This window comes from Diceros bicornis, chromosome X (genome assembly GCF_020826845.1).
Source record: "Diceros bicornis minor isolate mBicDic1 chromosome X, mDicBic1.mat.cur, whole genome shotgun sequence".
In the NCBI taxonomy this organism is placed as follows: Eukaryota; Metazoa; Chordata; class Mammalia; order Perissodactyla; family Rhinocerotidae; genus Diceros; species Diceros bicornis.
In genome coordinates, this window is record NC_080781.1 from 45,494,467 (window position 1) to 45,566,555 (window position 72,089).

Sequence of the window (72,089 nt, forward strand, 5' to 3'; positions counted from 1 at the left end):
GAATAAGCAACCTGGAGGATAGGACACTAGAAACTATCCAGTGAGAGGAGCATAAAGAAAAAAGAATGAAAAAGAATGAAGGAAGTGAACAAGGCTTATAGGGAACAATGAAAAGAAACAATATTCACATGATGGGAATTCCAGAAGGAGAAGAAAAAGAGAAAGGGACAGAAAGTATACTTAAAGCAATGATGGCTGAAAACTTCTGAACCTGGGGAGAGAAATGGACATCCAGTTCCATGAGACCAAAAGGATCCCAAATAGGTTGAACCCAAATAGGGCTACACCAATACATCATAAATTAAATTGTCAAAAGTCAAAGAAAAAGAAATAACTTTAAAAGCAGTAAGAGAAAAGAGAGAAGTTTCATACAAGAGAACCCCTATAGGACCATTGGCAGATTTCTTAACAGAAACATTTCAGGCCAGAAGAGAAGGGGATAACATATTCAAAATATTGAAAGAAAAACTGCCAACCAAAAATACTATACCCAGCAAATCTGTCCTTCATAAATGAAGGAGGGATAAAGACTTACCCAAACAAACAAAAGCTGAGGGAGTTCATTACCACTAGAACTGCCTTACAAGAAATGCTAAAGGGAGTTCTTTGAGTGGAAGTAAAAAGGTGATAATTAACATCATAAAAACAGACAAGGTAGCATAAAAGTCACTGATCATGGTAAATACATAGTCAAAGTTAGATTCTATAATTTGGTAATGGTGATGCATAATTCACGTACAACTCTAGTTTAAAAGCTAAAAAAAATGACCATAGTAAAAATAACCATGACTACAATAACCCATTATTAGTTACACAATATAAAAAATACATAACTTTTAAGAGCAATAACGTAAAATGTGAGGGGAGGGGGAAATAAAAGTGTAAAGTTTAAGAATTCTATTGAAGTTAAGCTGTTATCAGCTTAAAGTAGGGTGTTATAATTTTAAGATTTTTATGTAAACCTCATGGTAACCACAAAGAAAAACCCTACAGCAATTACACAAAAGAATATGATAAAGAAATGAAAGCATACTGATACCAAAAGACATCAAAATATGAAAAAAGACAGCAGGATAAGAAACAAGGAACAATGGATCTACAAAACAACCAGAAAACAATTAACAAAATGGCAACAGTAAGTCCTTACCTATCAATAATAACTTTAAAAATAAATGGATGAAATTGTCCAATCAAAAGACAGAATGGCTGACTGGATTAAAAAAAAACAAGATACAATGATATGCTGCCTACAAGTTACTCACTTTAGCCTTAAGGACACACACAGACTGAGAGTGAAGGATGGAAAAAGTCATTTCAAGCAAATGGTAAAAAGCAGGGGTAGCTATACTTATATCAGACAAAATAGACTTAAAGGTAAAAACGGTAAAAAGAGATAAAGAAGTTTATTACATAATGATAAAGGGGTCAATCCATCAAGAAGATATAACAGTTGTAAATATTTATGCACCCAACATCAGAGCACCTAAATATATAAAGCAAAAACTAACAGAGATAAAAGAAGAAATAAACAGTAATACAATAATAATTGGGGACTTTAATACCCCACTGTTAACAATGGATATATCACTCAGAAAGAGAATCAATAAGGAAACAGTGGATTTGAACAACACTATAGACCAAATGGACCTAACAAACATATACAGAACATTGTATGCAACAACAGCAGAATTCACATTCTTCTCAAGTGCACATAGAACATTTTCTAGGATAGACCACACATTAAACCACAAAACAAGTCTTAGGAAACTCAGGAAGATTGAAATCATACCAAGTATCTTCTCTGATCACAATGGCATAAAACTAGAAATCAATAACAAGAGAAAACTGGAAAATTCACAAACACATGGAAATTAAAGAACACTCTTGAACAATCAATGGATCAAAGAGGAAATAAAGAGGAAGTAAAAATTTTTCCTGAGACAAATTAAAATGAAAACACAACATACTAGAAGTTATGGGATCCAGCAAAAGCAGTTCTAAGAGGGAAGTTCATAGCATTAAACACCTACATTAAGCAACAAGAAAGATTCCAAATAAACAACCTAACTCTACACCTTAAGGAACTAGAAAAAGAAACAAGCTGAACCCAAAGTCAGCAGAAGAAAGGAACTAATAAAGACTAGAGCCAAAATAAATGAAATAGAGAACAGAAAAAAGAATAGAAAAGATTAATCAAACTAAGACTTGGTTCTTTGAAAAGATAAAACAAAAAAAGACCCCTTAGCTAGATTAACCAAGGAAAAAAGAGAGAGGACCCAAATAAATGAAATTATAAATAAAAAAGGAGACATTAAAACCAATACCACAGAAATACAAAGGATCATAAAAGGTTATTCTGAACAACTACATGCCAACAAACTGGACAACCTAGAAGAAATGGAAAATTCTTAGAAACATACAACTTACCAAGACTGAATGAGGAAGAAATAGAAAATCTGAATAGACCAATTACTAGTAAGGAGCTTAACTCAGTAATCAAAAATCACCCATTGAAGAACAGCCCAGGACCAGATGGCTTCAGTGGGGAATTTTACCCAACATTTAAAGAAGACTTAATACCAATCCCTCTCAAACTCTTCCAAAAAATCAAAAAGGAAGGAATACTACCAAATTCATTTTACAAGACCAGCATTATCCTGATATCAAAACCAGAAAAGAACATTACTAGAAAAGAAAATTACAAGCCAATATCCATGATAAATATAGATGCAAAAATTCTCAATAGAATACTAACAAGCCAAATTCAGCAGCACATTAAAAGGATCATTCACCAAGATCAAGAAGGATTTGTCCCCAGGATGCAAGGGTGGTTCAAAATATGCAAATCAATTAATGTGATACATCACATTAATAGAAAGAAATAAAAGAATCATGATCATCTCAATAGACACAGAAAAAGCATTTGACAAAATTCAGTATCTCTTCATGATAAAAAAACATATTAGGTGTAGAAGGAACATATCTCAACATAATAAGTCCATATATGACAAGCATACAGCTAACATATAGTCAATAGTGAAAGGTTGAAAGCTTTTTCTCTAAGATCAGAAACAACACAAGGGTGCCCACTCTCATTCCTATTCAAAATAGTACTGGAAGTCCTAGCTAGAGCAATCAGGCAATAAAAAGAAATAAAATATATCAGAATTGGAAAGGAAGAAATAAAATTGTCTCCTTTTGCAGATGACATAATTTTATATACAGAAAATCCTAAAGACTCAACCAAAAAACTGTTAGATCTAATCAACAAATTCAGTAAAGTTGCAGGATACAAAATTAACATGCAAAAATCAGTAGCATTTCTATACAATAACAACAAATTTTCTGAAAAAACAATAAAGAAATCGATCCTATTTACAATAGCATCAAAAACAATAAAATATTTAGGAATAAATTTAACCAAGGAGGTGAAAGATGTCTACTCTGAAAACTACAAGACATTAGTGAAAGAAATAGAAGAAGAAACAAATAAATGGAAAGGTATCCCATGTTCATGGATTGAAACAATTAACATTGTTAAAATGTCAATACTACCAAAAGCTGTCTATAAATTCAATGCAATCTCTATCAAGATTCCAATGACATTTTTTACAAAAGTAAAAAAGCACTCCTAAAATTTATTTGGAGCCACAAAACACCCTGAATAGCCAAATAAATCCTGAGAAAGAAGAACAAAGCTGATGGTATCACACCTTCATGTCAAGCTATACTATGAAGCTATAGTAATCCAAAGAGTACAGAGCTGGCATAAAAACAGACAAATAGACCAGTGAAACAGAATCAATGGCCCATAAATAAACCCAAGCATATACGGTCAACTAATATTTGACAAAGGAGCCAAGAATACTCAATTGAGAAAATATAGTCTCTTCAATAAATGGTGCTGGAATAATTAGATATTCACACATAAAAGAATGAAACTGGACCCTTAACTCACACAACTCACAAAAATTACCTCAAAATGGATTAGAGACTTAAATGTGAGACCTGAAACCATGAAACTCCTAGAAGAAAACTTAGGACTAAAGCTCCTTGACATGGGTTTTGGTAATGATTTTTTGGATATGACATCTAAAACAAAAGCAACAAAATTAAAAATAAACAAGTGGGACCACATCAAACTAAGAAAGCTTCTGTACAGCAAAAGAAACCATCAACAAAGTGAAAACACAACGCATGGAAAGGGAAAGAATATTTGCAAACCATATATCTGATAAGAAGTTAATATCCAAAATATATAAAGAACTCATACAACTTAATAACAAAAAGAAAAAAACCAAATAACTCAATTAAGACTGGACAAAGGACCTAAACAAACATTTCTCCAAGAAAGGTATACAAAAGGCCAACAGGTAATTGAAAAGATGTTCAACATCCCTAGTCATCAGGGAAATGGAAGTTAAAATCACAATGAGATATCATCTCACACATGTTAGAATGGCCATCACGAAAAAGACAAGAGACAACAAATCCTGGTGTATATGTGGAGAAAATCGAACACTTGTGCACTGTTGGTGGGATTGTAAATGGGTACAGCCACTATGGAAAACAGTATGGAGGATCCTCAAAAAAAATTAAAAATAGAACTACCATATAATGCAGCAATTCTACTTCTGAGAATATATCCAAAACAAATGAAAATACTGTCTTGAAAAGAAATCTGTACCATGTTCATAGCAACATTATTTGCAATAGCCAAGACATGGAAACAACCTAAATGTCCATCAATGGATGAATGGATAAAGACGCTGTGAAATATACATACAATGGAATATTATTCCACCATAAAAACTGAGGAGCTCTTACCATTTACAACAACATGGGTGGACCTTGAAGTCATTATGCTAAGTGAAATAAGTAAGACAGAGAAAGACAAATACTGTATGATATCACTTTTATGTGGGATATAAAAATAAGTTCATAGAAAAAGAGATCAGATTTGTGGTTAGCAGAAGTGCAGGGTGGGGGGATGGGGAATTGGAGGAAGATGGTCAAAGGTACAAATATCCAGTTATAAGATAAGTAAGTACCAGAGATGTAAGGTACAACAGGATGACTACAGTTATAACTGCTCTGTGATATACAGGAAAGTTGTTAAGAGAGTTAATCCTAGGAGTTCTAATCACATCACAAAGAGAAATTTTTTTTATTTCTTCTTTTCTTCTTTTTTTTCTTTTTATTGTATCTATATAAGATGACGAATGTTAGCTGAACCTATTGTGGTAATCATTTCACAATATATGTAAATCATGCTGTATGCCTTAAACATATACAGTGATTTATATCAATTACTTCTCAATAAAACTGGAAAAAAATGTACATGGTAGACTGTATAGAAAATTTCTTGAACACTAAAAAAATGGACAAAAGATTTAAATAGACATTTCTCCAAAGAAGAGATACAAATTGCCTATATATATATGAAAAACTGCTCAATGTTACCTGTCTCAGGATGATTATCAAAAAAAACAAAGACAGTAAATGTTGGTGAGGATGTGGAGAAATTGGAATACTTGTACACTGTTAGTGGAAGTGTAAAACGGTGTAGCCATTATGGAAAACAGTATGGAAGTTCCTCAAAAAATCAAAAATAGATGTTGGTGTCAAGATGGTGGTGTAGGCAGACCCGGAACTCATCTCCTCTCACGGACACAACAAATTTACAACTACTCTTGGAACAATTACCCCTGAGAGAGAACTGAAAGCTAGATAATAAAAAGAACCCCTGCAACAAGGGACAGTCCTGACTGAGGTGGAAGAGGCAGAAATTCCTTCCTGGAGAGAAAAAAAATGCCATCTTCACAAGCCACAGCGCTTCATGGACAGCTGGGACCAATCTTCAAGTATGCCGCCTTCCCTGGAGGAGTGGGGAACCTGAGCAGGGGAACATTACTGCTATAAGCATCTTTTGGCCTCAGCACTGCTGAGACAAGTGTCATGATAGCTGGCTTAGTTGGCTACTAACAACAATGGGGAATACCCCCAGAAAAGCTATCAGAGATAAGGGGGAAAAAAGCTGACTCTCAAAGGCGCCAAGCACAAGTTCACCCATTTCAGAAAGCAACCTAAAATCACCAGAAAGTAAGGCGTACAGTCCTTTGCTGAAAAGAGACTCATCTGATAGTATCTGTGTGCATCTTGGTGAGAGGTGACACCTGTCCAGGGACTGAGACATTAGTGGCAGCCATTATTGTGACCTAGTACAGGCATGCTGACACTGATGCTGGCAGACACAATCAGAGTTTTTGCTCTGGCTGGTTAGCCCAGGGTCTGCCCCACCCACTAGAGCACTGACTTAATCCAACTCAGCCAGGGCAGGAAGCCCACCCTAGGGAGTGGCCCCACCAAACAGTAAGCCCTCGGGCAACTTGTGGGGCTGCATAGGCTGGGTGCCTGGATCATCTGCAGCTAGGCGAATGGGTCCAACTCTGCAGGGCAGGGCATGCACAAGGAGTGGGTTCAGTGTGTGGGGCCTCTGCAGTGGCGCAACTGGGTCTGCTTCAAGGGGTCAGGGCATGCACATGAGGCAGTACTGTGTTGACAGTGTGTGTGGCCCTGTGGGTGGTGGGGCTTGTCAGCTGCAGAAGACTTGTACTTCTCAAACAGCCACATAGGGGACCAGCCCCATCTTCCAAAGCCTGAAACAATTGGGTGCTCTCATGACTGGGGCCAGCCCCACTCAGGTGCAATCCTCAGAGAGCTGACAAGAGCCTTACAGGCCAGAGGCTTACAGCAATTGTAAGCCCCTGAGCCTAGCAACCAGACACGCTGGGGTTCTACTCACTTCATAGAAAAATTGCAACAGGAATGTGCTATTAGACCTTGCAGCCAACTGTGGTGGGGCCCCCCACACCCAATAAAGAGACTGAAAGGTCCACAACAACCACACACAGCTGAGTGTTACAACCAGCCAGCCAGGGGGACAGCTCAGCCTCCCTGGGCACCTGCAGAAAGAGCAACACTGCTGCAACAGAAGGACACACATAGCCCACACAGGGGTCACTCCTGGAAAATTTGGAACTGGTGAGAAGAGGGAAGCACATTGCTGGGGCTCATAAGGCATCTCTTACATAAGGCCACCTCTCCAAGATCAGGAGATGTACCTGACCTACCTAATACATAGATGCAAGCACAGAGAAAGAGGCAACATGAGGATGCAAAGGAATACATTCCAAGTAAGGGAAGAGGACAAAACACCAGAAAAAGAAGTAAATGAAACAGAAATGAGCAATCTACCTGACAAAGAGTTCAAATGAAAAGTCATAAGGATGCTCACTGATCTTGGGAGGATTGATGAACTCAGTGAGAATGTCTACAAAGAATTGGAAAATATAAAAAAGAACCAATCAAAAATGAATACCGGAAATGAAAAGTTCACTAGAGGGACTCAAAAGCAGAGTATATGATACAGAAGAACAGATCAGCGAGCTGGATGAAACACTAGAGGAAATCACCCAAGCTAAACAGGTAAAAGAAAAAAGAATTAAAAAGAATGAGGACAGTCTAAGGGAGCTCTTGGTCAACATCAAGTGCACAACCATCCACGTTATAGGAGTCCCAGAAGGAGAAGAGAGAGATGAACGGGCAGAGAATCTATTCGAAGAAATAATAGATGAAAACTTCCCTAACCTAAGGAAGGAAACAGACATCCAGGTACAGGAAGCACAGAGAGCACCAAACAAGATAAACCCAAAGAGGCCCACACCAAGGCACATTATAATTAAAACATCCAGAATTAAAGATAAAGAATCATAAAAGCCAAAAGAGAAAGGCAACAGGTCACATATAAAGGAAACCACTTAAGTCTATCAGCTGACTTCTCAGCAGAAATCTTACAGGCTAGAGGGGAGTGGCACAATATATTTAAAGTTCTGAAAGGGAAAAACCTACAGCTAAGAATACTCTATCCGGCAAGGTTATCATTCAGAATGGAAGGAGAGATAAAGAGTTTCCCAGACAAGCAAAAATTAAAAGAGTTATCACCAAGAAACCAGTCTTATGAGAAATGCTAAAGGGACTTATTTAAAGGGGGAGGGAGAAGACCACAAATAGAAATAAGAAAGTTATCCACTAACAGCAATAAAATCACTGGTAAAGGCAAAAACAGAGTAAAGGTAGCAGATCAACAAACTATGAAGATAATATGAAGGTCAAAAGACAAAAGTACTAAAATTACCTTTTTCCATGATAAGAAGGCAATTAATACACACACACACACACACAAAAAAAAAGAGGTTAGATATAAGATCAAAAACATAAAATGAGGGAGGAGGGGAGTAAAAGAGTAAAGCTTTTAGAAAGAGGTCAAACTAAAGAGACCATCAACTTAATATAGATTGCTATATATGTAGGTGGTTATATATGAACCTCATGGTAATTACAAACCAGAAACCTATAATAAATACACAAAAAATTAAGAGAAAGGAATCCAAACATAAGACTAAAGTCATCAAACCACAAGGGAAGAGACCAAGAGAAGAAGAAAGGAACAGAGAAGAACTACCAAAACAGCCAGAAAAAAAGCAATAAAATGGCAATAAGTACATACTTATTAATAGTTACTTTAAATGTCAATGGACTAAATGTTCCAATCAAATGGAATAGGTGGCTGATTGGACAAAAAAACAAGACCCATATATATGCTGCATACAAGAGACACACTTCAGCCCTAAAGACACACACAAACTGAAAGTGAAGGGATGGAAAAAGATACTCCATGTGAATGGCAATGAAAAGAAAGCTGGGGTAACAATATTCATATCAGACAAAATAGACTTTAAAACAAAAACTGTAACAGGAGACAAAGAAGGGCACTACATAATGATCAAGGGAACAATCCAAGAAGAGGATATAACACTTGTAAATTTACATATATGCACCCAACATAGGAGCCCATAAACTTATAAAGCAATTATTAACATATATAAAAGGAGAAATAGTAACACAATAATAGTAGGGGATTTTACACTTCACTTACACCAACGGATAGATCATCCAAACAGAAGATCAATAAGGAAACATTGACCTTAAGTGACACACTATACCAGATGGACTTAGTAGATATATACAGAACATTCCACCCAAAAAACAAAACATACACATTCTTTTCAAATGTACATGGAACATTCTCCAGGATTGATCACTTATTAGGCCACAAAACAAGTCTCCATAAATTAGATTGCCATAATACCAAGCATCTTTTCTGACAACAATGGTATGAAACTAGAAATCACCTAGAGGAAGAAAATCAGAAAACCCACAAATATGTGGAGATCAAACAAAATGCTACTGAACAACGATTGGGTCAACGAAGAAATCAAAGGAGAAATCAAAAATTACCTGGATACAAATGAAAATGAAAATACAACATGCCAAAATTTATGGGATACAGCAAAAGTGGTTCTGTGTTGTATAGCAACACAGGCCTACCTCAACAAACAAGAAAAATCCCAAATAAACAATCTAACAGTGCACCTAAAGGAAGTGGAAAAAGAACAAAGCAAGCCCAAAATCATTTGAAGGAAGGAAATAATAAAAATCAGAGCAGAAATAAATGGAGACTAAAAATAGAAAAAATCAATGAAAGTAACAGCTGGTTCTTTGAAAACATAAACAAAATTGACAAACCTTTAGCTAGACTCACGAAGAAAAAAAGAGAGAAGGCTCAAATAAATAAAATCAGAAATGAAAGAGGAGAAATTACAATGGACACCTCAGAAATATAAAAAATTATAAAAGAATACTATGAAAAGGTTTACACCAACAAATTGGATAATCTAGAACAAATGGATAAACTCTTAGAATTATACAAACTTCCAACACTGAATCAAGAAGAAAGAGAGAATTTGAACGGACTGATCACCACTAAGGAAATCAAAACAGTAATCACAAACCTCCCAAAAATAAAAGTCCCGGACCAGATGGCTTCCCTGGTGAATTCTACCAAACATTAAAGAAGACTTAATACTTATCCTTCTCAAAAGCTTCCAAAACATTGAAGAGGAGGAGAAGCTACCTAACTCATTCTACAAAGCCAACATTACCCTGATACGAAAACCAGACAAGGACAACACAAAAAAAGAAAATTCAGGCCAATATCACCGATGAATATTGATGCAAAAATCCTCAACAAAATACTAGCAAATCGAATACAACAATCCATTAAAAAGATCATACACCATGATCAAGTGGGATTTATTCCAGGGATGCAGGAATGGCTCAATGTCTGCAAACCAATCAATATTAACCAATATTAATTGATATTAACACCACATTAACAAAATGAACAATAAAAATCACATGATCATCTCATATAGACACAGAGAACACATTAGACAAGATACAGCATCCATTTATGATAAAAACCCTGAACAAAATGGGCATAGAAGGAAAGTACCTCAACATAATAAGGCCATATAGGACAAAAGCACAGTTAATATCATTCTAAATGGCGAAAAACTGAAAGCTATCCATCTAAGGACAGAAACCAGACAAGGATGCCCACTCTCACCACTCCTATTTAACATAGTATTAGAAGTCCTAGCCAGAGCAATCAGGCAAGAAAAAGAAATAAAAGGTCCAAATTGGAAAGGAAGAAGTGAAACTGTCACTACTTGCAAATGACATGATTCTATATATAGAAAACCCTAAGGAACCCACCAAAAAACTTTTACAAATAATAAATGAATACGGTAAAGTCGCAGGATACAAAATCCACATACAAAAATCAGTCATGTTTCTATACATTAATAACGAAGTAGCAAAAAGATAAATTAATAATACAATCCCACTTACAATTGCAACAAAAACAATAAAATACCTAGGAATAAACTTAACCAAAGTGGTGAAAGATCTGTACACTGAAAACTATAAAGTATTGTCAAAAGTAATAGAAGAAGACACAAAGAAATGGAAAGATATTCTGTGCTCCTGGATTAGAATAATTAACATAGTTAAAATATCCATACTTCCTAAAGCAATCTACAGATTCAATGCAATCCCTATCAAAGTTCTAACAACACTTTTCACAGAAATAGAACAAAGAATCCTAAAATTTATATGGAACAACAAAAGACCCCAAATAACCAAAGGAATCGTGAGAAAAAAGAACAAAGCTGGCAGTATCACACTCCCTGATTTCAAAATATACTACAAAACTATAGTAACCAAAACAGCATGGTACTGGCACAAAAACAGACACACAGATAAATGGAACAGAATCAAGAGCCCAGAAAGAAACCCACACATCTATGGACAGCTAATTTTTGACAAGGGAGCCAAGAACATACAATGGAGAAAAGAAAGTCTCTTCAACAAACGGTGTTGGGAAAACTGGACAGCCACATGCAAAAGAATGAAAATAGACCCTTACCTTACACAATACACAAAAATTAACTCCAAATGGATTAAAGACTTGAATGTAAGACCTGAAACCATGAAACTTCTAGAAGACCTAGGAAGTATGGTCTTTGACATCAATGTCAGCAACATATTTTCAAGCACCATGTCTGACCAGGCAAGAGAAACAACAGAAAAAATAAACAAATGGGACTACATCGAACTAAAAATCTTCTGCACAGCAAAGGAAACCATCAACAAAATGAAAAGACAACCTAACAATTGGGAGAAAATATTTGCAAACCATATATCCAATAAGGAGTTAATCTCCAAAATAATATAAAGAACTCACACATCTCAACAACAAAAATCTAACAACCCAATTAAAAAGCGGGCCAAAGATCTGAACAAACATTTTCCAAAGAAGATATACAGATGGCCAACAGGCATATGAAAAGATGTTCAACATCACTAATTATCAGGGAAACGCAAATCAAAAGTACAATGAGATATCACTTCACGCCTGTCAGAATGGCTATAATTAACAAGACAAGAAACAACAAGTGTTGGAGAGGATGTGGAGAGAAGGGAACTCTCATACACTGCTGGTGGGAGTGCAAAATGGTGCAGCCACTTTGGAAAATAGTACAGAGATTCCTTAAAATTTAAGAATAGAACTATATGAGTCAGCTATTCCACTGCTGAGTATTTATCCAAAGAACAAGGAAATATGAATGCATAAAGATATATGCACCCCTGTATTCATTGCAGTTATTCACAATAGCCAAGACTTGGAAGCAACCTAAGTGCCCATCAAGGGACCAGTGGATGAAGATGTGGTATAGATACACAATATACACAGTGGAATACTACTCAGCCATACGAAACGATGAAATCCAGCCATTTGTGACAACATGGATGGACCTTGAGGTTATTATACTAAGCGAAATAAGTCAGAGGGAGAAAGTCAAATACCGTATGATCTCACTCAGAAGTAGAAGATAAAAATAGAGACAGAGATTGGATTGGTAGTTACCAGAGGTGAAGGAGGAAAGGAGGAGGGTGAAAGGGGTGATTAGGCACATGTGTATGGTGATGGATTGTAATTAGTCTTTGGGTGGTGAACATGATGTAATTTACACAGAAATCAAAATATAATGATATATACCTGAAATTTATATAATGTCATAAACCAATGTTACCTCAATAAATAAAAAATTTTTAAAAAATGAAGGAAATTCTGACACATCCTACATGGATGAACCTTGAAGACATTATGCTAGGTGCAATAAGTCAGTCATAAAAGCACAAATACTCTATTATTCCACTTATATGAGGTACAAAGAGTAGTCAAATTCAGAGACATAAAGTAGAACTGTGGTTGCCAGGGGCTGGTGGTAGGGGGGAATTAGTGTTTAGTGGGTAGTTTCAGTTACGTACGATGAAGAGTTCTGAAGAGGATTGTGGTGATCGTTGCACAACAATGTGAGTGTATGTAATGCCACTGAACTTGTACACATAAAAATGGTTAAGATAGGGGCCAGCCCGGTGGCATAGTGGTTAAGTTCATGTGCTCTGCTCTGGCAGCCTGGGGTTTGCGGGTTTGGATCCCGGGTACAGACCTACGCACCGCTCATCAAGCTATGCTGTGGTGGCATCCCATATATAAAGTTGAGGAAGGTTGGCACAGATGTTAGCTCAGCAACAATCTTTCTCAAGCAAAAAGAAGAGGATTGGCAACTGATGTTAGCTCAGGACCAATCTTGCTCACCAAAATTTTTTTTAAAAAATGGTTAAGATGGTAAATTTTATATGTATTTTACCACAATTTAAAAAAATTTTTTTTTAAAAAACTAATCTGTTATAAAAGCTTTTTCACAATGGAAAAAAAAGACACTCTTTAGAGAATGAAAAGATAAACCACAGATTGGGAAAAAATGTTACAAAGTATATACAGTCGTCCCTCGGTATCCATGGGGGTTTGGGTACAGGACCACCCTGCAGATACCAAAATCCGTAGATGCTCTAGTCCCTTAGTCGGCTCTCTGTATCCAACCAACCACGGATCACAAACATAATACACGCTGATCCAGAAGGTCAACTGTATGCGGTTAAGAATTTGTATTCAACATAAATATAGAATTCCCAATATTCAAGAATAATAAAACAAACAACCCAATACAAAATGTGCAAGAGATTTGAGCACTTTGCCAAAGAAGATATATGGATGGCAAATAAGCACATGAAAACTGGCTCAAATCATTAGTCAGTAGGGAAATGCACATCAAAACCACAATGAGATACTACTACATCCTACTGGACTAGGTAACGTCAAAAAACTGACAATGCCAAGTGCTGGAAAGGATGTGGAGCAACTGAAACTTTCACACACTGCCAAATGGTAGAGCTACTTTGAAGAACAGTTTAGCAGTGTCTGAGAATGTTAAACATATACTTACCAAATATCCCAGCAATCCAACTCTAGGTATTTACTCTAGAGAAATGAAAACACAGGAAATTGCATGCAAATATTTATAGCAGCTTTATTTGTAATCACCCCAAACTGGAAACAACTCAATGTCCCTTCAACTGGGGAATGGATAAACTACTAGTGGTACATCCATACAACAGAGTGGGACTCAGAAATAAGGAACTATTGATAGACCCAACAATGTGGAAAGAAGTGAAAAGAAGCCAGTCTCAAAAGGCTACATACTGTATAATTCCACTTATATGACATTCTCCAAAAGACAAAACTATAAATAGAACTAAGAACAAATCAGGGTTGCCAGGACTTAGAGGTAGGGAAGTTTTTACTACAGAGTAGCAGGAATGAATTTGGTGGTAGAGGGTGGGGGATAATGTACCTTGACTGTGTTGGTTACACAACTCTACGTATTTGTCAAAGCTTATAGAACTATACACCAGAGGGAATTTTATTCTACATAAGTTTTCAAAATAAAATTTAAAAACCTATAGGCATAAGTCCACATGCTGTATGATTCTTTTTAAGTGATATTCATACTAAAGCAAAAACTACAGGGACTGGGGCCAGCCCGGTGGCACAAGTGGTTAAGCACACGCGCTCCGCTGCAGCGGCCCAGGGTTCGCTGGTTCGGATCCCGGGCGTGCACCGATGCACCGCTTGTTAAGACATGCTGTGGCAGCATCCCATATAATATGGAGGAAGATGGGCACGGATGTTAGCCCAGGGCCAGTCTTCCTCAGCAAAAAAGAGGAGGATTGGCATCGGTTGTTATCTCAGGGCTGGTCTTCCTCACCAAAAAAAAAAAAAAAAAACACTACAGGGACAGAAAACAGATCAATGGTTACCAGGATCTGAGGGTAGGGATAAGGGTTGACTATAAAGGGGCCCAGGAGCTTTGGGGGTGATGTAACTATTCCACATCTTGATGGTGATGGTGATTCATTACTGTATACATTGGTCCAAACTCACAGAACTTAAAAAGGATGAACTTCATTGTATGTAAATTATACCTTAATTTAAAAAAAAAAAGGTAAGAGGGAAGACTCAACAAATAGCTTTTTTAAAAACGTGATATGCTGTAGAGAATCTGGAGTCCCAAACTCTTAACCTGACATGACTACTTATAGTTCTTCTGTTTGATCTGGGCCAAATTATGTTCCTATGCTGTTTCTTACTCATGTAGATACTACTTTATTTCTGGTACTTAGTTACCAGTATTTCTTAGGAGTACTAGAAAATATTTTAAATGTTAAATCATGAAATACCACATGGTTGTAAAATGGCCTTAGCTGTCCTGGTATCCAACTTTTCATTGTAAAACTATTATCTACCAAGAGAGTTTGATAAGATAGTGTGAAATAAGTTGGACCCCATCCAAGGGGACTCAGAGTGGAATTTTTCAAGACTCTATTTTTTAAAACCAAAAAAAGAGAGAATGTATTTAAAGGACTTAATAACACAAGCTGGTACACAGTAGGTAGCTAATCAATGTTAAGGAGGCAGTACAATGCAGAGGAAATGGCCTTCATAAGGTTTTTATCAGACCTGGGTTCCAATCCTGGGACCAACACTTATTATGCCATCTTACGTACATCGTGACAAATTTCTAAGCCTGTTTATCTTTCATATGAGGAGACTAATCCCTTACTGGCAGAGCTGTACTGAAGATTAAAGGAGATAACAGGTTTCCAGGGTTTGGTGCAGTTTGTGCCCAAGCAATACATATTTCCCTCCTTTGGCTGCCCTGGAATGCAGGAGTGGTCTGCACTTCTCTGCTGATCAGCCTGCAGCCAAGGGGGCTCGCCAGTCCACCACCTGGTTCCACTCCTAGGATTTGAATAAGTAAATTAGAGGGTGACAGCATGAGAGACAAGGCTAAGATGTGGCTGTGGGTCCAAAGATGGTGAGGAAGTTTGCGGTAGGGGGCAAACACTGAAGCAATCTAATGCCCACTGCTTTCAAATGTGTACAGTCTCAGGTAGATTGCTGGGAACTGAGGTCCTGCACATAACCCAAACCACGCCTGGCAAAGTGAGAAGTTTGTGTTTCTGCTGCCATCATCTACCCCAGTCCCTTTCTGAGGGCCCCTGGCACTGCTTGGGCCCACTGCCCTTGTCTGATGGGGTAAGCTCCTCCAGAGGAGGTGGCTACTTATATTTAATAGGGCATAATGACTTCTAGATATCGGAAAAGGAGTTGGCTGGTGCACCCCGGATATAGCAGCTCTCTTGAGGATGCAGCCTGTGAATAAATGGTAACAGAACCTTTTTGAATCATGGAATTCAAATGCTGGTGCTGGCTGAGACATGGTCACACAAGGGCGAGGCCCAGAGTGCTTCAGTTCAAAGGGATTCCTCCAACTCACAGTCTACACAGAAATGCCCCGAGGTGGGGCTTGCCTCTAAGGCACCTAGCCAGCCTACCAACAGTTTCCTTGTTTTCCCTTCGTGCAAACAAGGTAGCGCTTACCACACTTTATCACCAGCCTGTAGACTTGGGTGGGAGGAAGGTGCATGGCCTGCAGCCCACTGCAGGAATGTCTTGCTGCTGAGATCTGTTGTAGACTGGTAAAGAAATCATCACCCTTCCAGGGCCCCCCAGGTCTACCAGCAGCCTAGCCTCTAGCTGCATGTTTAGCTGTCTAAGATGGTTTTGTGAGGGGTCAGTCCTCTAACCAGCCAAACCTATGGGGTGGGGGATAAATTGTTAGCCTCAGGGATCTGCTGATAATTTCTTTTATTTCTCTTATATAACGAAGTAGGGGTTAAATAAAGGGTATTGGGTTTGCCAGTTCCAGCCACTTGGGACTTTTTTTTCCCCTGGAGAATGGAGGAAACAGTGCGGGGGGTGTTCTTTTAATATGTAGGTGCTTCAGGGAGAAGCAAACCATTTCATCTGTATTCCGCCGTCCCACTGAAACTGGCGCTTGGAGGTAGGGGGTGAGATCAGTCGATCAGTCACCAGCACTGTCATCAGCATTGCCAGAGAGGTCGAGGACAGACATCATTGTATCAGACAGCTTGCCGGCAAGTTTATCTGCAGATGGAGAAATACAGGCAGTCACTTGGTGGCTGGCTTGCCAAAAGGAGGCCTGAAGGAGCTGGCCTACATATACCTTGGTCTGCACCAAACTCCCCAACTGGTCACTTACCCCTCAACACTAAACAAAACAACTGGTGGGCTGCTGGCAGCCACTGCTCAATCTCACAGGCAGACCCACTGTATACCTGTGAACTGATCACCCCAACATAGCTTCTATCTCAGAGTGTCAGATTCACTGGGATCCAAGTATTTTTATCCCTTCCTAATATCAAAACAGTAATTTTTTTTTACTGTGTTGAACTTAGCATTCTGCCATTACCCTCAAAGCTCTCACAGCAAAGGGGCAGCATGACTGTAGGGACTTTGAGATAATGCTCACCTCCCATCCTCCAGGCACACCCTATTATTCCTCAGGATTCCCCTCAGATATCACCTCCTCCAGGAAGCCTTCTCTGATCACACCTACTCCACCACCATCTCCAGGCTGGGTTAGGTTCCCTCACTATGCTTTCTGTGTCTTCAGTGATCACTTTGTGTTGCCAGTGTCTGTTTTCTTGTCTCCTCTCCACTCTCCAGTAAGACCAGGAGTTCAAGGGCAATTCATCTTTGGATTCCCAGGACTTAGGGTGGAATCAGGCCAACAGTGAATGGTTATGAACACAGCCTAGTTCAAAGAACCGGGCCAATGGGGTCAATCGATCCTACATTTGCATTTTGTCTCCATCAAATATTAGTTGTCTTACCTTGAGTGTATCACTTAATGTCTCTGGGCCTCAGTTTCCTCAGTTACCAAACAAGGACAAGACTTTCGCAATGAGTTAGTGAAGATTAGTATAGCATGAAGACCTAAATGGGCCAGCCACACAACGGACCACCATTAAAATGGAGGAAGTTCTTTAGCGAATTGACATGGAAATATCCCTAATATATATTGAGTGGAAAAATGATGTGGCAAAACTGTATGTTCAGTAGATTGGCGTTCACATAGAAAAAGAGAACAAAGAATATATAGATATTTGCCTGTGTACCTATCTCAGGAATGAGCTATAAGAAATTAACTGGTCGCCTCTTGGGGGAGGCATGGATGACTGGGGGATGGGTAGGAGAGAGACATTTTACTGTATATCCTTTTGTACCTTGTGGATTTTGAGTGTATTGCCTATTGATAACATAAACATTTATACATACCCAGTAAGCTTCCTAACACAAAGAAAGCAGCTGATAAATGAATGGTGGCTATTTGATGCATAGACTAGGTCAGTGGTTCTCAAAGTGTGGTCCCCAGAAGAGCAACATCAGCATGAACTGGGAACCAGTCAGAAATACAAATTCTCAGGCCCCATAGCCAACCTACTCAATTAGAAACTCTGGGGGTGGGTCCCAGAAATCTGTGTTTTAACAACCCTCCAGAAAATTCTAATATAAGCTGAGGTTTGAGAACCACTGTGCCAGTACGTGAGCCTCCTAACTCATCCCTGCCCTCTAACCCTGGCCTGGGGCTGGATACATGGAGATACTCATTCAGGAGCCCCTAAATCAAGGCCCCAGGTGGGCTCTTTTTGGAGCACAGGGGGGTGGTCAGGTGCCCCCACCTGTACGCTTCTGCATCTTTTTCTTATTCTTCAGGGCAGATGCCAGAGCCTGGCCCTGCTGCAGGGGGTCCGTCTCCATGATCCTCTGCAGCATCGGGCGGTGGTCCACTGGGCAGACATCCACCGTGCTATTGTTCCTGAGGCGGTGGTCCACGCTGCGCTTAGCCCACCCCATCTGATGACGGTTTAGATTGGTGCAGTACCCAGTGAGATCTCCAATCTGAGGAGAGAGAGGATAACGGTGAGGTCTGGGCCCCCAGAGTACCTCCAAAGACTTCTGCAAAGGAGGCAGGGACAGGCTTGGGTAAAAACAGGGAGCCTTGAGCCATGAAGAACTAAGCTCCAAGTCTGGCTCTGCCACAGACTAGGTGCTTAACTAAGCTCTCAGTCACAGTTTGCTCATCTGTGAAACGAGGGTGGACAATGGGTAGCTTGCACAGCTTTTATAAGAATAAAATGAAAAAGCAGAGTTACTTGATCAATGACAATTGGTATTATAATGATTCTTTGCTCCAGTGACCCTTCAAGGTCTTACTCAATTTCACAAATATTTTCTGACAACTATTTTGTATTCAGCTCTGTATGGGGAAATGCTGGAGAAATGACTCAGATGCAGTCCCATCTTTGGGAAGCAAGCAGGTTAAAAAGGATACAACCAACCATACCACAAGTCAGAGTGGGGTAAGTGCCCACCAGAGAGACCCAGTATAAGTGACAGGTTGAGGGGATGGTGGTGGTCAACATAGTTCTACTGATGGGAAGGTCATTCCTGACTGAACACTGGAAAAGCACAGAGCACACTTGGGCACCCAAAAGGGTGCCTGTTTGGCTGGAGTGGAAGGTAGATGTGGATAGTAAAAGCTAGTATTGACAGAAAGCTCACTATGTGCCAGGTACCACTCTAAGCACATACATATGTGTGGGTGTGTACATATATATGTATATGTATACATGTACACACACATATGTATTAACTCACTTAATCCTTGCTACAATGCTATGACAAACAAGTCACCTAAAGTCACACAGCTAGTAAGCAGTGGAATAAATCAGAACCCAAGCAGTCAAGCTTATATACGTATGACTACCTGCTACACTATAGTGGGGAAAAGGCAAGGCTACCACATTGTACAACTCTGGGGTTGCAGGAGGGCACCATTCACAATATAGCACAGCAAAATGGTATCTCCCATAGTTGTACAATGGAGGGGCCCTTAGCAGGGCCCTGAACCTGAGTCTGGAACTTGTAATATAAGTGGAGAACTACTGCAGGTCCCTGAGGAAAAATGCTATGCCCTGGGGCTTATGGACTCAGTCAGAAATATTATCAGTGGATGGCCTTAAACACACAACTTTACACTGATTTTCCTGTAAGCACCAGGGGAACCTTTGAAACTATGTGAGGATGGGAATGGCGTGATTCCTGCCACTGCCTCAGTGCAGGTCTCATCGTCTCTTACAGAGTATATGCAACAGTTTCCTCCCTGGACTCCCTGCCTCCACTCTGGCCCCTTTCTTTCTAACCTGATTTTTACCCCAGCCACCAGTGATAGTTCTAATACACAAACCTGACCATGTCACCTCCCTGCTTAAGAAACCCTCCCAGATGTTACGTAGCCATCAAAAATAAAGGACGGCTCTTTAGCTAATCATATAGAACAATCTACAAGATGAATTCGTAAGTGAAATAAGCAAAGTGCAGAACAATATGAACAGCACGCTACTATTTGAATTAAAATAGATCTCTGTATCTGCTTGTATGTATATAGGTGTGTATATAAAGATGGAATAGCTCTGAAAGGACACTCAAGTCTTCTAATAGTGACAGCCTCCAAGGAGGGGACAGTGTGGTTGGGCGACAGAAGCAGGAGAGAGACTTACTTTCCACTGTACACCCTTGAGTACCTTTAAAATTTTATACATGTATTACCTAAGAAAAAAATAAACACAAAGAAAAAAATATTTTAAATAAACAAAATGGAAAAAAATGTAAAACCCTTTGACCCAGAAAAAAATAATCAACTTTCAGGGTTTTCCTATTACCCATGGTTTAAAGTCAAACTCAAGGCCTTCTGTGATCAGACTCAAGATTCATCTTTCCCTGTCTCCACTCCCACTCCAGCCACCCCACACCACTTGCAATTTCCCCAAAACACCATGTTCTCACCCTTTTGAGCCTTGCCATGAACACAGGCTGTGCCCTTCCCACAGGCTGCTGCCCCCCTTGCCTAGAGAATTCGTCAACCTTCAAGAGATGGCGCAAGCATCAAGACCTCTAGGAACACTTCCCCGACCCACAAGTAGTATAGGTTAGAGCCCTCAGATCCATGCTTTCCCAAACTCTGCCCCTACCCCTAGCCTATGTGTCTCCTATCACAGTGCAGATGTCTGTGTCTGAAACCCACTAAACTGTGACCTCCCAAAGGGCAGAGATGGGGGGACTGGCAGAAGAGGAGGCTGAAAAAGCCTGTAGCACGGCATGTCTAGTTGATCCTGTAGGTGCTGGGGAGCCATGAAAGGGGAGGTGACGTGGTCATACAGGGCCATGAGAAACCATGGGACATATGTCCAGGTAAGAGAGGATTGGAAGCTTAGACGAGGGTTATAGGAATGGTAGGGATAGAAAGAAGCCAACAGCTTCTCAAGAGATTTAGGAGGGAGAAGCCACGGGATTTGGTGACTGCGTATGGGATACTAGATACTACTTAGAGGGAAGAAAGAGTGAGATACTCAGGTTTGAAACCTGAACAACGGGGTGGCTAGACAGGGATGCCTGTTCTCTGGGCTGGGAAAGCTGCTTGATTGAGACAGCATGCCTCCTCCTTGGACCTGTCACTGCTTGGCAAATGATGCACCCCACCAGGCACCCAGGGAGCCCATAGGGAGTGAGTGAACAACCTGCGTCTCCCCACCATTATAGGCTCTCTCGTGGGAGCCAGGCAGAAGGGATTGACCACTTCCCAGAGCCCTGGATAGAGGAGAGAGTTGCCATGAAGAAATAGGACAGGTACCTTATACACGGTGGTTTTATTTTCCATGGCATCTGCTATTTTCATCACCGGAGAATGGAGCCAGTTGATCTCCATTTCGAGCGGGTCCATGTCACCCAACAGCTCATCAGATTCTCCACTGGCCAAGCCTTTAAGACAACCAACAACACTGTCAGGGCCCTGGCTTTTCCTTGCTGCCAGGCCCCTGGTCAGGCCTCAGTGGAAAGGATATGTGGACGCTGCCCAGGGGAGCTGGGAAGGAAGGTTCTTTCATTCCTGCTGGGAAGCCACATGACAAAGGATTAAAGGCCTGGGTTTTGCAGTAGGGCATTCGCCTGCTGGGAGCTGGTCTTGAAGCCTCAGCTTTCTCATCTGGAAAATGAGAATGCCATAAGCCCTGTGACACAGGGCTGCTGTGAGTCACAGCAGAGGCTGCCTTAAATGCACTGGCCCAAGACACTGCTCTGTAAATGGTTGCCACTGGGATTCCCTCCCCAGGACCAGGCCTCTCTCTCCCTCCCTCTGGCCCCTTGCCTGCAGCTGGCCTCCACTGCAAACCACAAATGTGCCCATTGCCCTAGGCCCATACTACCCTCAAACCTGTTTCTAAACTTTGCCCCCATCCCCTTCCCTGGGCCTCTAATCCCTACTCACTCTTCAAGATCCAACACTAGGGCCAACTCCGCTAGGAAACTCTCACCACTAACCTCCCCCTCTTCTCAATTTCCCAGATGTCAATCTTTTGCCAAAGTGCCTTCTCAGTGATGAAGTCCCTCATGTCCTCACATGCAGCCAGGGTCAAGCACCATCGTAAGAATATGAGCTCTAATTCCTCAACTGCCCACATAAGAGAAGAGGAAAGTAAAGTTCAGAAAGGGGGCTGACTTGCCAGAAGCCTCATGGGGAATAAACTCTGAAGCGAGCAAGTCCTCTAGTCCTCATTTGTGATCTAAGCATACTAAAAGGCCCAGAGAAGGAAAACTATTGGCCCTCAAGAGAAACAGAGAAACTAGAAGCCAGTCCAGCCAGGGCTTTCTCCACTATTCCAGAGTGCCCACAGACAGGTCCAGAGAGCACCAGCACCCTTCCTGGGCAGGATAGAGAAGGAAGGAGGAGCCATAAGCCAGGACTGCAGAATGGTAGTATCTGAAGAGATACTCCTACAGGAGTTTCTGAAAGCCACATCTCTGGACCCCAGCAAATAATCATCTTAATCACAGCTAGTATTTACCAAGCATGTACTATATGCCAGACACTGTTCTAAGTGGTTTTACATATTAAATAAGTCTTCATGACTATCTTATTGGGTGGGTGCTCTTGTCTCTATTTTACAGATGATGGAGACATGCAAAAATTAAGTAACTTATGCAGCATCACACAGCTAACAAGAAACAAAACTTGGATTTGAACCCAAGCAGTCCACTCTTTTAACCACTTAGCTACTCTGAGCTGGGAGAGTCTTTGACAAGAGCGCAGGAGAACTGGTTTGAATGCCACCTCTGCCTGCCACTGACTATGCGCCATTTAGCAAATATCACCTTTCTGTCACTCAGATGCCTCACCCACCAATGGGGGTGAGAATGAAAATCGAGGAGTGGACACACAATGGCTGAGGCGAAGCCTAGGGCAACATGAGACAAGGGGTTTTTGAGAGGAGTGTCTCAGTCCACTCCAGGTCCCAAGAGATGGGGAAAGGAACCTCACATTTCCTGAGCACCTCACTACGTACATGGTATTTTGCTGACTTTTTTCCTATCTACCAAGAGCCCACAACCACCCTCCATAGCCCACATTAGAATTCTCCACCTTGCGGGAGAAGACATTAAGCTTAGAGCTGGTTAAACAATTTTGCCAAAGCCACAGTAGGGTCAAGGCAGGGGGAGGTCAAACGTGAGATTTGGTGTCAGGTCTGTGTGGTTTCACCAGGACAAGACAAGGTGCTGGGCAGGCCAGTCCACTTGCCCCCACTTACATTCCATGGTGTCTTCGTTGGCCTGCTCGGTATCCTCAATGTCAAAGACCTCAGTCATCTCCTTAACAATCTCAGCACTGAGATGGGCAGGTAGAGTGTGGGTGGCAGGTGGGAGTGTATAGAAGCTGATCTTCCCGCTGCATTGGGAGGTGGGAGGAAATTGGTGGTGATATCATTAAGAGAACAAATGCCCAAAGAGAGGATGAGTTCCCAAGTCAGAAACAGTGAGGGACAAGAAAACCCAGACAGTGGCTTCTGAACAAGAGGCTGAGTTGCTAGATGATCGCTGGCCATAAATTCCCAAGCAGGGCATGACCTGGCACCTTGGTCTTCCCTGCCCTGGGACCCAGGAAGTCAGGCTGCCTCACGGCTGCAATGAACACAAATGAGACCCTTAGTGGAGACTGACTCCCAGTGGGCCTCACCCTTACCTGTAGCCCCCTCCTTACCTCACCCAGTCAGCCAGGACAGCTTTGGCCGCCTGCTCCTGACTGTATATGCCTCCCTTCTTCTTCTTCCCCAAGCGGTGGGCCACCACTGTCAGAAAGTGCTCAGTGGTCTGGAACCCAGAGACGCCGTAATAGTTGGAAATCTGGTGAAGGGAGGAAGAGAAATCATGAGGAAGAATGAAAGGCCCTTAGAGTAGGATAGGGTATGAGCAAGAGCCCTGCGTACCTCCTCTAGGTTGCAGCGCTGCAGGATGGTCTCCACCGGGGTCACAGGGTCCCCCAACTTCTGCACATGGATGCAGTTGCGCAGGATGGTGCCCACCTCTGAGTTGGGTCCTGGGACAATGCCTGGGGCATCCAGCAGCCTGATGAACTTGTCCAGGTAGACCTCCTGCATGAACCTGGAGTGGGAGAGAGGAGGTAAGAGAGGACGTTGATGAGCCCAGGTGTGTCTGGCATCCTCTAGGCCCCACTCACACACTTGGGAGAAGGGGTGAGGGGCAGATGGCATATAGATGAAGGCAGAAAGATGTGGGGCCGGGGGCTGTGGGGCCCTACAGACCTGGGACTGATTCTAGTCTAGCCTCTGCCATTGCAGACTGAGCCACAGGACCGTGGGCAAGCTTCTGACTCTCTGAGCCTCAGTCGCTTCATCTAGGAAGCAGAGTTGTGTATTCGTAGCCCAATCTTGCATGTCTGTTAGGAGGCTTCAAGGAGCTAAGGGCAGAAGCACCCAGCTAGGAGCCTGACCCACACCTAGAGTGTGCCAGGTAAACGAAGGCTGTTAGTGAGACTACCATGCCCAGGGAAGAATCAGAGGCTGGGCCAAGATAAGGAAAGGGACAGGGGCTAAAGGCATGGGAGTTGGGTGAATGGCAGGGTCAAGGAGCTATGGAGTGGGGGAGCAGGCAGGTGCTTACTTGGTGACGCCAGGAACAGCTCCCACACTGCACGCACGGCTGCGCTTCAGGCTATTGATCAGGCTGCTCTTCCCAACATTTGGAAGGCCTACAAAGGAGCAGCAGATGGCTCAGGGCAGGAAGGGCCCTCAGGAACATTTGGGCCAGCCTGTAAGTGAGTGTCCCAGGCAGGGGCAGTGACTAGGCCACAGGAAAGCCAAAAACAGAGCCTGGCCTCCTGCCTTCCCACTCCAGGCCCTGACCAAGCCCCCACATGGCCTTTCTGGCCTCTCCTCCATTTGTGAGCATACTGACTAGACAAGGTCCTCTCTCTAGATATGACACTCACTTCCCACCCAAAACCAGCATGGGAAAGGTGCTCAATGCAAGGCCTCTGCGACACGATCTAACAGAGGGTGGACATCCTGAAGTGTCTGTGAAACGGAACCGTCTCTCCTGGTGTGTAATTCACCTGGCAAGGGGCTCAACTCCAGATGCCAGTCTCTGAGCAGCTGTCTGCTTGTGGTGTGGTGTGTATTTTTCTGTTTGGGCATCTGTGAGCACCTCTCGGCATGTGAATTTCTTTGTGTGTTTCTCCCTCACTGAGTCTCTCATTCTCACCATTCTCTTTCTCTGTGTGCTAGAATTTACATGTGTACTGCTCTTTCATGGATGCACCTGTGTGTGTGTGTACCCCTCACGCATGGAAATCTCTGTACATCTCTTGCTCTCTTGGTTTTTGTCATTCTAAATATCCTCGTTTTTTCCATTTTTGTCTTTCTCTCCTACTCAGTCTTTTTCTCTATCACATCTTGCTTTCTTTGTGTGTCTCTGTATCTAAGTATCTCTTTCTCTGCCAGTTTGTCTCACTGTCTCTCATTCTGGCCATTGTCCTTTCTTTCTGATTCTCCCCAACCCACTAATTCTGCCTCTTTGTACTTTCTTCTATGCCAACTCGTCTCAGTCTTTCTGTACATGTTCCTTCTTTCTGTGGGCTTGTCTCTCTACATATATGCCCCTCTATACCTGTTTCAGTTTCTTTTGCTCTCTCCCTGTATATGCCTCCCTAACCCTCTCTGTATATATGTATATATCAGTCTCATCATAGACATGTCCATGTATTTGCCTCTATCTGTGACTCCGGGAGCATGACTGTGTCTGAGGATCGAGTGTATCTAGGCACATGTGTCTCTCTGTGGCTCTATTTGCTTGGAGAGAGCAGAGTTGGAGTGAGTGGGAAGGGTGAGGTGGAAAGGACTTGGTCTGCATGTGTTTTGCCTCTGGATCCGTACACGTACTTGTGGATCTGTATGTGTGCATAGGTCTGTGTGTGTGTTCCTGTGTCTACATCTCTCCTCTTGACTCTTTCTATGTGCTTCTCTCTGAATTTGTCTCTCTATCCCTGTTTTTATATCTCTCTCATTCTTTCTTTGGATATGCATGTCTGGCCCTCTACATACATGGGGTATCTCTAGCCTTATGTCTCTCTCTGCAGGTCTCTGTGCATATGTCTGTCTTTATGTCCTTTTTGGTATTTCTTTGTGATCATATCTCCCTCTCTCTGCATGCCTCTGTCATTTAAATCTGTCTTCCTGGGGCCAGCCCAGTGGCATAGTGGTTAAGTTTGCGTGCTCCGCTTCAGCGACCTGGGGTTCACGGGTTCAGATCCCGGGTGCAGACCTACACACCGCTCATCAAGCCATGCTGTGGCAGCATCCCAATATACAAAACAGAGGAAGACTGGCACAGATGTTAGCTCAGGGACAATCTTCCTCACAATCGATCAATCAATAAATCTGTCTTCCCTTTCCAGTCCCCACCAATCCCACCATTTAGCTTCTCAGATCTTTTTCTGTGTCTATTCAGCTATGCATCTCTATACCTTTTTCTCAGTGTCCAGCTCTCCCTCCAATGTCTTTCTCTCTTGGCTTCACTTCCTTTCCTCGATGGTCTATCTCTGCCTCTCTAAATTTCCCTATTCCCTCCCCACCATCCTTCCCTCAGTGCCCTGGGTTCCACACGGGCCCAGGTTTGAGCTTCAGCTCTGCCTTGTCTCAAACAGGGCTGAGCCCCCATGTCCCTTTCCCTTCTCTAGGCCTCAGTGTTCTTATCTGTAAAAGGAAGATGTTCATCCCTCCCTCCCACAGCTCTGGTAGGATGAGATGGTGCCAACTCAAAGTCCAGCCCCACGCATTTGAGCCATGGTTCTAATATTCATTGCACAGTGGTGATTCTGAGTATGCCTCCCCACATCTACCAATCCAAATTACAAATCACAAAACCCTTCCTGAACTGCTCCTCTCTCCCCCAAAAAGGTAACAAAGTTCCCAGAATCCTCTCCCCCAATGAAGTCCCTGACCAAGGAAGGAGCCTGGGTCCCACGACCTCCCCCAAGGCCTTACCCACAACACCCACGCGGATATGGGTTCGCACTTCGCCAAGGCGGCAATAGTTCCCCAGAACTCTCATGAGATTTTCAGCTCCAAAGCAGGCTTTGCTTTTCAGCAATGACTCAGAGGCCTGCTCCACTGGCACACTGCAACGATTCTGGAAAATGAGGGGTATTACAGAAGAGACATCAGGTGGGAGATGTGGTCTGGGCCCAGATTTCCAACATTCATGGAAACTTTCAGGGCCACCTAACTGTGATCACCAAGATCCCCACCCAAAGCAGAGGGCTTCTCACACAGGCCCCGAACAACGGCCATTTCCCTGCTCCCCTCAGAGACCCACAAGGCCTGTTTTCCCACTGTCTTTACATCTCCAGTCTTCTCTGTCCCTCCCTTTGCCTGGACACATATGTCTCTTGCCTCCCTCAGCTGGGGCAGGATGGCATCCTGGCCTCTAAAACAGGCCAGGTTTGAGTTCCAGCTCTGCTTCTCACAGGCATGTGCCCGGCAAATCCTGCTTCCCTTCTCTGGGCCTTGGTGTTCTCATCTGCACAGTGTGGACATCCGCTCTCCCTGCCTGTGGTGGGAAGAGATAATTGCTTGGCCATCTTGGTTATCAGATCGACTGTCACAGTATCATAGTGCTTGTGTTCAATAACTCTTATTTTACTTAACAATGGCCCCAAAGTGCAAGAGTAATGATGCTGGAAATTCGGATATGCCAAAGAGAAGCCGTACAGTGCTTCCTTTAAGTGAAAAGGTGAAAGTTCTTGACTTAATAAGGAAAGAAAAAAAATTACACACTGAGGTTCCTAAGATTTATGGTAATTTTTATTAGAGTATATGTTATAATTGTTCTATTTTTTATTATTAATTATTACTGTTAATCTCTTACTGAGCCTAATTTATAAATTAAACTTTATCATAGTTATGCCTGCCTAGGAAAAAACATAGGATATATACAGTTCGGTACTATCTGCGGTTTCAGGCATCCACTGTGAGTCTTAGAACATATCCCCCATGGATAAGGGGGAACTACTGTATCACATTTCTCTCAGATGAGCAAAGATTAAAACGTTTAATGACACCAAAGGTTGGCAAGGATGTAGGGAAATAGGCCCTCTCACACATTCATCTACCCCATTGGTGGGAAGACAAACTGGTACAGCCACTGGGAGGGAGCAATTTATCAGTGTTTAGGAAAATGTAAAATGCGTAAAGCCTAGCCACTCCACCTCTCAGTACCCAACTGACACAAACACTTGCCCACCTGCCAAGAAGACATGTGCAAAGGTGTGTGCTGAAGTACTGATTATCATCATAAAAAACTGAAAACCGATTTTTATTTAGCATCAAAAAGGTAGATCTCAGTGACGTCACCATCATGGCAGAGTGAGCTCTTCCCCTAGACTCTCCCCCTTAAAACACAACGAAAAGCACATTCATATACCAAGAGAAGTCATTCACACAACACAAAAGACGTCAGAGAGACCCACACAGCCATACATATAAGGTGGAGGTGCTGGACCCCCCAGAGGAATTGGAGGTGGTAAGGCATCTCCTCTCCCTCCCAAATAGCAGCAAACCTGGGCTCCAGACCATGCGGTTCTCAAAGGAGAGAGGAGAAGTGCAGCCCTCAATGGGAACACCGTCGCTCTCCAAGTTCCCTCACAGCCTGGGGGAAAGCCCTACACAGAGGTGACTAAGCTACTGCGGGCATGTCTTCATCAAGCCAGCACCCCAGGAGAGCAGACAGAGAGTAGAGCGAGAACACCCCCGGGGTCACGGAGGCAAAAGAAAGTGCCCCTCCTCCACTCGGCACCCCAGGTCAGCCAGTCGGCCAGAGCACCTGTGCAAAGGATAGAACATCAGCAACTAGGAGCAAACGAGCTGGGATCGCGATGGGCTCAGAATACACAGCTCTTGATCCCCACGCAGTGACAGCAGGTGGAAGCTGCAACCAGATACTATCACTATGCCGAGGCACAAACCTACGCCCTCAAATAGTATGAAAAAATATATTAAATCTCCAGACAAGAAGGAAAATGAAAAGCACCCAGAAATCAATCCTGAAGGCACAGAAATTTATAATCTAAATGACAGAGAATTCAAGACAGCTATCATAAAAATACTCAACGAGTTACAAGAAAATACAGATAAACAGTTCAATGAAATCAGGAACTTGTTCACAAAAGAGATTGAAACTATAAAGAAAAACCAATCAGAAATACTGGAGATGAAAAACACAATGGATGAGATAAGGAAAAATCTGGAATCCCTGAACAACAAAGCTGATATTATGGAGGATAGAATTAGCAGCTTGGAGGACAGAAATACAGAAATGATTCAGATGGAGGAAGAGAGAGAACAAAGACGAAAAAGAAATGAAGAAATGCTCTGAAAAATATCCAACTCAATTAGGATACGCTACATAAAGATTACAGGTATTCCAGAGGGAGAAGAGAAGAAGAAGGGAGCAGAAAGCTTGTTCAAAGAAAGAACAGCTAGGGGGCCGACCCAGTGGCATAGCAGTTAAGTTCATGCGTTCCACTTCAGCAGCTCGGGGTTTGCAGGTTCAGATCCCGGGTGCGGACCTATGCATCGCTTATGAACCCATGCTGTGGCACACGTCCCACATATAAAGTAGAGGAAGATGGGCACGGATGTTAGCCCAGGGCCAATCTTCCTCACCCAAAAATGAAAAAAAGAAATAATAGATGAGAACTTCCCAAACCTGGGGAAGGAGCTGGAAGTAAAAGTGGAAGAACCCAACAGAACTCCTAAACACATCAATGTAAAAACACCTTCTCCAAAGCGTATAGTAGTAAAGCTGGCATAAGTCAATGACAAAGAAAAAATATCAGGGCAGAAAGGCAGAAGAAAATAACTTACATGAGTCAGCCTGGTAGTGTAGTGGTTAAGTTCATGCACTCCACTTCGGCGACCCAGGGTTCGTGGGTTCAGATCCCAGGCGCAGACCTATGCATCACTTATCAAGCCATGCTGTGGTAGGCGTCCCATATATAAAGTAGAGGAAGATGGGCATGGATGTTTAGTCCAGGGCCAATCTTCCTCAGCAAAAGAGGAAGATAGCCACCAGATGTTAGCTCAGGGCTAATCTTCCTCACCAAAAAAAAAAAGAATATACATTACAAAGGAACGCTTATCAGGCTTTCAGCAGATTTCTCAGCAGAAAATTTACAGGCCAGGAGAGAGTGGAATGCTTTATAAAAAATTCTGAAAGATAAAAACTTTCAGCCAAGAATACTCTATCCAGCAAAAACATCCTTCAGAAATGATGGAGAAATAAAAAGTTTCTCAGATAAACAAAGGCTAAGGGAGTTCACCACCACAAGACACCCCCTACAAGAAATGCTTAAGAAGGATGGAAGACAATACACCAAACTAATGGCAAACAAAAGAAAGCAGGTGCTGCCGTACTCATATCAGACAAAGTAGACTTCAAGATAAAACAGGTAATGAGAGACAAAGAGGGTCAGTATATAATGATAAAAGGGACACTCCACAATGAAGACATAACACTTATAAACATATATGCACACAACACAGGAGCACCAAAGTACATAAAGAAACTATTAACAAACCTAAAAGGAGATATTAACGACAACACAATAATAGTAGGGGACCTTAACACCTCACTCACATCAATGGATAGATCATCCAGACAGAAAGTCAACAAGGAAGTACTGGATTTAAATGAAAAACTAGGGTCGGCCCCGTGGCTTAGCGGTTAAGTGCGCACGCTCCGCTACTGGTGGCCTGGGTTCAGATCCCGGGCGCACCGACGCACTGCTTCTCTGGCCATGCTGAAGCCGCGTCCCACGTACAGCAACTACAAGGATGTGCAACTATGACACAACTATCTACTGGGGCTTTGGGGGGAAAAAAAAGAGGAGGATTGGCAATAGATGTTAGCTCAGGGCTGATCTTCCTCACAAAAAAAAAAAAAATGAAAAACTAGACCAGATGGACTTAATAGATATATATAGAACACTCTATCCAAAAACAGCAAAATACACACTCTTCTCAAGTGCACATAGAACATTCTCAAGGATAGACCATATGTTGGGAAACAAGGCAAGCCTCTATAAATTTAAGAAAACTGAAATCATATCAAGCATCTTTTCTGACCAAAATACTAGGAAACCAGAAATCCACTACAAGAAAAAAGCTGGGAAAGGGACAAAGATGTGGAGACTAAACAACATGCTACTGAACAACCAATGGATCATTCAAGAAATTAAAGGAGAAATCAAAAAATATCTGGAGACAAACGAAAATGAAAATACACCATACCAACTCATACGAGATGTAGCAAAAGTGGTCCTAAGAGGCAAATTCATAGCAATACAGGCCCACTTTAACAAACAAGAAAAATCTCAAATAAATAATCTTAAACTACACTTAACACAATTAGATAAAGAAGAACAAAGTCCAAAGTCAGCAGAAGGAGGTAAATAATAAAAATTATTGCAGAAATAAATGATATTGAAACAAAAAAAAAATAGTAGAAAGGATCAATGAAACAAACAGCTGGTTCTTTAAGAAGATAAACAAAATTGACAACCTCTTAGCCAGACTCACTAAGAAAAAAAGAGAGAAGGCCCAAATAAATAAAATTAGAAACGAAAGAGGAGAAATTATAAGGGATACCACAGAAATACAAAGGATTATTAAGAGAATACTATGAAAAACTATATGCCAACAAATTGGACAATCTAGAAGAAATGGATAAATTCTTAGACTCATACAACCTGCCAAAATGAATCAAGAAGAAATAGAGAATCTCAATAGACAAATAACAAGGGAAGAGATTGAAACAGTAATCAAAAAACCTCCCAAAAAATAAAAGTTCAGGACCAGATGGCTTCTCTGGAGAATTCTACTAAACATTCAAAGATGATTTAATACCTATCCTTCTCAAACTATTTCAAATAATTGAGGAAGGGGCCAGCCCCATGGCGTAGCGGTTAAGTGCGCACCCTCTGCTGCTGGTGGCCCGGGTTTGGATCTCAGGTGCACACTGACGCACCGCCTTTCAGGCCATGCTGTGGTGTGGTCCCATATAAAGTAGAGGAAGATGGGCACGGATGTTAGCCCAGGGCCAGTCTTCCTCAGCAAAAAGCGGAGGATTGACAGGTCCTCAGACAGCTCAGGGCTGCTCTTCCTCACACACACAAAAAAAAAATCGATGAAGACAGAATACTTCCTAACACATTCTATTAGGCCAACATCACCCTAATACCAAAGCCAGACAAGGATAACACAAAGAAGGAAAATTACAGGCCAATATCACTGATGAACATAGATGCAAATATCCTCAACCAAATATTGGCAAACCGAATACAGCACTATACAAAAATGATCATACACCATGATCAAGTGGGACTTATACCAGGGACACAGGGATGGTTCAACATCCGCAAATCAATCAATGGGATACACAACGTTAACAAAATGAGGAACAAAAACCACATGATCATCTCAACAGACACAGATGAAGCATCCGACAAAATTCAACATCCATTTATGATAAAAACTCTCAATAAAACGGGTATAGAAGGAAAGTACCTCAACATAATAAAGGCCATATATGACAAACCCACAGCCAACATCATACTCAATGGGGAAAATCTGAAAGCCATCGCTCTGAGAATAGGAACAAGACAAGGGTGCCCACCCTCACCACTCTTATTCAACACAGTACTGGAGGTTTTGGCCAGATCAATTAGGCAAGAAAAAGAAATAAAAGGAATCCAAAAAGGCAATGAAGAAGTGAAACTGTCGTTGTTCGCAGACAACATGATTTTATATATAGAAAAACCTAAGAAGTCCATCAGAAAACTATTAGAAATAATCAACAACTACAGCAACGTTGCAGGGTACAAAGTCAACTTACATAAATCAGTTTCATTTCTATACTCTAATAACAAACTAACAGAAAGAGAACTCAAGTATACAATCCCATTTACAATCACAACAAAAAGAATAAAATATCTAGGAATAAATTTAACCAAAGAGGTGAAAGACCTATACAATGAAAACTATAAGAAATTATTGAAAGAAATCGATGACGACATAAAGAAATGGAAAAATATTCCACTCACATGGATTGGAATAATAAACAGTTAAAATGTGCATATTACCTAAAGCAATCTACAGATTAAATGCAATCCCAATCAGAATCCCAATGACATTCTTCATGGAAATAGAACAAAGAATACTAAATTTCATATGGGGCAACAAAAAACCCTTAATAGCTAAAGCAATCCTGAGAAAAAAGAACAAAGCTGGAGGCATCACAATCCCTGACTTCAAAATATACTGCAAAGCTATAGTAATCAAAACAGCATGGTACTAGTATAAAAACAGACACACAGATCAATGGAACAGAACTGAAAGTCCAGAAATAAAACCACACAGATGTGTGGTCACATCAAAGATTAGACAGCTAATCTTTGACAAAGGAGCTAAGAACATACCATGGAGATAGGAAAGCCTATTCAGTAAATGGTGCTGGGAAAACTGGACAGCCAACATGCAAAAGAATGAAAGTAGACCATTATCTTTCGCCATACACAAAAATTAACTCAAAATGGATCAAAGACTTGAATGTAAGACCTGAAATGATAAAACTCCTGGAAGAAAATATAGGCACTACACTCTTTGACATCAGTCTTAGAAGGACCTTTTAGAATATCATGTCTACTCGGACAAAGGAAACAAAAGAGAAAAAAAACAAGTGGGACTTCATCAGACTAAAGAGCTTCTGCAACACAAAGGAAACCAGGATCAAAAGGAAAAGACAACCCACAAACTGGGAGAAAATATTTGCAAATCATATACGCAGCAAGGGGTTAATCTCCATAATATATAAAGAATTCACACACAACTGAACAACAAAAGAACAAACTACCCGATCAAAAAATGGGCAGAGGGAGTGACGTCAGCATCATGGCGGAGTGAGCTTTCCCGTGAATTCTTCCCCCACAAGATACAACAAAAGTAACAGTCACAGACCAACAACGGAATCCCAGACAGTGAAAAGCTAGAGCGGAGGGATCCACACTGCCGCACATCTGAGAGCGGAACGTGCTGGGTCCCCGGAGGAAGTGGGGAGAGGTAAGGAGAACTCCGCTCCCTCCCCATCAGATCAGCGATCCGGTCCGCGCGGCTCCCAGAGAGGGGGGAGGGGCGGCCCTCGGCGGGAAACTGTAGCTCTTCGGGCTCTCTCAGCCAGTGGGAAACTCCCGCACAGAGGGCTCAGAGGAGCCACAGGGCTACCATCAACATCTGAGCAACCCAGAGAGCGGATAAAGAGGGGCAAACGAGAAGCCTCCCACGTCAGGGACCCAGAGGGCAAAAGAGAGAGCTCCCCCCTCCCCGCAACCCGGAGTCTGCAGCTCGACCAGATCTAGCGGTCCGAGGCAGACCTGAATAAACTGGACTGGACCCGTGGATCGCAGTGGGGAAAAAAAACAAAACAAAACAAAACAAAACTGCGGATCGCAGCAGAAAAACTGGGGCAGAGTGCAGGGGGCTTAGACTACACAGCCCTTTACCACCAGACAGTGGCGGCAGGTGGAAATTGCAACCAGAGACTTCCAGGATGAGGAAAATCAAAACCATCACAGGAACCACAATGCAAAAATATATGAAATCACCAGACCAGAAACAAAATGACAAGCACCCAGAAATCAATCCCGAAGACACAGAAATCCATAAACTAAATGACAGAGATTTCAAAATAGCTATCATAAAAACACTCAACGAAATACGAGACAACACAGACAAACAATTAAATGAGATTAGGAGCTTCTTCACAAAAGAGATTGAAATCATAAAGAAAAACCTATCAGGGCTGATGGAGATGAAGAACACAATGGAGGAGATAAAGGAGAATCTGGAATCTTTAAAGAACAGAGCTGACAATATGGAGGAAAGAATTAGTACTTTAGAGGATAGGAATACAGATATACTCCAGATGGAAGAAGAGAGAGAACTAAGACTAAAAAGAAATGAAGAAAGACTCCGAGAAATATCTGACTCTATTAGAAAATGTAACATAAGAATTATAGGTATTCCTGAGGGAGAGGAGAGGGAAAGAGGAACAGAGAGCCTATTCAAGGAAATAATAGCTGAAAATTTCCCAAATCTGGGGAAGGAGCAGGAAATACCAGTAAGCGAAGCCAACAGGACGCCTATATATATTAACAGACAAAGGCCTTCACCACGACACCTAGTGGTAAGGCTAGCCAGGGTCAACGACAAAGAAACAATATTAAGGGCAGCTAGACAAAAACAAAAAATAACGTACAAAGGAACTCCCATCAGGCTCTCAGCGGATTTCTCAACAGAAACTTTTCAGGCTAGAAGAGACTGGAATGATATATTCAAAATACTAAAAGACAAAAACTTTCAGCCAAGAATACTCTATCCAGCAAAAATATCCTTCAAATATGATGGAGAAATAGTAACTCTCCCAGATAAACAAAAGCTAAGGGAGTTCATGGCCACGAGACCGCCACTACAAGAAATACTCAAGAAGGCCCTCAGGCCTGAAAACAAGAAGAGAAAGGGAACACAAAGCTTGGAGGAAGGAGAAAAGTAGGTAGACAAAATCAGAGAAATAGTAGATCTTTACCGGAATAGGTTAGCAACCACTTAAATACTAAACTCAAAGATCAAAGGAAGAAATTCACCAAAAATAAATTTAACCTCATCACTGTAAACACACAGCCACAACACAAGATAGAATAAGGTATAACAAGAGCAACTTAGAAGGGGAAGAGGAAAGTGACTGAATTGACTTAGTATAAGGAAATAGGAGGCTATCAGAAAATGGACTATCTCATACAGAAGATTTTTCGCCCAAACCTCAAGGTAACCACTAAACAAATAATCAAATTAAAACCACATATGATAAACAAAGAGAAAACTAGAAGAATCATAAGACAGAACAACCAAACTGAATTGGCAGTTCAAAACAAATGGGACAAGAAACAAAGGAAATGCAAAAGAACCAGAAAATAAGTGACAAAACAGCAACATTCAACCCTCATATTTCAATAATTACCCTAAATGTAAATGGATTGAACTCTCCAATCAAAAGATACAGAGTGGCAGGATGGATTAAAAAGCAAGACCCAACAATATGCTGCCTTCAGGAAACACATCTTAGCACTAAAGACAAGCACAGGCTCAGAGTGAAAGGATGGAAGACAATACTCCAAGCTAATGGCAAACAAAAGAAAGCAGGTGTTGCCATACTCATATCAGACAAAGTAGACTTCAAGATAAAACAGGTTAAGAAAGACAAAGAAGGGAAATATATAATGATAAAAGGGACACTCCATCAAGAAGACATATCACTTATAAATATATATGCACCCAACATAGGAGCACCAATGTACATAAAACAACTATTAACAAACCTAAAAGGAGAGAAATCAACAACAACACAATAATAGTAGGGGATCTTAACACCCCACTTACAGCAATGGATAGATCATCCAGACAAAAAGTTAATAAAGAAATAGTAGACTTAAATGAAAAACTGGACGAGATGGACCTAGTAGACATATACAGAGCACTCCACCCAAAAACAGCTGACTACACATTCTTCTCAAGCGCGCATGGAACATTCTCTAGGATAGACCATATGTTGGGAAACAAAGCAAGCCTCAATAAATTTAAGAAGATTGAAATCATAACAAGCATCTTTTCAGACCATAAGGCTATGAAACTGGAAATGAACCAGGAAAAAAAAACTGGGAAAGTGACAAAAATGTGGAGATTAAACAACATGCTACTGAACAACCAATGGATCATTGATGAAATTAAAGGAGAAATCAAAAACTATCTGGAAACAAACGAAAATGATAACATGCCATATCAAACCATATGGGACGCAGCAAAAGCGGTCCTGAGAGGGAAACTCATAGCGATACAAGCCCACCTTAACAAACAAGAAAAAGCCCTAATAGGCAACCTTAAATTACACCTAACAGAACTAGAAAAAGAAGAACAAACAAAGCCCAAAGCCAGCAGAAGGAGATAAATAATAAAAATCAGAGCAGAAATAAATGATATTGAGACCAAAAAAACAGTAGAAAGGATTAATGAAACAAAGAGTTGGTTCTTCGAGAAGATAAACAAAATCGACAAACCCTTAGCCAGGCTAACTAAGAAAAAAAGAGAAAAGGCTCAAGTAAATAAAATTAGAAATGAAAGAGGAGAAATTACAACGGATACCATGGAAATACAGAGGATTATAAGAGAATACTACGAGAAATTATATGCCAACAAATTGGACAATCTAGAAGAAATGGATAAATTCTTAGACTTATACAACCTCCCAAAATTGAACCAAGAAGAAATGGAGAATCTGAATAGACCAATCACAAGTAAAGAGATTGAAATAGTAATCAAAAACCTCCCAAAAAATAAAAGTCCAGGACCAGATGGCTTCTCCAGTGAATTTTACCAAACATTCAAAGAAGATTTAATACCCATCCTCCTCAAACTATTCCAAAAAATAGAGGAAGATGGAACACTTCCTGAATCATTCTATGAGGCCAACATCACCCTGATACCAAAACCAGACAAAGACAATACAAAGAAAGAAAATTACAGGCCAATATCGCTGATGAACATTGATGCAAAAATCTTCAACAAAATATTGGCAAACCGAATACAACAATATATTAAAAAGATCATACACCATGATCAAGTGGGATTTATACCAGAGACGCAGGGATGGTTCAACATCCGCAAATCAATCAACGTGATACATCACATCAACAAAACAAAGAATAAAAACCACATGATCGTCTCAATAGACGCAGAGAAGGCATTTGACAAGATACAACATCCATTTATGATAAAAACTCTCAATAAAATGGGAATAGAAGGAAAGTACCTCAACATAATAAAGGCCATATGTGACAAACCCACAGCTAACATCATACTCAACGGGGAAAGACTGAAAGCCATTCCTCTGAGAACAGGAACGAGGCAGGGCTGCCCACTCTCACCACTCCTGTTCAACATAGTACTGGAGGTTTTGGCCAGAGCAATTAGGCAAGAAAAAGGAATAAAAGGAATCCAAATAGGTAACGAAGAAGTGAAACTCTCACTATTTGCAGATGACATGATTGTATATATAGAAAACCCTAAAGAATCTGTTGGAAAACTGTTAGAAACAATCAACAACTACAGCAAAGTTGCAGGGTACAAAATCAATCTACAAAAATCAGTTGCATTTCTATATGCTAATAATGAACTAACAGAAAGAGAGCTCAAAAAGATAATACCATTTACAATTGCATCAAAAAGAATAAAATACCTAGGAATAAATCTTACCAAGGAGGTGAAGGACCTATACAATGAGAACTACAAGACATTATTGAGGGAAATCTACGATGACATAAAGAAATGGAAAGATATCCCATGCACGTGGATTGGAAGAATAAACATAGTTAAAATGTCTATATTACCTAAAGCAATCTACAGATTCAATGCAATCCCAATCAGAATCCCAATGACATTCTTCACAGAAATAGAAAAAAGAATACTAAAATTTATATGGGGCAACAAAAGACCCCGAATAGCTAAAGAAATCCTAAAGAAAAAGAACAAAGCAGGAGGCATCACAATTCCTGACTTCAAAACATACTACAAAGCAATAGTAATCAAAACAGCATGGTACTGGTACAAAAACAGACACACAGATCAATGGAACAGAATTGAAAGCCCAGAAATAAAACCACACATATACGGACAGCTAATTTTCGACAAAGGTGCTAAGGACATGCAATGGAGAAAGGAAAGTCTCTTCAATAAATGGTGTTGGGAAAACTGGACAGCCACATGCAAAAGAATGAAAGTGGACCATGTGCTATCGCCATTCACAAAAATTAACTCAAAATGGATCAAAGACCTGAAGGTGAGACCTGAAACTATAAAACTCATAGAAGAAAATATAGGCAACACACTATTTGACATTGGGTTTAAAGGAATCTTTTCGGATGACATGCCTACCCAGACTAGGGAAACTAAAGAAAAAATAAACAAGTGGGACTTTATCAGACTAAAGAGCTTTTATAAGACAAATGAAACCAGAATCAAGATGAACAAACAACCAACCAGCTGGGAGAGAATATTTGCAAAACATACATCTGACAAGGGGTTGATCTCCATAATATATAAAGAACTCACACAATTGAACAACAAAAAAACAAACAACCCGATCAAAAAATGGGCAGAGGAAATGAACAGACACTTCTCCAAGGAAGATATACAGATGGCCAATAGGCACATGAAAAGATGCTCAACATCACTAATCATCAGGGAAATGCAAATCAAAACAACACTAAGATACCACCTCACGCCCGTTAGAATGGCTATAATCACCAAGACAAAAAACAACAAATGTTGGAGAGGATGTGGAGAAACAGGAACCCTCATACACAGCTGGTGGGAATGCAAATTGGTGCAGCCTCTATGGAAAACGGTATGGAGATTCCTCAAAGAATTAAAAATAGAGATGCCCTATGATCCAGCCATCCCACTACTGGGAATCTATCCAACGCACCTGAAATCAACAATCCAAAGAGGCTTATGCACCCCTATGTTCATTACAGCATTATTCACCATAGCCAAGAAGTGGAAGCAACCTAAGTGTCCCTCGACTGACGATTGGATTAAGAAAATGTGGTATATATATACAATGGAATACTACTCAGCCATAAAAAAAGACGAAATCGTCCCATTTGCAACAACATGGATGGGCCTGGAGCGTATTATGTTAAGTGAAATAAGCCAGAAAGAGAAAGACAAACACTGTATGATCTCACTCATATGTGGAATATAAACCAACACATGGACAGAGAAAACTGGACTGTGGTTACCCGGGAAGTGGGGGTGGGGGGTGGGCACAAGGGGTGAAGGGAGTCATATATGGGGTGATGGACAAACAAAAATGTACAACCCAAAATTTCACAATGTTAGAAACCATTAAAATATCAATAAAAAAAAAAAAATGGGCAGAGGATATGAACAGACATTTTTCCAAAGAAGATATACAGATGGCCAATAGGCACATGAAAATATGTTCAGCATCACCAATCATCAGGGAAATGCAAATCAAAACTGCACTAAGATATCACCTTATACGCATTAGAATGGCTATAATCACCAAGTCAAAAAATAACAAATGTTGGAGAGGTTGTGGAGAAAAGAGAACACTCATACACTGCTGGTGGGAATGCAGACTGGTACAGCCACTATGGAAAACAGCATGGAGATTTCTCAAAAAGTTAAAAATAGAAATACCGTATGATCCAGCTATCTCACTACTGGGTATTTATCCAAAGAACTTGAAATCAACAATTCAAAGAGACTTATGCACCCCTATGTTCACTGCGGCATTATTCACTATAGCCGAGAAGTAGAAGCAACCCAAATGTCCATCAACTGATGATTGGATAAAGAAGATGTAGTATATATTTACAATGGAATACTACTCAGCCATAAAAAAAGACAAAATCGTCCCATTTGCAACAACATAGATGGACCTTGAGGGTATTATGTTAAGCAAAATAAGCCAGACAAAGACAAACACCATATGATCTCACTCATATATGTGGAAGATAAACTAACACACAAGACAGAGAGAACAGTTTAGTTGTTACCAGGGGGAAGGGGGTTGGGGGGTAGGCACAAGGGGTGAAGGGATGCATTTATATGGTGATTGACAAATAATAATGTACAACTGAAATTTCACAATGTTATAAACTATTATGAACTCAATAAAAAAAAGTGATTGAGAAACAAAAAAAAGGTAGATCTCTATAGAAAGATCTCCAAGAAAAACAAAAAAGGAAGTCACAGGATGACATATATGATACTCCCAAACATTATTTTCTCTTTATATTTACATTCACATATATATAAAGCTCAGAAAAACATCTGGAAGGATACACACCAAACTGACAATGGTGGTTACCTCTGGGTGTGGATAAAGGACACTGGAATTAGGGGTACTGGTGAAAGGATATTTAAGCTTTATCTATAATTGTTTTCATTTCTTCTGCTTTATTTTTTACACCTGGTGCAAAGCTGAAAAAATGTCCCCCAGCACCCGGTTTCTCTCCCTAGAAGAAACCAACGTTTCTGTATACTTTAATATTTTACAATGAAAATGCATTTCTGTATTTATATAATTAGAAAGTATTGTGATTTGCTTTAAAGAGAAAAACGAATGGAGGCATATATATATATTTTGTGTGTGTGTGTGTGAGGAAGATCAGCCCTGAGGTAACATCCGCGCTAATCTTCCTCTTTTTGCTGAGGAAGACCGGCTCTGAGCTAACATCTATTGCCAATCCTCCTCCTTTTTGTCCCCCAAAGCCCCAGTAGATAGTTGTATGTCGTGGTTGCACAACCTTCTAGTTGCTGTATGTGGGACGCGGCCTCCGCGTGGCCGGAGAAGCAGTGCGTCGGTGCGCGCCCGGGATCCGAACCCGGGCCGCCAGCAGTGGAGCGCGCGCACTTAACCGCTAAGCCACGGGACCGGCCCTGAGGCATATATTTTTAAAAGTTAACAAACAGTTGACTATATTTTCCAAATTTTCTATAGACAGTATGTATTATTCTTACATCTGGAAAAAAAATGCTTCTGGAGGAGCAATAATATAGGAAGGAGTGAAATGAAACTAATATTAAGAAGTCATCCAGTAAAGCATAAAGCTCAAAGTTGAAGGCCCAGTTCAATTACCAAGTGGCCGGAGGCCTGGGTCCAGTCACGATCCCTCAACCCTCACCCCAGGCTACCCTGAAAGAGGCTAGATGCCCCTGGCCCCAGCTTACCAGGTTTTTGACCTGATGCTGGGTACTGGCCTTGAAAGCCACAGTTGGCAGCTCATTCCGAAGGTAATCCAGCCACTTTTCCACAACCTCCTTGGGGACAAGGTCTGGGGAAAATAGGAACAGATAGGACTGGTAAGGAGAACATCACCTAGATGGCTCACTCCAAAGACACATCCACCTACACCCAATGCTAGGCCCACCTCCTGCCAACAGATGCCAGTCCCTGTCCAGTCCCCAGGTTAGAGTTAGAAAGGACAATCTAGTCTAGGGGACCAGTTGACCCTCCCTGAAGGGACTTCTGTTCCCTCATGGAAAATGGGCAAACTAGCTGTTTGGTCCCAGAGTCCCAGAGGCCTTCCTTCCAAGACAGGGAGCTCAGGGTGCCAAAGGCCTCCAAAGGATTATGTTTACCATCCCCTCTCTGGATCATTCTAGGTTGGGCCAAATGTCAAGAATAACTCTGACAAGAGTGACTACCATTTGTGAAGTACTGACCATGTATGTACCCAGCACTTTACCATTAATTCTCACAACAACCCTGTGAGGTTGGTACAACGATAGCCCATTTTACAGCTAGAGAAACAGAAGCTCTCAGGTGACATGACTCGTCCAAGATACCAGAGAAAATAGACAGCACAACTGAGCTAAGACCCAGACCGGAGTGACTCCTGAGCCCACATGCTCTTCTGCCCTAGTCTTTGGGTTCAGCTTAGGGGAAACAGAAACTCTCCAAGGTAGGCCAGTCACAGACAAGGCTAAAAATGGCAAGAACAGGGGACTAAAAGGCAGATAGACTTGGACTCCATTCCCAACTTCTGCTACACTGTGTGTGTGTGTGTGTGCGCGCGCGTGCGCGTGTGCGTGTGTGTGTGTGTCTTTAGAGAAAAGTGACTTCACCTCTCAGATTCCTGGCTTTAAAAACTGGAGTAAGAATTCCTACCTCACAGAACTGTTATGAATACCACTGAGTTGCTGGGTCTCGGGGTCTGGTCTGAGCCAGTTTTTCAAGAAGGCCTGGCCCCTGTCCTGCCTTACCCAATCCTGCCCAACACCCACCAATCTTGTTCAAGACCAGGACCAGCTTCTTGTTGCCTTCTGCCCGCAGTACAGCCTCCTCCATTTGGAAGCAACGGCAGCCCAACGGGTCCCTGGCATCCAGGACTTCCAGAATCACATCCGAGTATTCCACCACCTGCAGGGCAGAGGATGGGTGATGAAGGCAGGGAAGGACTGGGTAGCAATTACACAGGCCCATGAAAGAAAGGTCTCCATCTCAGTCAGGAAAAACAGAAATGGAGAGGAGATGGAACTGGATTGGTGCCCTCCCTAAAGGGCCTTAAGAAATGGGTCCCCATACCTTACGGAACTCCTTGTAATAAGCCTTCCTTGTGGCCTCATCATCCAGCAGAGGAAACATATTTAATTCCTGCAAAACCTTTTCCTAAAGGAAAAAAAAGAGAATGGTCCAGGGGAAGAAAGAGAGAGTGAGAGCCAGGGCTTTAGAAACCACGGGAGGCTGGGGTAGCCATGTGAGTCCCAGCCCACTGAAGAGTAGCTTTGACCAGCCAACAAAGCCAGGAACTAGAAGAAGAATGGATAGACCCACATGGTGCATGTATATGCCTATGTGTAAGTGTGTGTTTGAGCACCAGCTAGAGGCCTTAGTGTGCACATGGGTGTGTAAGGGAGGAATGTGAGAGGGAGATGTAAGCGAGAAAAACAATCTATGGGGGACACAGGATGGGGGAGGCAAAATAAGTACTTTATGTTAGAAAAGGGACTATGAGTTAAAAAGCACGTATTCTGTGAGAGGAGAATATATGCCAAAAAGGCAGTAAGAAGTCCTAGAAGGAAGATGACATCCCCTCACATATACTCCTCTCTTAACCCTTCCTTCGTACCCTCACTCCCTCTCTCCGCCCCCATGCCCTAGTCCTATGTCTCTCCGCCCCCATTCCCAACCCCTAGTCTTTGGGTTCCAGTTTGGGAGAGGACCTATCCAGGGTTGTCCAGTCACAGATAAGGCTCAAAATGGCCCTTTACCTCCTTCTCATCCTCCCTCCCTCCCTCTCTCCCCATTGTTTCCCATCCTCTCTGTACTGATTCCTTACTTGCCCTCCAACAATTTCACACCCTTCCTCTTTCCCTTTCACAGAGCAATGGCAAAAGATGCTTTTGAGTAAACCCACACCAGTCCTACCCAGGGGCAAAGGCTGCTCTCTTACCTTGCGTTCAAACTCCTCCTGGCGTCGCAGGACATCCTGACAGTAGCTCTCGATGGTCCTGCGTCTGTGTCTCTCTTGTTCCCGGGCAGCCTGCTGCTTCTCTCTCATCTCCTCAACCTGACAAGTGAACAAACACCGGTACTGTAGCTGACTAGCTCTGCAACCTAAGAGAGGGATGGGAGACCAAGAGTAACAGGGAGTGGGTGACAGAGGGAGAAAACAGTGTGGCATGGCAGAGGCGGAAGGAGCAAGGATACAGGGAGGGAGCAGACATGACAGTAGGAGATAAGGGGTTTGAGAGAAAGAAAAAGACAGAGAGATGAAGGAAGGGAAAGCGTGGCAGAGAACAATTAAAAGAGGGTATGTGAAGCTGAGAGAGAATGTGTTCTAGGCAAAGGGAACCACTTAAGACCAGAGGGGTAAAGAGGACAAGGTCCCGGGATCCTCCATCATTTAAAAAGCAGGAAGCGGAAGGAGCAGCAAGAGAGACTGGAAAAGAGGAAGGAGGACACCCAGGAGAGTGAGATGACAAGAAAGTCAAAGTGAGAGTGTTTCAAGAAAAGCACCGTCTCAAATGCTGAGAACTTGGATAAGATGGGGGAAGAAAACTATCCAACAGTGTGATGTCAGAATACGCGCTGGTGAGACTGGCAGGGGTCATTTCCATGAAGCACTGGGAACATAAGCTGGAGAGCAATGGACTGGGAGGTGAGCGAACGGAGACACTAAATCAAGTATCAAAGCAACCACCCTCTCTCCTCCTTCCACAAACAGCCTCAACAACCCTAACAATTCTGGCCTTTGCCCTTCCATTCACCACTTCTGTGGACCTGGAAGTCGAGCCAGGCCTTCTCTCTCCCCCAAGGTGAAGGGCTTACCCTCTTCTTCTTTAATTCAGCCTCCCGATTGGCATGATCATTGGAGTGAACAAACTGGGGAGCGGAGGCCACTCTGGAGGCTGCTTTCTTCCCATTCTGCTTTACAGGCTAGTCACCACACAAGAGGCAAAAATCAAACAGAGGTAATGAACCCATGGAAATCACCCCTCTCAGGGGGTTAAAGCTGCTCAAAAGTATAGTTATGGGGGGAAAGAGAGGAGTAAGCAAAAAGAAGGGCTCTGTCCCTGGAGGTCTGCCTATTTGGCTAGAGAGAGAGACCCTCCCTCCCCTAGCCAGTCAGGGACTGACTGAAGAACCCCAGGAAATGGGGGGTGAGGTGGGGTACAACTGGGAGGGTTTCCCAAGTAAAGGCCAAGGGAAAAGCTAAGTACCTCCCAAAGTATGGTCCTTGGACCAGCAGCAGCAGCATCACCAGGGAACTTCTTAGAAAATACAAATTATCGGATGCCATGACAGACCTACTGAATCAGAAACTCAGGGGTGGGGCACAGCAATCTGTGTTTTAACCGGCCCTCCAGGTAATTCTGGAGGGCCAAAGTTTGAGAACTTTAACCATGCTAAAATTTGAGAACCACTGCTCTGGTCCAAGTCTTACTTGTCTACACCTTTCCTAGCAGGACCAGGAGATCCAGGAGCTAGGGCCAAAGATTATGTTTTGGCCTCCCTCCTCTATGAGCAATAGGGACTTGGGAATCAGACAGACTGAAGTGCCAGGTGTGCCACCTTGAACCTAGGAACTTTCTCAGCGAGGCTCAGCTTCTTCTTAAAAAATGGTATGATGACAATACCCACCAAGGTATATGAAACACAAAGCAGCATATGGCTTATGTTGGAAACTTAATAAATGCTGCGGATTCTCTACTGCAGCCACCCAGGAGGGAAGGAAAGCCAAATCTACTGATTCCAATGTGGTGCTCTGTCTAGAGTCACCCCACTTCTACTGGGTTTTATGGGCCTCTTCTAGAGCAGGCAACCTGTTCCTGACATTACCTCCAACAATTGGTATACCTTACCTGACGGTAGGGCCAACTTACCTTCTTGCAGCCTTTGGAACCTTTACCTGGCTTTTTATTCTCTACGAAAAAAAAAAAAAGCCATCATCCACCTACCCAATACTTGTTGATACCTTAATGGAGGCCAGGCCACGCTGATAACCCAAGGAAACCTCAGACACCATGTCTGTCTAGGCCCAGTACAAGACAGACACAGCAATGGCAGCAACAGTGTCAGAGGAAGCACTGGATATAACGTTTGGGGCATTATTCCATTGCAAACTGAAAAAATTCTTAAGGGAATCCTGTGAAGAGAGTGATCTGAATGTGCACTTGAGACTCCTTTCTCTTCCCCAGCTTCTGGCTGGGGCAACACAGTAATTTTGGCACCAGGCTGAGGTGGAGGCTGGCAGTATGGGAAGGTGATCTGAGAAGTCCCAGCTGGCTAAGCCAAGGTAGATGCCCTCAACACGTGGGGAGAGAACTGCTGACCCTGGCTCAGGCCATTGCCTCCAAAGGGACTTTCTCTATACAGCTAAACTGTGGTGTCCCTTGGATACAAGGAGGAGAGAGCACACCTTCTCTAATCACGCCTTAACGAAGCCCAGAAACTTAAGAGGCCTCTCCCCTCTTCAATGAGAAGTCCCATCTGTCATCCTTTCACAGCTGGCCTCCTGGGGAAGAATGACTTCCCTTAATTCTCACCACCTGCAAGGGGGGCTAAAGGAATTCCTAGAGGGGGAGGTTCTGGAAGGTCAGGATATATACAAACAAATATAAGAGCAGCTTGAGATTACCAGACAGAGAACAGGCTCCCCAACCACATTAGGTGGTTCACACTGAGGCAGAGTTAACGTAGGAAACAGAGAATTTAAATACTACTACAAATTCTTAAGGAGATTCAAGAAGATACTTCAAAGGAACTGCAAAAAAGATTCCCAAAACTTGATAATGAACAATAATTCAATAAATGTAGTGAAAAACATTAACAGACATCACTAACAACCAAATTAAAAAGCCAGAAGATCAAGGGAAGAGCTTGCTTAAAACAGAACAAAAATCCAAAGAAATGAAAATTATGAGTAAAAATAGAAAACAGAGAATGGATTCAGGAGAGCTAATATCTAAATAACAGGAGTTCCTGAAAGACAAAAAGGTATAAATGGAGAAGCTATTAATTTTTAAAATAATAAGTGAAAGTTCCTTAAATTGAAAACAAGCTTGAGGTTTCAGATTAGAAAGGCTCATGGAGCATCAAGATTAAGAAAAAAGACATATCCTGGGCATATCTTGATGAAATTTCTGAACTCTGATCTCTGAAAGAGAAAAATCTTATAAACTTCCAAACAGAAGGAGTTTCCAACAAAGGCAAGAGAAGCAGATAGCCTTTTCAAATCTACAACTCTGAACACTTAAGACAGAAGAATAACCATTACGAAGTTATGAGACAAGGGACTGTGTTCCAAACTGAATTCCCGTACCTGACCAACAGATCACTCTTACATGAAGGTAAAAGACAGACATTTTCAGATGTGCAAAGATTACCACCTGTGTTCCTTTTCTGGTAAAACTACTTGAGGAAGTATACTAGCAAAAATAAAAATTAAATCAGAATAAAGATCTCAAGCTAAAGGAAACAAATAATGGTGGACAGGAAATCTATTAAAATTTATCATTAAATCTAAAAAAAAAATGCTAGTAATGTGGCTAAGAACTATAATACATATTAAGAAAAGATTTTTAAAATCCAGGAAGTATATCATAAGGAAATAGCTCAGAACAAAAATACCAAATTATTTCAACAAAATCCAGGAATCAAGCAATGGGGGTTGGAAAAGGAAAAGCATGAAAGCATGCTAAAGGTCTCATTTTGGAAGGGTAGGACAAAAATAGTTATTATTTAACTTCGGTAAAGTGATAGAGAAATTCAAGTTTAATTATGTTTGATATAAATATGAATGCAATTACCAACATAACTTTAATTACTGGTGGAAGATTTTTTTAAAACTTGATCAATTTTTAAAAAGTAAATAAAGGAATAAGAGGAAACAAAAAATGTAAAATAAAATGGCTGAAATTAGACCAAACATATTAGTTATCAAAATGAACGTGAATGGGTTGAATTTCCCTGTAACAACAACAACAAAAAAAAACAGACCCCAAGTCTCCTTTTCTTCCAAAGAACTCATGTTGCAATGAAAAGAATGTGAGGTTTGGAATGAACCAGGTCTGGCCATTCTACTCAGCAATTTCCATCTGCCTAACTTCCTGGAAACTGAGGGCCTACACTGGATACAAGCACACAATGAAAGAAAATACATCACTTAGACAGGGGGAAAAAACATCTGCTTCGGGGGGAGGAGAGAAGGGGAGGAGGGGCAAGGTGCACTCATCACTCACAGCACCACAGCACCCAGGACCCTCTGCTAATCTGTTTTTTAACATTTTCAGAGAGAAAACTGCTACCATTTGTAGCCAGCCAGACCTAGGTCCCTATTCTGGCTCAATAGCTACCTAGCTATATGACCTGGAAGAATTTTCTTAAATCTCTCCGAGCCTCAATGTCTCCATCCACCAACAACATCTAAGTCAAACTCACCAACTCTCATATTAATACTACTCAAAGGCAGATCTCTCCATTCACCCATCATCTCCCGTACTCTCACCTTACATCCCCACACACTCAGCCTGGCACTGACTCCACTCCCTATCCTCCCTCTGCTCCTGCTTCAAACTTCCCACTGTGCCCTCTGAAACTCCCACTTGGGAGATCAGCACTCCCCTAATTCTTCCATCTCTCCTTGGGAACAATTCCCCAACGTCCTGCCTTAGTGGATACTCACTTCTTCCCTGAGAACACTGCTTCACCTGCAGGCCTCTGGAAAGGTGGTAGCTGTTTAATCTGGCACATAAATACTTTGGGGCCAGGAGGTAGAGGAGGTGTCCTCCAGATTCACCATTGCCAAACTAAGACTATTTCTCCCTCTTGTTATAAAAAGAAAAAAAAAAAAAAAACAGGAAAAAAAATCCTGCTTTTTTTGAGGCCACTGCTATGCCTGTCACCTATGAGTCACTTTTCCTGATTTATTGAAGCACCTGGCTCATAGCTTTACTTTTGACCCAACTCCTGCCATCATCAACCTGGATAACCTTGGTGATCACTGGGCCCCTTCCAACACTCGGGTTTCCTACCTCCTCAACATCCTCACTTCCAGGGACCACCACTCCATGCAGCCACCTGCTCACCCACTGCTATGGTGACACCTATGATCATCATCTGTAACTGCGTGGACTTCAGAAAGCAGTCTCAGACACCCCTCTCAATTATCTTCAAGCTCATTTGTTCAACCTCCTAGTTCAAGCTGATTTGTTCAACTATCAACAAGCGCATTTGTTCAAGTCTTCTAGAGACTTCCAAAACACTGAAGCCTCCACTTGGTTCCTTATTCATCAGCCACCCCGCTTCCCTCCCTGTGCAACTTACATTCCACAGTCTGTCTGTACAATGGATTATATACCTGTGCCACCAATCACTGATGGATATAAATCTTTTAAGTGATAAAACACACCCTCCTTTTTAATAACCATTCAAAAATGTACAACAATTGAAGCTGCATTTGAACACTCTTTGTAGGGCTCATCGATAACCTTCCCAGATTTAATTATTATCATTACCATTTGGGTCCAAGGCATCTTTAGCCGAGAACACAGGGAGCTACACCATGTAGCACCTCCCCCATCTTCCACTGCAATCATTCCAGTTAGTCTCATAATTACTTTAGCTGTAATTTACCAGTGAAAGTCTTTGTTTGGTGTGCACATGTGAAGTTTTTCTATTTAATTTAACGTTCACCATTTTTCCCACTAACGTAGATGGGCATGATTGCTCTTTAACAGGTAATACAGTCAAACAGTTCCAAAATAAAAAGGTGTATTTTGAGGTCTCCCTCCCACACTTGTCCCTAGCCACTGCAGTCCCCTCACTGCCACAAGAAACCACTTTAGTAGTTTATTGTGCATCATTCAGTTTCTTTATGCAAATACAAATATATATTCTTATTTCTCCCCGTTCTCTCTCATTGAAAGCAACACACTATATACTCCTGTCAGCAACTTGCTCTTTTCACTTAACAAATCCTGAAGATCTTTTCATCTAATAGTTTTTCCCTACAATACAGTCTTTCCATATAGTCTTTCCATACAATACTTCCTCATTTTTCTAAACTGCCAGGGTTTTTTTGTATGCATATACTCCATTTAACCAGCTAAGTATTGTTTTTTTCATCACTATCAATAATTCTATTATCATCTGGTATTTGATGTTCTTAAATAGAGTATAATTAATTTTGTTCATTTTTCTTGTTACTTGAAAAAAAATGATTATTTGCTTTTGGTATTAACATAACCAAAGTGAGATTCTTGATGAAAGTTTTTATAATTATATAAAGTAAATGTATTGAATTTTTTTTCACCAAGCTCTACATAGGCAGGGCCACCATTCACACAGAATATAGGCATATCTCATCTTATTGTGCTTCACTTTATTACGTTTTGCAGATACTGCATTTTTTACAAATTGAAGGTTTTTGACAACACTGCATTGAGCAAGTCTACTGGCACCTTTTTTCCAACAGCATTTGCTCACTTCTTGTCTCTGTGTCACATTTTGGTAGTTCTCACAATATTTCAAACTTTTTTATTATTATATGTTTGTTATGGTGATATGTGATCAGTGATCTTTGATGGTACTATTGTAATTCTATTGGGGCACCACGAACTTCGCCCATATAAATAAATGTTGTGTGTGTTCTGACTGCTCCACCGACTGGCCATTTCCCCATCTCTCTCCATCTCCTCGGGCCTCCCTATTCCCTGAGACACAACAATATTGAAATAAGGCTAATTAATAACCCTACAATGCCTCTATGTGTTCAAAGGAAGAGTCGCATGTCTCTCAGTTTAAATGAAAAGCTAGAAATAATTAGGCTTAGTGAGGAAGGCATGTTGAAAGCCAAGATAGGTCGAAAGCTAGGCCTCTTGAACCAAACAACTAGCCAAGTTGTGAATGCAATGGAAAAGTTCTTGAAGGAAATGAAAAGTGCTACTCCAGTGAACACACTAATGATAAGAAAGCAAAACATACTGCTAATATGGAGAAAGTTTTAGTGGTCTGGATAGAAGATCAAACACGTCACAACATTCCCTTAAGCCAACGCCTAATACAGAGCAAGGCCCTAACTCTCTTCCAAATTCTATGAAGCTGAGAGGTAGGGAAGCTGCAAAAGAAGAGTTTGAAGCTAGCAGAGGTTGGTTCATGAGGTTTAAGGAAAGAAGCCATCTCCATAACATAAAAGTGCAAGGTGAAGCAGCAAGTGCTGATGCAGAAGCTGCAGCAAGTTATCCAGAAGATCTAGCTAAGATAATTACTGAAGGTAGCTACACTAAACAACAGATTTTCAATATAGATGAAAACAGCCTTCTATTGGAAGAAGATGCCATCTAGGACTTCAGTAGCTGAAGAGGAGAAGTCAATGCCTGGCTTCAAAGCTTCAAAGGACAGGATGACTCTCTTGTTAGGGGCTAGTGCAGCTGGTGACTTTAAGTTGAAGCCAATGCTCATTTACCATTCTGAAAATTCTAGGGCCCTTAAGAATTATGCTAAATCTACTCTGCCTACACTCTATAAATGGAACAACAAAGCCTGGATGACAGCATATCTGTTTACAATATGGTTTACTAAATATTTTAAGCCTACTATTGAGACCTACTGCTCAGAAAAAAGATTCCTTTCAAAATATGACTGCTCATTGACAATGCACCAAGTTACTCAAGAGCTCTGATGGAGATGTACAACGAGATTAATGTTGTTTTCATACCTGCTAACACAACATCCATTCTGCAGCCCATGGATCAAGGAATAATTTCAACTTTCAAGTCTTATTATTTAAGAAATACATCTTATAAGGCTATAGCTACCATAGATAATGATTCCTCTGATGGATCTGGTCAAAGTAAATTGAAAACATTCTGGAAAGGATTCACCATTCTAGATGCCATTAAGAACATTCATGATTCATGGGAAGAGGTCAAAGTATCAATATTAACAGGAGTTTGGAAGAAGTTGATTCCAACCCTCATGGATGACTGTGAGGGGTTCAAGACTTCAGCAGAGGAAGTAACTGCAGACGTGGTGGAAATAGCAACAGAACTAGGATTAGAAGTGGAGCCTAAAGGTGTGACTGAATTGCTGCAATTTCATTATAAAACTGTAATGGATGAGAAGTTGCTTCTTACGGATGAGCAAAGAAAGTGGTTTCTTGAGAAGAAATCTACTCCTAGTAAAGATTGTTAAAATGATGACAAAAGACAGAATATTACATAAACTTAGTTGATAAAGTAGCAGAGGGTTTGAGAGGATTGATTTCAATTTTGAAAGAAGTTCTACTGTGGGTAAAATGCTATCAAACAGCATCGTATACTATAGAGAAATATTTCATGAAAGAGTCAATCGATGTGGCAACCTTCACTGCTGTCTTATTTTAAGAAATTGCCACAGCCACCCCAACCTTCAGCAACAACCACCCTGATCAGTCAGTAGCCATCAACATCGAGGCAAGACCCTCCACCAACAAAAAGATCACAACTCACTGAAGGCTCAGATGATGGTTAGCATTTTTTAGCAATAAAGTATTTTTTAATTAGGGTATGTACATTGTTTTCTTAGACATAATGCTATTGCACACTTAATAGACTACAATATAGTGTAAACATAATTTTTATATGCACTGGGAAACCAAAAAATTCATGTGACTCACTTTATTGTAATATATACTTTACTGCAGTGGTCTGGAACCAAACCCACAATATCTCCAGTATGGGGCCACTGGATTACACAATTCTCATCTAATCTACCCAGTATGCTATCCAAATGTTATCATTTTCTACCTGGACTATGGCAGGATAAAGGTGGGAAGCACAGAACAAGACCTGCCCTAATGCCCCTGACTTTCCTCTTACATGGGAGTCTGTGTATCACATTTGTCTTCTCCCTCTAGGCTATAAGCATTGTGGTGGGAGGACAGGGAATTGAGTTAGCACTACAAACTGAGACATTCTAGTGCCTGGCACACAGTAAGTACCAAATAGCTATGCCTGGTCACGCTGGGCCCTTGGGACACAAAGATGAACCAGATGTGGGTAAGAAGTTAAAAGTGTAGTAAAGGAGACAGACCCAATCACACAGCGTCAATAGCCCCAGTTCCTATGGGTGCACAAATGAGTGGAAACCAAGGGAGGAGATTAACAGGAAGGGATTCCAAGAGGAAGTGATGCATAAATTGAAATCTGAAAAACAAGCAAGAGTTATCCCGTTGAAGAATGAGGGGGAAGAGAGGGAAAGAGTCCCGAAGGCAGAAAGAACAGCAATTTGTCCACATTGTCTGTTTTACAGTTAAGAAAAATCCAAAGCTCAAGGGAAGTCAAACAATAATTTAGTGGCAGGACAATGTAAACATCCTCTGAGGGACTAAATTCCACAGAGAAATGAAGAGACTGAACTTTTAAGCCAATACTTAGAGCTCTTATTATGTGCCAGGCACTGTTCTAAGTATTTCACCCATTCCAATTCATTAAATCCTCACAAAAACGCTATTAGGTAGATAGTATTATTATCCCCGTTTTATAGATAAGGAGACTGAAGTTAAGTTACCGCCCCCCAAGGCCATACTCTTCTAGTAAGCAGAAGAGCTGAGATTCAGACTCAGTCTGGCTCCAGAGTTCATGCTGTTAACCACTGGTACAATTTATGGTACCAACTTAAAGGTACAACTTATAAAGAAAAATATTAGGGCATGTTAGGGTTATAGGCCGTGTGATATGGTATTTACTGCTATTCACCTCAGATCAAGTCTCTTAACCCTGCTGAGCCTGTTTCCTCGTCTGTAAAATGGGAATGGGGGATAAAAGGAGTATTACCTCACAAGAAAGTTGGGAAGACAACAATGATACCATATGTAAAAGACAGACTGATCTAGTACACCCTGGCCAATTTTTAAAAGTTGCTATGAAATACTATGAATATTCATTAACGCTTAGGATTGGGAAGGGGTGGTAAAAGAAACTCACTGTGTCTAAGTTTCATCATGATGACCAGCTTGAAAGCAGGTAGGTTCAAATCTGCAGGCTTTCTTCCTGTTGGAATGCGAGAAGAACCAATCTGAAGACAGAGCAGGGAATCACAATGTCACAAGCTCCCTCTGAGCCCTCAAAAGGCAAAATAAAATTTTAAAGAACTTGATAAGGAAGCCCTAACAATTAGAGGAACTGGGAGAAGGAGCTATACCAGAGCTCGGGCCTGGTATGGCAGAATCTACACAAGGAAGACAGCATCACACTACCCAAAGGGAGGCTAGGTCTAAACCTCTCTTCCTGGGTGGATTCAGTGCCTCAATGCATCAGATGAGGTTCTTGGTCCTCAATCCTCCACCCTGTAGTGTTATATGCTAGGTAAGGAACTCACACTAAACCTCTCTATACTGAGGGGAGGGTGGTATGCAAGGACGATCTGTTTCTACATAAGGTGTTAATAGTACCTCTTTTCCCAAGTAGGGGGTTCTGTGTCTCATCTACCCTGGAAATGGGGGAAGGCAGATCCCAGGAGTCTACCCTGGGGAAAAAGGACCTCAGAACAGGGCTTTTTATCTGTGTGTCTATGTGGACTGAAGGCAGTGCAAGATCTTCAGGGAAGGGAGAAAAATCTGTGCCTGCATATGTGGTTGGGGCCTGTTCCTTAGTGATTGGGGGAGGCAGGATGCCTTCTGTCACTCTACTCTGGGGTACAGAGGAACTGGGGAAACTGGCACAGTGGCCGTGTGCACCTCTGCTGCATTGGAGAGAAGTGCAGGTCTGTACAACTCTAAATTGTGCAGAAGGGGGTCCTAGGTCTCTTTACCCTGGGGAGGGCTGTGGGGTGGGATTAATATGCCTGTCTCCACTACAAGGTGACAATAGTGCCACACTAACAAAGCGGGGAATTATACAGGTTTGCATGAGTGGGGTCTGCACCTTGCCCACAGTGGGCTATTCAAGACCCTTCCATGGGAGGTGGGATGGGGATGAGCTGTTTATCTCTTGTATCGTTTGAAGTCAGCAGTGTGATAACATTGAAGGGAATAGAACCTCTGGTTCTCTGCATGGGGCGGGGGGCAGCAACACAGCTATAAATTCAATGGATCAGCCCTTACACTTGGGTGGAGGGGTCCTGTGTTTTTACACTGGGTGGAGAGAAAGAGATCTGAGCTCCTCTACCTTGGGTAAGGGAGGAGCCCATATGCATGTACTGTGGGGTGATCAGTGATGTCAATGCCTCTAAACACGGAGGGAGAGCTGCACCTCTCTGCATCCTCGGGGTCTCTCCTTTGCTACATTTGGTAATTCTAAATCCTTGGGGGAGGGGGGAAGGATGAGCTGTGTCTACCTCAAAAGGAGAACGAATCTGAGCCCCTCCACTCTGGGGGCCCCAGAAGAGGTACATCTGACAGTCTCTTCGTGGGCTTAGGTCTGTTCCTGTTTGCTGCAGGGCATTTTGGGGTAATCTGTAAAAAATTTACAAATTCTGTAAACCAGCGCCTCCTGGAGGGGGGAGTTAGGTCTGATTTTCCACAACGGGGACTCACTCTAGCCTAGGAGGAGGCGGAAATCTGCGTGGTTCTCGGTGGGCTGAGGCTTGTGCCTCCAATCACTTCGAGGAGGGGTGATCTACCATCTTTGCAGGAACGGGGGCGGGGCTTCCATCAATTAGTTACACCGGGGGGAGACAGGGAGGCCTCTAGGTCTTGACACGAAAGGAAGGAGGTTCCCTACCTCTGTATATTAAAAGTTTCTGAGCTTCTCTATACTGGTAGTTGGGAGGGGTAGGAATTCATCAAAGCATCTGTCCTAAGGGAAGAGGTGCGTCGAGGCGGTCGTGTGTGCCTTAGTGCCGGTAGAGGTCTACGCCGTTGAGCCTCGTAGAGAGGATGTTTCTATACGGGCGGGTCCAATGTGGTCACACGTTCAGTGGGTCGACATCTGTCTACACAGGGAGAGTGCGGAATGGAGCCGCACTATCCTAAAGGGAGCAGAGCACCAGACACTTCTCCACACAAGCGGGGTCTGTGACTCTACACACTGTGTCCGGGGGTCTACACTTGTCTAGATGGGGCGGGGCCGTGCCCCTCTACCCCGCAAGAGTACATGTGGGCGCATGTCCACGTGCGGAGCGATCCCTGCCCCTCAACTGGGCCCTTCTACCCTGGAAAGGAGCGGGCCCTTTACCTCTCTATTCCAGGGTGGAGGGCGCCTCTGGTTTCACCTCAAATAGACGATCCATGCGGCGCGGCCGGCTGAGTGAGCGCTCACCATGAAAAACAGAGGAGAGTCGTCTCTTACCTCCACTTCCGGCGGGGAGCTGAGAGGAGAGGACAGCACGACAACACGGTTGGCACAGAGACTGCGCTCGCTCCGCTAGTCTCTGACTTCCGGATACCAGCCTCAAGGCGCTGGCTCCCGCCGTGCGACCCGGGAGGCGGGGCTTCGGATTGACGGCTCGTGTCCCTTCCCCGCCACCGCGCTGGCCCCGCCTCCAGGTTGCCCCATAAGGTAAGGAAATAGCCAAGGGGTTAGGCGGGAGGGAGGAGGCGGGGAACCGGGGAGGGGGAGAGGGGGGAGGCGGGGAACCGGGAGGGGGTGGGGAGGGAGAAGGAGAGAGGGAGTGAGGGAGGAGACGGGGAACCTCGGGCGGGTGGGAGGGTGGGGGGAAGGAGGAGGCGGGGAACCGGGTGGGGGGCAGGGAGGAGGCGGGGAACCGGGAGGGAGAAGTGGCGGGTCGACTGCTGTGGCCATATAACCTACTTCTAAGCCAAGATCTTGTCTACGCGTGTGTAGCTAAATATGCATGTTCCCGAATCTTAGTGACCAGGCGATCACAATGACCGCATCAGATAAGGGTGGGGATCGGTGTCTTTGTCTACAATGGAAGATGGCGTCGGGCAGGGTGTGAGAAAATGGCCGCCGGGGTCACATGTCTTGCCCGGTATTCTCCACCTGAAGTGACTTGGTTAACTGTTCCCAACAACCTTCCCGGCTTATAGGACCCCAGACAAACCCTGAGGCAGCCACTCCCAGCTCTTTCTGCGGAAGCTCAGATCCGTGGCCAGGCCCTGGAGCCGAACAACTGGAAGCCTCTCCCACCCGTTTGCCCTCCTCCGCTAATCCTCCCTCCTCCCCTCAGGCCCCGGAGCGGCATCCGCAGAAAGGAATGAATTTGTGTCTTTGGAGTTGGTGCAAATAAGGGTTTCTTCAGAAACCATCTCGAGGAGCTCCTGACCTGGCTGGAGAATGAGGTTTCCCCCTAAAAACAGTGAATATTAGTCTGAAAATGTCTTCTTCCTGATAATTTAATTCCAGCCCCTCCTCATCCTCTAGCCTAACGTTTGGGGTGGGACCGAGTCCCTCTACCCCAAGGTTTTGTGCCTCCACCTCTAGCACAGCCAGGCGGAAAATGACTCCCTCTGCTTATTCCTACTCCATATATACACAGGATTCACTGCCCCTACATCCTTGCAAGGCTTCTAACCTCTCACCCTAGAGAAACAAAAAACTCCTCTGAACCCCAAACCAGTCCTGGCCACCAAATTCTTCCTGTTTCTTTAGGACCTAACTCTTGTCACTTCTATGAACTTTTCCAGCTGAGTTAAAAACTCAGAGCACCTTGTTGCACTTATCACTTAATACTGTAATCATTTATGAGGCTGGGTGTCTCCCAGGAGAGTGAACTCCCTGACACAAGTTCCATATATCTTTGAGCCCTCAACGAAACCCAACAAGACTGGTACAAGGCAGGCTTCAGCAAATGTTTGTTAAATGGGTAAGTTTATAGGCCTGCACCACAAATCAATGGGAAATGGACATTGTAGTAGATAGCATTGGGAAATTTGGCTCACGGTAAGGAGAAAAATAAAATTGGATCCCCACTTATTTCCACATAAGAAAGTGGAGAATATCTCTGTGACCTAGGACTGGGGAAGGACTTTTTAAACAAAGTCCCAAGTGCACAAACTATGAGGAAAAAAATTGTAGTGAAATCTTTGATAGGAGTGAAAATTGGTATTACTACTTTGGAAAAAAATTAGGAAGTATCCAGAATAGTTGAAGATGGCCCAGCAATTCTACTGTGACAGATGTATATATGTATTTATCCCCTAGACTTTAAGTCCTAGAGAAATTCTTATGCACAAGGAGGCATGTGCAAAGAATATTCATTGCAGAAATGTTTGTAATAGGGAAAAAAATCTGACCAATCTAAAGGTTCATCAACAGTTCATCAAAGGTTCATCAAGGAGAATGAATAAATAAATAGTGGTATAGCCGTACAACAGAATATAACAGTGGAAAAAATGAATCAGAGTTGCACATATCAACCTAGATAAATTTCAAAAACACAATGCTGAGATAAAATACAAGTTGTAGAAGGACACATGAAGTGTGAGACCATTTATATAGATTTTTAAAATCTAGAAAATAATGCACTATGTTGTTTATAGATTGTATAGATATATAAACAATATTTTTAAAATAAGGGAATTAAATACCAAATGCAGAATGGTGATCACCTCTGGGAAAGAAAACAAAAGAATAGAATGAGGGAGATACACAGAGGACTTCAACTGTTTGTCTAATATTTTATCTGGGTAATAAGTACATGGGTGTGTGTTACATTATTCTCTATACTTATTTGTATGCCTGAAATATTTCATCATTTTTTTTAGAAAGACTACGAGGATCTACAACAAAATTAATGGTGGTTAAATCTGGATCAGTGGTTCTCAAACTTTGACCAGCATCAGAATCACTTGGAGGGCTTGTTAAAACACCAGTTGCTGGGCCCCAAGCCCAGAGTTGTGTTTCAGTAATTCTGGTGTAGGGCCCAGGAATTTGCATTTCTAACAAGTGCCCAAGTGGTGGTGATGATGATGATGACGATGAAGAAGATGATGAAGCTGCTGCTGCTGCTAGTCCAGGTACCACATTTTGAGAACCACTGACAGAGAAAATGAGATAATCAGTTAATTTAGTTTTCTTCATTGTGCTTTTCTATGTTTTCCACGTATTCAATAAACATGTATTACTTTAGGGAGTGGGTTGTTTTTTTAAACTCACTTTCATCTCTACTTCACATTCTCATTTCTGTCTTGTAGGCAACCATTCTAAGGTGTTTTATGAGTATCTTTTTGTTTATATGTATTCTTGCAAAATATATATCGTTGTTTTATGTGCATGTATTTTCCCCCAATTTTTATTTTTCAATTTTTCAAAATTTGGAACAGTTGAAAGAATAGTACAGTGAAAGCCCGTATACCCTTAATGTTTTGCCAGATTTGCTCTACTTCTCTTTATATGTGTATGTATACATTTTCTTTTTTGATGAACCATTTGAAAGTTGCAGGCAGTATAGCACTTCACCCCTAAATACTTCAGCACACATCTACTAGAATAACGACATTCTTCTCCATAACCACAATACCATTATCACACCTAAGAAAATTTCACAATAATTCAATAATACTATCAAAGATACCCTATATTCATATTTTCCAGTTGTGCCCAAAATGTTTTTAGACTTGCTCTTATTTTTTGATTCCAGGATCTAATCAAGGTTTATGCATTATGTTTCGTTGTTGTATCACTTGAACCTCTTTTAATCTAGAACAGTACCCCTCTATTTTTTGTGTGTGTTTTAAATGACACTGATATTTTTGAAGAGTTCAGGCCAGTTGTCTTGTAGAATGTCCCACATTCTAGATTCATCTGCTCTTTCCACATGATTAGATTCAAGTTAAATATTTTCAGCAATAACAGTACATAGGGGATATTGTTTACTTCATATTGTATCACCTCAGAGGCACATAACAGCAGATTGGCCCACTATGGAGGATGCTTTGTGTGCGTGCATTTTTATTTTACATAAATGATATCTCATTGTGTTTTTTACTTTTTTCGTTCAGCCTTGTGTTTTTAAATCTATCCATATTGCTGTGTATACATCTAATCCATTGCCTCTAACTGCTAATGCTAACCAGTGTGCCTTCCCTACATTTTCCCTGAATATTCCCTCAGTGATGGACAGCAAGATTGCCTCCAGCTCCCCAATACCACAAGTAATCCTGTGATGAAAATCCTTGTGCATGTCCCCTTATTGGCCTGTATGAAAATTTATTTTGGAACGTACACCCAGGAGCAGAATAATTGCATCATAAAGTGTGCATATATTTAGTTTGATTAAGAATACCAATACTGCTAGATAGTTCTCTGGGATAGAACTCACCAGTCCACAGTTTTACCATCAGTGTACGAGGATTCCTGTACCCCGACATCTTCACTGACACTTGACGTTTTCCAGGTATCTAGTTTTTGCCAGTCTAATATTTGTAAAGTAATATCTTATTTTGTTTTCATTTGCATTTCTGTGAGTGCTAATGAATCTTTGAGCATCTCTTCATGTGTGTGTTAATCGCCTCTTCTGCAAATTGCCTGCTTGTATGGTTGGCCCATTTTTTCTGTTGGGGTCTCTATTTTTCTTGTTGATTGCTAGAGTTCCTTATGTAGTCTAGCTATTACTCCCCTGTCAGTTTCAGACATTGCACATATTCTCTCTCTGTTTTAACTTTGCCCATGATAGCCTTCTTTGAACAGAAATTGTTAATTTTAATGCAATCAAATTTTTGATTTATGGTTTTTGTTTGGGGGTTTTATTTAAAAAGTAGTTCCCTCCTCCTAGGTCACAAAGATATTCTCCTACTTTTTTTCTATTACATTCATAGTTTTTACCTTTCACCATTAGGTTTTAATCCATCTAGAATCCACTCTCATATGTGGTGATAGGTAGTAATGCAATTTTATTTTTTCCACATAGTAAGCCACATTTCCCACCATCAAATACTAAATAATCCCTCCTTTTTCATTGATTTGCCATGCTACCCTTGTCATATATTATGAAACATACACACAAAGGTCTCTTTCTGTTCTTGCACTAATACCTCCTTGTTTTTAATATTTTGTAGTGTATCTTAACATCTGATAGGGCAAGTCCCTCCTCTTTAGTTGTCTTAGCTATATCTCCACATAAATTTTAAAAAGAGTTTATCAAGGGGCCGACCTGGTGGCATAGTGGTTAAGTTCACGTGCTCCACTTCGGTGGCCCGGGGTTCACAGGTTCAAATCCCAGGCACAGACCTACGCGCTGCTCATCAAGCCATGCTGTGGTGGCATCCCATATATAAAACAGAGGAAGATGGGCACAGATGTTAGCTCAGGGACAATCTTCCTCAGCAAAAAGAGGAAGATTGGCAATGGATATTAGCTCATGGCCAATCTCCCTCACCAAAAAAGGAAAAAGAGTTTATCAAGCTCTTCAGATATCCAACTGGGATTTTAATTAGGATCACACTGAATTTATATATTAATTTAGAGGAGTTGACATCATCAAAATATTAACTTGTCCCATCCAAGAGCATGGAATATCTCCTCATTTGTTCAGTTCACCTTCTATCTGTGTCCTTTATTGGGAGTTTAAAGTTTTCTCTTTTTGTTTTTGTGAGGAAGATCAGCCCTGAGCTAACATTTGCCAATCCTCTTCTTTTTGCTGAGGAAGACTGGCCCTGTGCCCATCTTCCTCCACTTTATATGGGACGCCGCCACAGCATGGCTTGACAAGCAGTGCTTTGGTGCGCAGCTGGGATCCAGACCCCAGGCCACCGCACCAGAGCGCACACACTTAACCGCTACGCCACCAGGCCAGCCCCCTAAAGTTTTCTCCTTAGAATTATTACGTGTTTTTACTAATTTAATTGCTAGTTGGTTTCTAGTTTTTGTTACTAATGTGAATATTTTATTTTTTTGAATAGATAATACATGTACATTTTGAATAACAAAACTATATAAAAATTATACTTTGAGAAGTGTCACTCACTCTTGTCCATCCCACCCAGTTGCCACCATACACACCCCCCACAGTACCAGTTTTATTAGTTTATTTTGTATTCTTCCAGTGTCTCTTTATGCAGATACAAACAAATATAAATGTGTATTTTATTCCATCTCCCCCTTTCTTACACAATAGGTGACTTATTATACATACTGTTATACATGTTGCTTTTTTTACTTAATAATACATCTGGAGGTCTTTCCATATCAGAGCATTAGAGAGTTTCCAGTACATAGAAAGTCACTGTATGGAAAAGCATAGAGTACTTCCTCAAAGTGTTACATTATGTAGATATACAATAGTTTATTTAACAACTGCAGTGCCCTACTGATAGATGCTTGTATTTTTAGTCCTTTGGTATTACAAATCGTGCCATAATGAATAGGCATTTCATATGTATGCAGATATTTCTGTAGGATAAATTCCAAGAATTAGATTTGTAACTTTTGTAGATATTGCCAAAATTTCCTTCCATAGGTATACCATTTTGCCCTTACCACCCATGTGTGAGTTTATCTGTTTTACCACAGCCTCACCAACAAAGTGTGTTATTAAAGACTTTGGGATTTTTTTTTCCCTCCCCAAAGCCCCAATACATAGTTGCATATTCTAGTTGTAAGTCCTTCTAGTTCTTCTGTGTGAACCACCGCCACAGCATGGCTACTGACAGACGGGTGGTGTCGTTCCGCACCCGGGAACCAAACTTGGGCCACTGAAGCACAGTGTGCCAAGCTTTAACCACTAGGCCATCAGAGCTGGCTCAAGACTTTTGGATTTTTGACAATGTGATAGGTGAGAAATGGTGTCTCACTGTAGTTTTCATTTACATTTCTCTTATTATGAGCAAGGTTGAGTGTCTTTTCATATGTTTAAGGGTCATTTTTATGTGAATGTCTGTGAATTATCTATTTATATCCTCTGTCTCTTTCTTTTTTTTTTCTGTGAGGAAGATCAGCCCTGAGCTAACATCCATGCCAATCCCCCTCTTTTTGCTGAGGAAGACTGGCCCTGAGCTAACATCTGTGCCCATCTTCTTCCACTTTATGTTGGACGCCGCCACAGCATGGCCTGACAAGCGGTGCATCGGTGCACCCCTGGGATCTGAACCCAGGCCGCCAGCAGTGGAGCACGCACACAACCGCTACACCACGGGGCTGGCCACTCTGTCTCTTTTTCTGTTGAGTTGTTGGCCTTTCCTTGATTTCTAGAACCTTGTTATATAATTAGATTAGACCTTTGTGAATGATATCAGTTGTCAATATTTTTTCCCAGTTTATCATTCTTTTGACTTTGCTAATGGATTTTTTCCAAGCAAATTTTTTTTTTAATTTTTTGTTTATTGCAGTAACATTGGTTTATAACATTGTAAAAATTTCAGGTGTACATCATTATACTTCTATTTCTGCATAGATTACATCATGTTCACCACCAAAATACTAATTACAACCCATCACCACACACATGTACCGAATTATCCCTTTCACCCTCCTCCCTCCCCCCTTCCCCTCTGGTAACCACCAATCCAAGCAAATTTTATTTTTATGTAAACAAATTTATCTATGTTTTCTTTTATGGATTCTAGATTTTGAGTTATAGTTTTGCAATAGATTGCATTAATGACCCCAATTTTTCGTGTGTCTCTGTATCCACACCCTAAGTGGTACCCTCCCATACTGACTGAGTTCAGCCATATAACTTGCTTTAACCAATGGGATAGTAGCAAACTTGATATTAGCAGAGACTTGAAAATGCTCTTGCATATTCTGCTTCCTCTCTTAGACCCCTGCCTGCTACCAGAACATACCCAGGTTAGCATGCTGGAGAGATGTGAGAGACATGTAGAAATGAGCCTGATCCTCCCAGCCAAGGCGTCCTATAGCAGCCAACCTCCAGCCAAGTGACCAACTTAGTGCAGACACATGAAGGAGCCCAGTTGAGATCAGCAGAGCCTGATCTAGATTGTAGAACCTCCCAGCTGATCCATAGACTCTAAGTTTTGGTACATAAATATTCATTTTGGGTTTTTACAGAGGACTATGCTAAGTTTTTTTCTAGGTATTTGCTATAGACTTAATGTTTGTGTCCCTCCAAAATTCATATGTTGAAACGTAATCCCCAATGTGATGGTTTTTGGAGGTGGGACCTTTGGGAGGTGATTAGGTCATGAGAGTGGAGCCCTCATGAATAGGATTAGTGCCCTATTAAAGGAGACCCCAGAGAGTTCCCTTGCCCCTTCCATCATGTGAGGACACAGGGAGTCTGTGAACCGGTCAGCAGGCCCTCACCAGAAAGCAAATCTGTGGGTGCCTTGATCTTGAACTTCCCAGCCTCCAGAAGTATGAGAAATAAATTTCTGTTGTTTATAAGCCACCCAGTCTATGGTATTCTGTTATAGCAGCCCCAACGGACTAAGAAAGTATTTTATCTTTTTTTGTTGCTATAATAAATGAAGCCTTCTCATCCATATATCTCCTAACTGAATGATTTCTATATATTAATTTTATATCCTGCTGCCTTACTGAGTTCTCTTGTTTGTAGTAGTTTTTCTATTGGTTTGCTTGAGTTTTCTGGATATACAATCTTATCAATAAATTATGATAGCTTTACCTCTTCCATTCCAATTGAATACTTCTAATTTCTTTCTCTTTTCTAATTACAATGCTTGCTACCTCCAATACAATGTGGGTTTTTTGTTTGTTTGTTTGTTTTGCTTGTTTGTTTGGTGAGGAAGATTAGCCTGAGCTAACATCCTTTGCCAATCTTCCCCTTTTTTGCTGACGAAGATTGGCCCTGGACTAACATCCATGCCCATCTTCCTCTACTTTATATGTGGGACGCCTGCCATAGCATGGTTTGATAAGCGATGCGTAGGTCCGTTCCTGGGATGTGAACCTGCGAACCCCACCAAAGCAGAGCACGCGAACTTAACTACTACACGACCGGGCCAGCCCCTCCAATATAATGTTAAATTGTAGTGGAGAGAGTAGATACCCTTTCTTGGTTTCTGATTTTAGCATATAATGCTGCTAGTGATTCCTGGCTAAGTGAAATGCTGGATTGTTGGATTTGGGGAGATATATATACATACACACATAATTTTATCAAGGAAGAAACCATATATTCCTCTTTTATTGAATTTTTTTATAAAGAACGGGTGTTGAATTTTGTCAAATGATTCTTTGGCATCTCTGAAAACGATGATATGATTTTTCTCCTTAGATTTATAACATGTTAGATTGTATTAATGGATTTCCTAATATTGAATGATTCTTGCATTCTTGGAATAAACCTCACACAGTCATGGATTCTGTTTGCTGATATTTTATTTAGGATTTTGCATTGATATTCACAAGTGAAGATTGGTCTATATCATTTTCTTTTTCTTGTGGAATCTTTGTCAGATCTTGGTATCTATGTTATACTCACTTCATAAAAAGAATTTCAAAGTGTTCCTTCTTTATCTAGCCTCAGAAAAATAAAAATAGCATTCAAATTATCTGCTTTTTAGTGTTAGTAGACTTCCGCCGTGAAAGCATCAGGATCTGGTGCTCTGGGGAGAAAGTAGCTCTTTATAACTTTCTCTATTTCTTCCTTGGAAATTGGTCTATTTGGACTTTTGTCTTTTAGAGTCAGTTTTGGTAAATTATATTTTCCTAGGATGTTTTCCATTTCTTCCAGGTCTTTAAAATGGTTTGCGTAGAGTTGTATGAGGAAGTCTTTTTTCATGTTTTAAATCTCCTCTTACTATGGTTATGTCCAACTTTTCGTTTCCTAATTTGTGTATTTGTGCTTTCTCTTTTTCTTGATTATGTTATTTAATGGCTTATCTATTTCTGTTTCACAGAATCAGCTCATCTATTTATTTATTCTACTGTTATCTGTTTTCTAACTCCTTTATTTGAACTTTTCTCTTTGTTAATTCTTTGCTTCTATTCCCCTTAAATTTATTTTGTTTTTCTTTCTCTAACTTTTGGAGTCAGATGCTTATTCATTTAATTTTTCCCTTGTTTTTAATGTAAGTATTTTAAGGCTATAAACTTCCCTCTGACCACTGCTTTATCTGTATCCATAGGTTCTGTTTTCATTATCATTATTGTCTAGAAATTCAGCAGTTTTGCTTTGAGTTTCTTCTTTGACCCAAGAATTGTTTGACAGAGAGTTTTTACATATTCAGATGGAAGATTCATTTTACGTTTATTTCTAGTTTTATCCAGTTGTGATCAGAGAACATTGTCTTTATTAGTTCTATTTTTTGGAATTTATTGAGATTTTCTTCTTGGCCAATATTCATTTTGTTGTTTAGGTTTTCTGTATTCTTACTGGGGTGTTTTTTGTTGTTCATTTGATCTGTCCTGGAATGAGAAAGGTGAGTTAAATTTCTCCTGTTTTTAGTGTGTTCCAATCTATTATCTATTTCTCCTTATATCTCAACATTTCAGCTTTGTGAAGGTTGCTATGTTATTTGGTACCAAAATAGTCATAACTTTATATTTTCATAGTGAATTGTGGCCTTTTCTTGTCTCAATTAAGGCTTTTCCTAATAAGCTTTTTATTTTGGAATAATTTTAGATTCACAAAACAGTTGCAAAGATAGTGCAGAGTTTCCATATACCCTTCACCTAGTTACCCCTTACATTAATGTCTTATATGACTACATTTGTCAAAACTAAGAGACTAGCATTGGTACATTACTAGTGACTGAACTGCAGACTTAATTCAGATTTCACCAGTTTTTCCACTACAGTCGTGTTGCTTAATGACAGGAGTACGTTCTGAGAAATGGATCGTTAGGCGATTTTGTCATTGTATGAACATCATAGAATGTACTGAAGGGGAACAAAATTTACCACCCCAAAATATGTCTCTTTAACATGACGATTATTTTAGGCTGATTATTTTTAAGAAACAAAAGACTCAGAAAGTTTTTCTTGTTACCTCCCCCTTAACTGCCTAAAAGAATTCAGATAAAAAAAACCTGTCTCAGGAAGCAAGCACCTTAATATAACATGAACTTAGGTGGTAGACAGGGAGGAACCTAGAAAAGCCTGTTTGTTGGGCTCCCCTCTGTGTTCTTCTGTTTCTTTTCTTTTCCTTTTTTTTTGTTCTTCTGTTTCTATATAGCCAAACACACACTTGTTTTCCAAATGTTTGCTCCTTTTCACCTCCCTGTGAACTGGCTTCCTTCCCTTTGAAGTCCCTGACTCTCCCCACCCCCAACATCTTCTTTTGTCTTTAGCTGAGGGTGCTATTTAAGGTGAGGGCTTCAGCCATTTTGGCAAGTTACTCGGTTTTCCTGGATTTCTCCCATGTATACATGTTATTAAACTTTTGTTTTTCTCTTGTTCATTTGTCTCATATCAATTTAATTCTTCGACCAGCCAGAAGAAGCTAGAAGGGTAGAGGAAAATTTCTTCCTCCCCTACAGTACTTACACAAACCTAGATGATATAGCCTACTACACACCTAGGCTATATGGTACTGATCTTATGGAACCACTGTCGTATATGCAGTCCGTCATTATGTGGCACATGCCTAATATCCTTTCTCTGTTCCAGACTCCAATCCAGGATCCCACACTACATTTAGTCATCATCAATCAGTAACAGTTCCTCAGTCTTCCCTTGTTTTTCATGACCTTAATAGTCAATTAATGCCTTTCATTCTGAGTTCCTAACTTGTCTGATAATTAAGATTGCCGTCCTTGCTTTCTTTATTTGCATTTGACTGGTATACTTTTGCCCTTTCTTGTATTTTTTTTTCTTTTTTTTTTTTTGTGAGGAAGATCAGCCCTGAGCTAACATCCGCGCTAATCCTCCTCTTTTTGCTGAGGAAGACCAGCTCTGAGCTAACATCTATTGCCAATCCTCCTCCTTTTTTTTTCCCCCCCAAAGCCCCAGTAGATAGTTGTATGTCATAGTTGCACATCCTTCTAGTTGCTGTATGTGGGACGCGGCCTCAGCATGGCTGGAGAAGCAGTGCGTCAGTGCACGCCCGGGACCTGAACCTGGGCCCCCAGCAGCGGAGCGTGCGCACTTAACCGCCAAGCCACAGGGCCGGCCCCCTTTCTTGTATTTTTAACCTTTCTGAATCAATTTGTTTTAGTTGACTCTCTTGAATACAGCAGTTGGGTTTTGCTCAGTGCTCCAATGGAAAAATGTTTTTCTTTAAATAGGTAAGCTAAGACCATTTATATTTATTGATACAAAAGACATTTGGTGTTAATATTGTCATATTATTTTAAGTTTTATTTTTTTAGCCAAATGTTTATATATTAAAATTATTTTTGTATATAGTCTGTTTTTTTTTTTTTGTAGTTATCCTGACATTTGGAAAAGTTTACATTTTTGTCTAGTGATTAATTTTAGGTATCTTGTTTTTTGTTACTTTTATCTAGTTGTTTATTGCTAATGTAAAGAAATACTATTGATTTTTCTCAGTTGATTTTCTACCTGGCAACCTTGCTGAACTCTTTTTAATTCAAATAGTATGTCTGTTGAATCTGTTGGTTTTATCTCTTCTCTTCCAATCCTTACACCTCTCATTTCTTTTTCTCTCTTTGTAGTATTGACCAAGACTTCCAGTTCTATGTTAAACAGTAGTTGGTGAGAGTAAATATCTAGTTTTATTCTCAATCTTCAAGGAAATGCATCTTACGTTTCTCCATTTAGTATAAAATATGCTGTAAGGTTTTGGTGTCCTTCACCAAGTTAAGAGATTTGCCTTCTATTCCTAGTTTGCTAAGATTTTTCATCATAAGTAGGCATACATACTTTTTCTACATTAATTGAGATAATCATATGATTATTCTCCTTTAGTCTACTAATGTGGTAAATTACATTGATAGATTTCCTGAGTTGGATGAATTCTCCTTGCAGTCTTGGAATAAACTCCATTTGATTGTTATGTATTTTTTAACATATTGTTGGATTCGATTATCTAATATTTTATTTAAGATTTGTGTATCTATATTCATAAGTGAAATGAACCTATAATTTTCTTTTCTTTTATTTTCCTTATCTGGTTTTATAATCAAGATTTCAAGATTGTACTAGATTGTACTAAACTAATAAAATGAGCTGGGCAGCTTTCTTTCTTTTTCTACATTCTGAAATAAGTTGTATTAGAAGAGAAGCAACTGTTCTTGAGAATCTGGCACAATATACATGTAAACCCATCTGGGCCTGGATTTGGGGGAAAGGGATGTCCTTGCCTACCATTTCAATTTCATTAATACTTAGTGGTCTATTCAGGTTCTCTACTTCTTCCTATCCCATTTTTGTCATTTTATATTTTTTTAGGAAAAAATTTTACCTATATTTTCCAATTTTCTCTGTCTAGTTCCTAACAGTCAGGTTTCTGGCTTGAGTACCTGATGGTGCCTTCACGGAGAGGGGCGGCGTTGGAGGAGCAGTATGTCTGTCATTTGGGGGGCAGAGAGAGTTTGTCTGCTGTTGCACTTCCCAGCAAAGCAATGGCTATGTGTGATTCTCTGTTGCTTTGGATATTTGTGACTGTATATGAATGTGTACACTTCTATAAATGTGTGTGTTTATACATGATGCTCTGATGTGTTTCTGTTTCTGTGAAAATATCAGACTGAAAGAGAACAATTTTTCAAAGGGAAATTAGCTGGATGATTCTCTGTGTAGCTATTTTCCTGTATCTGTTCACATGGGTCCCTGAGCTACGAGGGGATAATTCTCAATGTCCCTGTGTACCTCTGCATCTCTGCCAGTGGGTGATTCATTCTGTGTGCTTTTCCATGTCTCAGAGTATCTGCAGCTGTGAGGGTTCGTGATTCTGTGTGTATCTTTATGTCTCTGCACATGTCTGCAGCTCTAAGGGCGGGGGATTCTGTATGCATCTCTTGTGTTTTACTGTAGAAATATATGCATGGAGTGCACATGCTACGTGGCAAGTTCAGACTCTCCAAGTCTGGAAGAAACATTACAACAGGAAATGCTCTGGATTCCAGCTTCCGGATGGAATTTCACTCAGAAAAATACCCCTTCCTGGTCCTCCCAATAACTGCAGCATTCTTTGTCTTCGTTCAAGAGACTGAGTTGAGGGGGTTTATGCTAACCTTGACCTCAGAGGCCACATCTTTCAGGAAGATTTGGCAGAGCCATGAAATTCCACACCCTGGCAGTCGCCTCTTGCCAGGCCTACTTCTTCCTCCTAAACCCTTTTATAGCTCCACATGTCTACCAGACCAATTCCAATATAAATTGTCCAGAGAGGCCAGAGGAAGACACAGGAACATGAGGACAAAGAAACAGTTGAGATTTTTTTAAGGAAATAGATAAAGATAGATATGAGGACAGAGGAACAGATAGAGAGATGAGGACAGGCACTAAAGACAGAGACAGAGACCAAGAAATAGGGTCTGAAAGAGAGAGCAGATAGTCAGAAATGGGGATAAAGAAACAAAGAAGGATGGGAACAGAGAGAGATACAGAGAGATGGAGTGGGCAGGGTGGAGAAAGAGGGACTGACAGAAACAAGGTGGGCATGTGGGGAGAGAGATGGGGACAGAGACAGAGAGATTGGGGTTAAAGAGGCAGATACATAACAGATAGGACAGAAAGAGAGAGACAGAGATGATAACAGCCAGGGAGGGAGGGAGGGAGTGACTGGGATTAGATATACAAAGATAGAAACAGAAATGGTGATGACAATGAAGAGGAAGAGGTTGACGATGTAGAAGCTAACATTTTTGAGCGTTATGTCTGAGGCATGGTTCTACAAGTTGTACATGTGTTAGCTCATTTAACACTCATGGTAACGTTATCAGCCCTATTTTACAGATGAGGACACTGAAGCACAGCAAGTCGGTGGCACAACTAGGATTAGAATCCAAACAGTCTAGCACCAGCGACCATACTCTTGACTACTCTGTCAGTGACAGAGAGATAGAGACAGAGGGACAGGGAGCTGGGGACAAGATAGCAAACAGATGAAACACATATAGGGACATAGAGATGGAGACAAGGAATAGGCACAGGAGAGTGACCCAACAAGAGAGATAGTAACAGAGATAGAAAAGGCGTGATAGAGAGATGAGGAGAGAATCAAATAGGGAAGCAAGGGCAAGAAGACCAACATAGGGGTGTGTGTGAGAGAGAGAGACAGAAACAGAGACAAAGAATGTAAATGTTGGGGGGAAGATGAAGACAGAGATTGGAACAGTAAGATGAGAACAGAGAAAGATAGGTGGGGAACAGCGACAGATGAATGCAGCAACACAAATAGAAAGATGAGGACTAGCAGACAGCCAGAGCTGAGAGAAATAGGGACAGAGTGATGGAGATAGACAGAAAAGAGGCCAAGGAGCCAAAGGAAATTGAAAGACAAAGAAAAGACAGAATTTTGGAACACAAATAAATTCAGAAACAGATGAGGTAAAGTATTATATATGTGAGGATACAGACACAGACCAAGATGAGAACCATGAATTAGATGGTGACAGGATGGAGACAAGGTGACCCCCAACATAGGCAGTATAGAGAGAATAAGAGCAAGAGCAAGAAGGGGAGAGAGATTGAGAGAGAATATTAGAGACAGGACAGAGAAACTGCCAGAGACATGTAAACAGAAAGATGAGAAAAAGCACAATAGAGCCAGAGGGCCGGCCTCGTGGCTTAGCGGTTAAGTGCTCACGCTCCGCTGCTGGCAGCCCGGGTTCGGATCCCGGGCGCACACCAACGCAGCGCTTCTCTGGCCATGCTGAGGCCGCATCCCATGTACAGCAACTAGAAGGATGTGCAGCTATGACATACAACTACCTACTGGGGCTTTGGGGGGGAAATAAATAAATAAATAAAATTATAAAAAAAATAGAGACAGAGATGGGGGATGTCTGAGAGGTAGTGACAGTGAT

At 41.5% G+C, this 72,089-nt stretch overlaps 1 protein-coding gene across 7 annotated transcripts; it reads right to left on the reverse strand.

Annotated features, from left to right (window-relative positions):
- Positions 1 to 16,565: 16,565 nt before the first annotated feature.
- Positions 16,566 to 57,178, reverse strand: GNL3L (G protein nucleolar 3 like). Of its 7 annotated transcripts, none has more exons than XM_058535899.1 (18): positions 57,079 to 57,178; positions 56,617 to 56,807; positions 55,664 to 55,781; positions 54,313 to 54,403; positions 46,231 to 46,271; positions 45,176 to 45,274; positions 44,298 to 44,414; positions 43,430 to 43,513; positions 43,129 to 43,264; positions 42,073 to 42,176; positions 27,193 to 27,337; positions 24,812 to 24,899; positions 24,118 to 24,292; positions 23,892 to 24,034; positions 23,443 to 23,579; positions 21,492 to 21,619; positions 18,481 to 18,700; positions 16,566 to 16,882 (listed from the first exon to the last, which is right to left on the reverse strand). In XM_058535899.1, the coding sequence occupies exons 3-18, from the start codon at positions 55,718 to 55,720 to the stop codon at positions 16,800 to 16,802; spliced, it is 1,848 nt and encodes a 615-aa protein (XP_058391882.1). In that variant the 5' UTR covers positions 55,721 to 55,781; positions 56,617 to 56,807; positions 57,079 to 57,178; the 3' UTR covers positions 16,566 to 16,799. The 7 variants fall into 7 exon arrangements, with proteins under 7 accessions (XP_058391882.1, XP_058391883.1, XP_058391884.1 ...); XM_058535900.1 differs by having other exon boundaries at positions 45,176 to 45,271; positions 57,079 to 57,177; XM_058535901.1 differs by lacking the exon at positions 55,664 to 55,781 and having other exon boundaries at positions 54,313 to 54,378.
- Between the last annotated feature and the right edge of the window lie 14,911 nt (positions 57,179 to 72,089).

What these genes read in the sequence shown, in the direction of transcription:
- GNL3L (XM_058535899.1), bottom strand. Translation starts at nt 55,720, where the DNA reads ATGTACCTCTTCTGGGGCCCCCAGAGTGGAGGGGCTCAGATTCGTTCT. An exon ending in AGATTCGTTCTCCTTTTGAG is followed by an intron (nt 54,404 to 55,663) that starts GTAGACACAGCT and finishes CTCTGTCTTCAG; the next exon opens with ATTGGTTCTTCTCGCATTCC. An exon ending in AGGAGGAGTTTGAACGCAAG is followed by an intron (nt 43,514 to 44,297) that starts GTAAGAGAGCAG and finishes TTTTTCCTTTAG; the next exon opens with GAAAAGGTTTTGCAGGAATT.